Raw genomic sequence first — 60,152 nt, forward strand, 5'->3', positions numbered from 1 at the left:
AGCACATTCACAGATATACAAACCACAGGTTCTGACTACAGCACATTCATAGATATACACACCACAGGTTCTGGCTACAGCATATTCACAAATATACAAACCACAGGTTCTGGCTGCAGCACATTCACAGATATACAAACCACAGGTTCTGACTACAGCACATTCACAGATATACAAACCACAGGTTCTGACTACAGCACATTCACACATATACAAATCACAGGTTCTGGCTACAGCATATTTACAGACATACAAACCACAGGTTCTGGCTACAGCACATTCACAGACATACAAACCACAGGTTCTGCTACAGCACATTCATAGACATGCAAACCACAGGTTCTGGCTACAGCACATTCACAGATATACAAACCACAGGTTCTGGCTACAGCACATTCACAGATATACAAACCACAGGTTCTGACTACAATACATTCACAGACATACAAACCACAGGTTCTGACTACAGTACATTCACAGATATACAACCCACAGGTTCTGGCTACAGTACATTCACAGACATACAAACCACAGGTTCTGGCTACAGCACATTCATAGACATACAAACCACAGGTTCTGGGTACAGCACATTTCACAGATATACAAACCACAGGTTCTGACTACAGCACATTCACAGACATACAACCCACAGGTTCTGGCTACAGCACATTCACAGACATACAAACCACAGGTTCTGGCTACAGCACATTCACAGACATACAAACCACAGGTTCTGGCTACAGCACATTCACAGACATACAAACCACAGGTTCTGGCTACAGCACATTCACAGATATACAAACCGCAGTATCTCACTACAGCACTATACAGACATACAAACCACAGGTTCTGGTTACAGCACGCTGTCACAGATGCAAATAACACGGCCTGACTACAACCAAAGAACACATTCACACAATACAGATTATAGGTTCTGGCTATCCATTCACTGAAGTCGGGATAATCTGGGATCAAACCCATGATGGGACATAAAGAAGACTTCAACAATGGTACTTATTGCTGCCTCACTTGGCGCTCAGCATTGACAGGTTAGAGCAATGACAGGTTGGCCCGGTATCAGTATAGCGTCACTGTCACAAAGTCAATTAGCCTACTTTCGTAGCATTAAGCGGTAACGTACCAGTTCACCTCCTGATAAATACAATTAGTAAGCAACAGGGGGGATCAACGAATTCATAATTCCAGTATTCCAGTATAAGGCCACTATTATAGTGGGAGGAAACTGGCACGACCACCTGCAGGTTGCTGTCGCACCTTCCCTCATACAGCTGGAGAGGAAGCCAGCATGAGGTAGGCTTGAATTCACAGCGACCATATTGGTGGGCGGCTCCTGGGTCATTGCGCCACACTGGTGTGCTAAAACCCTCTGTCATGGAGGCCTCTACACTACAATATATTAAAAACATGTCCTTTTCACATATCAATACATGTAAAACTGTCAAATTAAATGGGTGAACAGGGATTTTATTACTTATGCAGGTTATTTTTCCATCTAGATGCAGGACAATTATACCTCACAAATGTTTGAGTACATTTACAATATGTACAAGTTTCTTCTTTAAACATATGATTATATAATAAGAATAAACACATAAACAAACATGCTTAATTGATCATGCCTAAAAATCCCAAAGCTTATAAAGTCATTTGATGACATGACTTAATAAAGTCTTCATCACTTCTAGAGTTTGTCAAATAAATCTTGTTACTGACAATAACCCTGAAAATAACATAAAGTTTAAGCCTGTAAATCCAGCATAGACTTAAACCTACACGACTTGGAATCACAAACCATGATTGCTTGTTCCTGTTTTAACCATCAGGCACCAGTTAGTTGTTTCTCACTAACTCCAGGAAGTAACTATGCATGAATCACAATATTTACAAGTTCATCATATGAGACTGCCCATACTTGTTTTCAGCACAACTCACAGGAAGGTTCATACCATGCTTAATACACTGGTGTCTAACGAAGAGCAACCAAATCAGAGCAGTGAACAGCTTCTGGTTGCTGTTACTTAAAGCACGTTATGATAAATGGACCAAAATGGGTTTTCTCCAGTTACACATATGAAATAAAGCTCAGATCATGAAAATTGTTAAAAATGTACACTGAATGCTGAGAATTAACTTAGGGAAACTACACAAAGCTTTATCAAACGCTTCATATCAGGATAAAAAAATCACACAAGAGGCTAACTGAAACGTGAGGGTGTTATACTTACCTCATAAAACCGGTAGTACAAACTGTCCTTAATATTTGTCTTACACAATTACATGACGTGTTAGCAGACTTTTGCATCTGATAACTCAAGGTAAAGGCTTACGCTTGTACATATCTATGTATGTGCTTGCATTACATGTACAAGAGCCTGTGCCACTAAAACTGTACAAGATTTGTTCATGAACTAGCTTATTATGATAGTAAGTAATAAGTCATAACACACTACGGGAAGCATCACTGCTGTTCTATACTAAAATCAAAAAATCTTGAGTAACATCTTAAACATCCATCAATCAATAAATAAATATATTCAACTGTTTAGCCAATTACTTTATGTTGTATTATGGGTGTCATGTATCCCAACCCACTGAAGCATATAACATTAACAATGGTAACATGTAGGTAGGTTATAATCAGCAAATATAGACTGGGATGTGATGAGATTGCTTTTTTCACTGTAAAATGTTTTGAGGTTATGTACAGATGGAGTCCTGTGAGAAGAGCAAAGTGTATTGGGCACTCTGCTCCTTTCAATGAGACAGCCCTTGGGTGAAATTGGGTCTTAACAAATGGAACACCGATAAAAACTTTATTAGCTGAATGGCATTCTTGCTCTATCTATTCATAATAAGGATAGTGGGACACCAAACTTCCTCAAAAGGGCAAGTAAAATGTATGTATGAGGTGCTCAGGTTGCACTGGTGTTTTGTTGGTCCCTCTGTTGACCTCAAAGCTCTTGTGAGCACTGTTGTCACTTTACATACAAGGTTCCACGTAGTTGCCTGGGAACAAGCCAGTCACTCCATCCATCATGCCTTCCCACCAGTCATCCTCATTCTTTTTGATCACATAAATAACAGAGTTTTCTTGAAATGTAAGCTCATCCTCTTTATCTGCCTGATAGTCATAAATAGCGACCACTGAAAACAAACAGCAAGGATATTTATGCATATGCAATCAACACATACACCATGTGCGTCTTGGTTGGTCAAAACACCACTCTTGTACACCCACTGCCATTGACCTAAATTTTAACAGCTGTGTACACTGTTTGTACATTACACTTCACTTCTGTGAACATCCATCAGGTATGGATATTCTCCTATTACACACAGACATACAGTATATATAGTACACAAGGCCATCCTGCAATAATCAGATGAATTTTTTTCTAGTTTATGCAAAGACATTATGGAGCATTGCTTCAGCAAGACATCTGAGATGTGCAATGTGAAAAATATCATTACATTCAAGGATTAGAAAAATTCCCATTTGATCAGTTAAAACCTTCCACCATTCTAAAAACAAAATAGGAAAACAAAACAAAAAAAAAGCTCAGGATTGCTAGAACGGGAGTTTGGACAAACAAGCACTATGACACAGAAGTCAGTCACCGATGCCATCAATGTGAGTTCAAATTCAGCTCATGCTGGCTTTCTCTCCGCATGTGGGAAGGGCTGCCACCAATCTGCAGATGGTCCCTGGCTCTCCCTGGTTTTCTCTTAACATAATGATCGCTGCCGTCTTGTAAGTGAAATATTCTTGTAAGCAGTGGGTGTAAAAGACCAATTAAATAGATAAATAAAATAATATAACAAGGAGAGATCTCACAGTGAGCGATAAAATCAATAAATGAGGTTCTGTCTTTGAATTCAACTCCTGCCTTAAGTTAGCTTCAAAAGAGTTAGTTTATGAGCATTCCAATTAACTTCACCCATACACCTGATACACACAGAAGGAGTAAAAAATTCCTGAGAGCAGCACTAAACACCAATAAAATAAATAATTATTAAAGATCAAGTTGCTGCTTTAATACATGTACTTTATGTACTACATGTACCAATTGTCAATTCTCCACATTGAAGAGCATTCCTCTCTATCATACATGTACCTGTAGGAGCTACACTATCATTCACAATGAGCCTTAACTGATTGAAGAATTTTCCCTCCCAAGAAACCCAATCCTGTAATAATCAACAACATACTCAGCAAGTCCAACACTAATGTAGTGTATTGTGTATAAGAGCCTGTGTATACATGTAAGTGTAGAAAGTTTTTACCTTTTTCCAGGTATGTACTTGGTACCCACTTGGGCTCAGCGCATGTAAGGTCTGGGCCTGTAGCCGCATAGGGGTCGTCATCTTTGGGAATCACAGGACCTTCATCCCTAGGCATGCCAGGGGGAGGGGCCTGAGGGTAGTTATTGTAGTTGTAGATCCTTGCCTGCTGCTGAACTGGGGGTGGGGGCAATGGTGGGGAGGCTGCCAAGGATAAGAGAACAGATACATTAAAACTGTGAGCGCTGTTAGCATCATCTAATGTGAAGTCGCCATTTTCACTGACAGTTTACTGTCAGTGGTATTAGTAACCTGCGTAGCATGGATTATCCCAAATAGGCTGATATAAATATACGGTCAAATAAACAGACAAAACATTTAAGCCATGAAAACTTGAGACATTCTCACATGTAAAACCACTGGGTTACACTACAATGTGGGGCTATGAAGCCAGTCCACATAGTCAATCTGAATACAAAGCCTTTCCACAAATATAAATGATTTTAAGGCAATGACAACACTATTAAAACAAGATATTCTCACAGTTAACCACAGTAATAATATATATACCCGAATTTATGACAGAACGAAACTACAGCCATTCATACAATGCTACTACAGGTACAAGTACATGAGTATCATGCTATGAAGTGTAATGATCCACTCCTGCATGCATGATGTTCTCTATCCCTGTAAAATGGCACCAGACAATCAAGCCATCCAACACCACCTTCTAATAACACACCAACCACCACATGAACACAACCAGAAATAAAAGCCTGACATACTCAGAACCCGCTAACTGAAACTTTACAATGTGACTGAGCAAAATGTAGGCCTACTGCTGTTGCAGAACTTTGGTACACAAGGACGCACCTGTTATACCGTCAGGTTGAAAAATACAGATATGGAGTGAGAAATTACGTTACGAAATGTGCACTTGAATATATTTTTGAGTTGTCAATAGTACAGTCACAGGACTTGTCTTACAGGAGTGTGATTTCAATGTAAAATAGAGACTCAGTCTGGCCTAATGTTTACATAATACTTAGATAGTCTTCTAATACTGCACTCATTGTTACACATTAGCTGTATGCAACAATAATATAGCACATAAAACAAACCAAAAAACAAAAATACTGATGATGATAGAGGAATTGCGAAAAGAAAAAAAAAACAATTCTGTTAGATAAGCTGTGAGTGCTATGTGATATAATTTATAAGTCACCCTAAAGTAGATAGCGGGATCAACAGACATGTTAGATGTACTCACATCAACTAACTGTACATGTAGATTGCTAGTGAATGGTGACCATGTGTACATAGTTTCTGCCACAGTGCTGCACCCATATACCAAACAATAAGAGCTAAGGGAGGTGCTTGAGAAGGGAGAGAACTGTGTGTGGATCCAAACACAGATATACATATGTACCACCATCACACCTTCCAGATAATCTAACTGATCATGATCACTATCTGTAATGTCACTACAGAAGTCAAGATCGAGACCTGGATCAGTGTCTGTATCGCGTGAGCGATCAGCGGCAGGCTGATCATCGTCGATGTCGGGGTGGGGATACGGCTCCTTACCCAGCTCTGGAGGGGGTGGAGGCAGAGTGTCCACGTCTGAAATAAAATCAACATTTAGCACAACATGCAAGCTGTATGCCTAAACACCGACATGCAGTACTATGAGAAGGCATGAATACATAAAACAGTACAGGTATGCATAGAACAGTTGAGAAGGCCAATAAGTGCCTCTAAATGTGCATTTCAAAGCATGTCGCATGTATGATCTACAGTACATAATGAGTTGTTACTCACAATAAGTTACCCTGGAATCTACTACATTAGAAAGGTATCAAAAAATGCATGGATCTGTCTGTGTTCACATGAAAGCTGCAGAAACAAATTACGCATTTTTCCATCTAGTGATAACTCAGTATTTGGTTTAATCAAAATCTGCAAACTGGTCGCGAAACAAGAAACAGTCATTTAATGGTACACCTCAGAGGTCACATTGTTTACTTAGAAGAGAAGGTCAATACATACATGTTGTTTTTTTCTGGTTTGATACTGGTTTACTGATGCTTTAACACAATGCACCTTATAATACTGAATAAGATAGCAAATCGTGTGCAACATGGTCGCTCAAATGACTGAAACCATGCAATATCACCAATGAAAACTACTTCGTACATGTGAGCACAGTGTACAATTAACACTGATCAATAGCTGATGGCATACGCTTTCTGGTGTTAATGGTGTTTGGGAATGCAAAGTGAATCTGGCAAACAGAAATTTGGACTGAACAATGGGTTGCACACAATAAAGAAGCAAACTGTACATGTACATGTATGTGTACTGTTATACATGTATCCAGCATGTCCAGATAGGGGTGGGAAACTTATTAATATTGTCTATGCCCTTAAGTTTTTTATTCTGTTCTTTACTTACTGTACATTTAACAAGCTCATGCAGAAATTACTATGTCCAACGCCATGCAGTGTTTCAAGCCATCTACAGACATAACAAGCTATACTAACACCTGGTATGCATGTACAAGAACCTCAACTGACATGCTAAGACATGTATTCTACAGCTAAGACATGCAAGCATATACATTCACTGACTTGATTCACTGACATGCAAAGGCTTACAACACAGACATAAATGTACACATATGTATATATGCACGTACGTTGCAGTACAATATGCACATGACTTAAGCTTCAAACAAGCCCATGTACACACATTAATGTTATGTGTAACGTCCATGCTGTCAGGAGCATGCTTCCAGTGAACCTACCCACGTGTCCTTGTGAAAGTGCCTGCATACCGTTAGTATTGTAGCCCAGCATCTGATTGAGCACACTTGGTGAGGGCATACCTGGGGCCTGTCCTGGGTTCTGTGACATGGGCCGTGCCATACCCACTGGGGGCATGTGAACCTGTCCCATTACCGTGTTGGTGGACGCATAGCCTCCCTCACGCCTTGTAGGAGCCCCAGAGGCCATAGTGTAGCTACCAGGCCCGTAGTGACCAGGCACTGCAGGTGGAGTGACATGCGGGGCAGGGGTGCGGTAGTGCCCTGACTGACGCATGGTGCCCACTCCCCGACCACCCTGTTGTGGTGGGGTTGGGGGACGTGTGGTGGGTGCCTGTCCTGAACCTGTACTACTCACGGATGATGCCCGGCTGGTCCGTGGGGCAGCTCCATGGCTCTACAAGATAACATCAGCCAGAATCAAAGACAAACAGAAATGGCAGAGAAACAAAACAAAAGAAGTGCAGCAATGTTACAGAACAAGAATATAAGTGTGAAATAAAACTTTGTGCATTTGATTATGACTATTCTTCTTCACCAGCATTACAGTAAGCACAGGGAAGATAACTTCAGAAAGAAATGGTTGGCGAGATTGGCTACTCACATGAACATAAAACCTAAACAGTTAACATACTAAAGCTGACATGTAATTTAACTTTGTAAAGCATGTATTTTGAAAAAAATAAAATTTATTTATTTGACTGGTGTTTTATGCTGTATTTGAGAATATTTCATTAAACACTGGCAATCAGCACTGTGGTGGGAGGAAATCGGGCAAAGCCCAGGGGAAACACATAACCATATGCAGGTTCATGACAAACATTCGCATGTATGATCGCATAGGAAGCCAGCATAAGCTGGATTTGAACTCACAGTGAGCAAATTGGTGAAACTGCATTGAAATTCATGACTTACCCTAACTCCATGACCAATCTCATCCAGCGTTCCATAGTCAATGGGTTTCCTTAGGTATTTGACAGGTCTTTCCTGCTGCTCAGGAAAGATGATGCCGTTCCTGACACCTGGAGGACGGCTTGTTGTCTTGTTTGTTGTTAGCACTCCTATCTCTCTACGCGCAACCTTTTCCTTATGTATCATGACAATCTAGAATACACAAAAGGCCTTCATGAACATGTCACACATTACGTGCATGTACCAAAAATTAAATATATGTCAGTACATGTACATTCAACAATACATTGCAGTTTATTAATACTGAGTGCAAATTACATAATAATTGTTCACCAAGGCCATGATGGTGAGTAACCTGTCAGATGATATGCACTGACTACATATTCATATACAATATAAACATTTATATGTGTATCTCTATTTAGTCTTCAAATGAATGACACTGATCGTTGATTACTGTCAGGTCTTCAAATTAGTGCACTGACATAGGTAGCTTCACTTTTGAAATCAGCAATAGATTCCTTAATCACACCACCAAGGCTTAGATCAGTTAATACAGCTGTTGCACTTAACTGTACTTATTGTGACGGGTGCTATATGTTTTGATGTAGCACCCGTCACACTAATTAGCCATTTTAATTATCAAAAAAAGAGAAAAATAACTCCACCATGTTCATGTTTTCTTCAAGTTAAGTTAACATGAGGAAACAAAGCAAAAAATTTGTATGTGCGTATTGTTTATATGACATTTAAAAACTTCATTCAAATTGTGACAGGTGCTACATAATAATTTCAAAACTTTAATCATTAAAATACTAAAACTTAACTGAAATTGGTTCAAGTTTTCTCTTTACAAAGAGACTAATTACAAAGAGACAAATGTTTGAAAATATATACACAAGTGTCTTGTATCTGGTGTTAGACTTAAAAAAAAGAGTGAATTTCTTAAAAATAGCACTCCCAATATAAGTCCTCATAAGGGGTGCCACTGTGTATTCAAAATTATCTTTTCGAACATTCTTAGATCAGTTACATGAACTTCAAACTTTTTTATTTCAGACAGTACACAATTTATATAGCAGGATACAAATTTAAATATTAGCACAAGTGAACAAGTGGAATTGACCATATCTTTCTGTTATTTCACATGTGACTGACTTTAAGTACTTCAAACAGTCCTGAAATTATTCTCACTGTCCCACATAGGAACAAATGTTCTGGACTTTCGTTTCTTCACATCAGTCATGCCTATTTTGGCACTGTCTTTGGGGAATAACTTGTCAAGCAGTAATCCACTGAGAAAACGTTCCTTTAAAGTTGTGCAATGGACAAACTTAGTGCACACTGAGATCCTGTAAGTACTCCAAAGATCAACTGGTCTAAGCCATCATACTACTGTCATAAAATGACTAACCTGGTTGAGATGATTGACACTTGACTCCATGTCAGCCAGCTGATTCTGTTGTAAGTCCAAGAGCTTCAGGAAGTTTGTAGCCAGGTTATTGATCTGATATGCCACACTGGCCAAGGAATGGTTTGCATAGTTTTTTGTTTCCTCAAAAGCCTTTCTCTTGTCGGCAGCCTTAACAAAAAAGGGAGATATACAGCAATTATTCAACATATCCTTAATCACTAGAAACAGATGTTTTTCAGACCATAATTCTTCAATACATAAATTCGTTTCTGCCTATGGGCTATATCTAGGAAACGGTCAAGGGGACACCTTTCAAATAGTCAAAAACATGTTTAAGGCAACTTCTGGTGACTGAGAGAATGCTAGGGCTACACTGCTTTAGTTGTTATACTTAGGCTATTCTGTGGACCAAATTTATGGGCGAGTGTTACCCGATCGAGTATCATCATCAGATGGGAGACAAGGTTTGATCACTGATCTCATGTTGAGATAGAACTTAGCCGAGCGTTTAATAGATACTCGGAACTATGGTGTGGTCCGTTCTATAGAAACCCAACAATAAGGACGTCGGTTATAGATGACAGATTGACTTCATTGTTCTGAAGAGAATCAAAATGCATTTTACAGTTAGCCGATTGGGATGTGTCACAGCATCAGGTTCGTGTCGGATATACTGCATTTTAATCACTGTGTGGTAAGCGTATTATCTACGTACCTGCAGATAATTGCTTTCGCAATACTGTGCCACTTTTTCCAGATTGGCATGACTGTCCTGAAGACTCTGGCGGCCTTCTGGAATTTCGGCATCAATCAACTGAAGCAGCTCTGTCGCCATTTTTCTGCTACATACATACAACTTACAAATACAGAAAGACCAACTATTTCTATAACCGAAAATGGACTGACATCATTCAACGATTTCAGTAATGTTATGATCCCACATAATTCGGTATTTTGGTTAGCAAAATCACTGATTTGAAGAAGAAATTTGAGAAGATGGCATACGCGTTATAGATTTTACAACGAAACTATAGTTAATAAAATAAATTTAAAAAATGACGAACACAGACATCCAGTTCCGCGTCTTAGTCTGTGAATATGAAGGAAAACGAGTAAGCTATACCAAGGGCCATACTAGAAAAAAGGTAAAATGCATATGGTAATTGTTTTCATTTTTGGCTTGTTAATGTGATCCGAGAGGCAGAATAGAACATGGAAAAACAAAATGACTACATAGTCCGTTTTCGTATCAATGTTTGTTGGTTTTTGGTATTTGAAGGGATTCGTGACGTCATATGTGGAAAGTTGGATGGCGAAAACATCAGTGAAGTGAGGCATCTAAGGTAATTTTTGAAGATAAGCTGTTTCTTGTCATTCTCCGCTCTCAACGCACAACACTTTTTAGCTCACAGAGTTATGCTGTCTTTAAAAAAAAATGTCATTTTATCCCTATTCTGGTGTGAGATCGGTAGGTTGGAAGTTTGTTATCGGTGTCGATGGGTTTGTATGTCACTGTTGGTATAAAGTAATAGTGCTCGTGTCCCTACGTAAAAACATTGTGGTGTCACTGTTGTTATCAGTAGGCCTACACATTCACTCTAGTGTCATTGTCACATACGAACCATATTGTCAACTGGCCTGATGATACCCAGGGTTTGTGAGCATATACATGTACATACAGTAAGTACAACTGAAAATACAGCACATTTATTTGTTTATTTGATTGGTGTTTTACGCCGTACTCAAGAATATTTCACTTATACGACGACGGCCAGCATTATGGTAGAAGGAAACCGAGCAGAGCCCGAACGAAACCCACGACTATCCAGAGGTTGCTGACAGACCTTCCCACATACGACAGTAGAGGAAGCCAGCAAGAGCTGGACTTGAACTCTCACATTGGTGAGCTAACCAACTGAGCTACAGAGGCCCCCAACACAATTAGGCCTTCTACATACAGCTGTAATAGTAAATTATACCACCCTAATTCTAGCCCAAAGCTAAGCTGACATTTCTATCATAATACCCAGCTTCGGGCATATTTACTTCCACGTGGACAAGGTTACCCAAAACACTGGTTCGAGCTAACTCACATCAATGTTGGGGCAGATAAAGAGTGTCTGTCCGTGCTCACAGTTGACTGAAATGCTCATGTTGACCAGATGTCCTCTCTTCAGATTGCTAGTATATCCAGCACAGCTGAAAACTACATGGCCATTGTTGCCAGGCAAATAACACAACCGTCTTGTTGATCTTGCAAGTTCTTGATTACGAGTGTTACCACGCAAGAAAATGATTCAGTTGTACTTGGGTCCTTCAGATGTAAAGAGGTGACATTTGATAGGTTTGTTGTTGACTTCGCAAGGACCTGAGATCAACATGGCTGTTGTGTTATGTGCCTAGCAGCGATGACCATATTGTTTTTGGTTCTGCTGGATTTACTAGCGATCTGGCGGAGATGAGCATTTCAGTCAGCTTTGAGTACAGACAGGCACTTTTTTTCCACCCCAACATCGATGTGTGATGGACAGCACATAATGCAGGTACGGTTATATGACAGGTAGCATTGTTGGCATCGGGGCTCTTATCCTTTAGGATGAAAAGATGGCTCGTTAGGGCTAGCTCAAACCCTATCTTATATTTGCTATCCACCGACAAGCCGGAAACTTGTCAAAGCCGGCATCAGTAAACCATCTTTCAACAGTAATCCAGCCGCTTAAAGTTTTGAATTGGGTAAACCAAACTAACTTCCGGCAGGGTGATGGGCCACCTAAATTTTATCCAACCCAACTAACACATGGGGTTCGAGCCAGTTTTTTTTTAGTGAAATTGTCTGCATGGAAGCCCATATGAGCACAGCTGAGCGTGTAGGTAGGAACATCCAGCTTAACTGTGGGCTACTCTACTTCTTCTAAGTTTGGGACAATTATTAGTACTGTTGAAAGTAAAATACTACATTTTTTACCAGCTTTTTGGAAAAGTGAAGGTATGAGTGTGGTGTTCATTAGGTGGTTTAACCATGTGAGAAAAAAGAAACTCAATATTTCTGCTACAATTACATACATATTGGCAAAAATGAGCAGACCAGGTGTCCAAAAACTTAGAAGAAATAAGGCATATAACACATATATGAGGAAGGAGTCCCTAATCTAAATGGCGAATGACACCAAATTACATGTACAAGACCAGTGGAACATAATTAATAGCAACTTATGTGAACAAAGCAAATGACAGCCAGTATTATCACACTTATATGGCAAGATCATATTCCCCACTACTCTGTGGCATATATTAACAGCTGGCACTATAAGAATAGAATAAAACTGATATCATTTGTCATTCCCCTTTCTATGCAATTGTAAACCTGATCACTGCTGAATGGTGTGGATATCCTAAAGCCTGCCATTCACCTTTCTACATCGTTCCTATAATTATGTATCAGTACCTCATGGTTGTGTCAGTGTCATTCGTCATTGGTTTCAATTGTCAGTCATCATTCGGATTTAGGACTGTTATATGAGGATTGTTTGGTGGAGTTGAAAGAGCCAACTTTGAATAATCAGCCATAGTGAGATGGTCTTGATTTACAGAGCACAGTTTACAGAAGCTCTGGATTTTATGTGGCTTTGATGGCATTGATTTTACTTATCTTCTGAGTTTTCTGTGTAAAGCATTTTGTTTAAATCCTCAGTTTAAGGAACTTAATTTTGTTAAACCTATATTGTAGAAACAATAAAAACTTCAGATTGTGACTGTATATTAGATATATCCCAGAAGTGTATTGACAAATGGAAAAATCTCCTGGAAAATGTTGTTGGTAACCTACATGTATGTTTTCAAATCAGCCATCAGTAATCAATGGTGCTCTAGGCATTTCCATTAAATCAGCATTTATTGCTGTGCAGACTATGACAGAAGTCTGTCTACCTCCAGTATCTTCTAGTCTATAAAACAGGCATTTGTGAAATATGAGACTAGTCAAAAACTGGACATTAACATCACATGGGAAAACTAGATATAGCATATTTCTTGGAATGCACATGTACTTACAGAGTACTGTTGGCACAGTTAACGTTTAACTGAAGGGGCTGTCATATGTTGCCTTTTCAATAAATATTCACATCCATGACATGTAATTTGGGATTTTAATTTTGTAATTTTGCATATTTGATTTGATTAGTCGCATGTTAAACTCAAGTCTCATGGAATTTAGATATGAACTATGATGCATTCATAATGGTACTGTAATTCTTCAACGTTGCAAGGTGTTTGTTTAAGCCTATTCTGAGGACGTCATTCTGTGTAGACTGATAAAGTTATACTTTTTGTGAAGCCCTGAAATTGGACAACCCAACTATTGTGGTTTGTCTCCAAAATCAAATGAATGCTTGAAAGCAGCAGTCAGACCAGCAAGCACTAGATTTTAGCCTAGGACCACATTCATAAATTGACTAGCTCACACGTTCAGAACAGAGTGAGTGAAGGCACAGTTTCTGTCAAGGACCTGTTGTGACCTGATGTCCTGTGGATATTCCCAGTAGGTGATTTTGTTTTTCAGTATTAGTTTGATTGTGCTGACAAAATAATCCTGGCAATGGAAATTATAATGGCAGATATCCAAGAAGGAGCAGGTTCAAATCTAGATGTTGCTGATTCGGCTGTGGGTGTAAATCATGAGGTCTGGGACGTACCTGGCATGCCCAGCAAGGTTCATGTACAGGTCCATAAATGTCATGGGTCATATCTTAAAAAGCAGTGTATGTATTTAGCTCAGGTTTAATAACACAGTAATGCAAATTGGATGTTCTGTTGTACTTTTTGATGCACTATGTACTTATCAATTACTGTAAATTACAAAACTTATGACTTTGATAACCTCTAGTTTGATGAATATGTTGGAATCAAATGTTAACAATCGTATCTTTGAAAGACTTGAGGTGCAATTGTGCATTCTAGCAAAGCACCATTCCATTGTTGATGCTCTTCGTTCATATTAATTACCGTAAATTACAAAATTTATGACTTATCTTCTTGTATACTGGAATCATTCTGAAAGTGAATGTTTAGGATGGTTTCAGGTTTTGACATTGGTCATTCAACAACATGAAGGGAATGTTCATTTGTCGTTGTCTGTTGATTGCCATGAATTAGAAAATTAGTATCTTATGTTTTAGAATGAATGTCAAGGAGAATATCTTATATGTGATATCTCAAAAAGTACTGACTGTACTGATTTTCAACATTTTACATACATGTGTACACATGTAAAACACAATAAAACAAGTGATATTCCATTATTGATGTCCTTCATGTGTGTTAATTAACAAATATTGCAAAATTTGTATATATATTTTTGCAAACCATCTGTCAGCCCATCTGTCACAAGATTTTCTGGACTTTTTTTGTTTAAATTGTTCGTTGTATTGAATGGGAAATTAGCACAACTTCACCATAACAAGTTACAGCTCAGGTTCATGATTTGGACTTCTAAATCCAATTTGGACAGAATGAAATCAATATTTTTTTTTCACTGATTTGAAAACCTGATAAACATGATCATTGACTTTACCATGAAATTATAGTTTCATTGTTGATTTGTTTTGACAGTTATGACAGTTTTTGTTCTGTTGTGGGTAGTATTCTGAGGGGACATGGACATGTATTGTTTTTGCAGCACTGTCAGAGTGTTTGTTTTCTAATATAATGGTTTGAAATTTTGCGCACCAGCAGCTAAGTATTTAACACTAAAAACTGTCGCGCAAATGTTTGATGTCTTACAAACACAGTCTGAAAAAACGTTTTATGATGGACAGATCGGTCTGTGGACTGAGGGATAGACAGATTGTTCATTTCACACAGTCTGCAGAATTAGAGAATATATCTTTACCCCACGTGATCATTGTTGTCATATGAAAGGCGGAGTATTTTGTCTGATGCAGGATAAATGTGAATGTCATATTGGGAGTATCTGGACTATCATGGTGATGTACATATGTACACGTACTTCATACAGTGTAAGGAGTGTATACATGTACTGTATGTACACACACTTCATGCAGTTTTAGGAGTGTATACATGCACATGTATGTACACGTACTTCATACAGTGTAAGGAGTGTATATATGTACATGTATATGTACACATACTTCATACAGTGTAAGGAATGTATACATGTACATTATATACCACACTTCATGCAGTCTTAGGAGTGTATGCATACACATGTATGTACACGTACTTCATACATTGTAAGGAGTGTATATATGTACACGTACTTCATACAGTGTAAGGAGTGTATACATGTATATGCACACGTACTTCATACAGTGTAAAGAGTGTATATATGTACATGTATATGTACAAGTATTTCATACAGTGTAAGGAGTTATACACGCACATGTATGTACACATACTTCATACAGTGTAAAGGGTGTATACATGTACATGTATGTACATCTACTTCATACTGTGTAAAGAGTGTATGTATGTACACGTATCTCAACATGTAAGTTATTTTCTTGCCAAGAGTGAAGTCTACACGGACTGCATACCTGACTGTACAGTATGTGTATCATGCTTTAATTTGTTCAGTGTGTTTTGGAGAGGGATGGTGACTTATCTCCCTTGACAAAATTAGATCTGGTATGAGCTGGACTATTTCTGCTGGCTTTGCGCACTTTTTTAATCATATTGAATAGCTGTGTTACATGTAACTGCATTTACATTCCTTTCATTTACATCATGACTGGCTTGTATAATTGTTTTGTATGTGTGCCTTATGCTACATCTGGTTTGTTATGAGCCAAATAAAGGTAACATAGTAATAAAGTATGGGTGTATATTTGCTTGTCTGTAACATACTGAGTATTGTAACTAATGAGCCAAACCACCAGTATTACTTTACCTCAGATAGAGTTATGGATAATAATGTCAGTGTGGTGTTGATTCATCCTGTCCTGGGCTTGTGTGACCTGTTTAAATTGAACTACATGTGGGCTATCTCTACAGCAGGCCTAACCTTGGCCTTATCACAATCAACATAGATAAAAACATATGCCATAAATTTTCAAGTTGTTGTTGTATAAAATGTGTCCAGATTTACCCCATACAGATCTGTGCATGTAGGGGCTCTGCTTCAGAAGTGAATTATCGAGAAACACCTTGCCTTTCTCTTTGCCTTTTCCAAATGCATTTTTGTGCACATTAATATCCTATTTTAATCATTCTTTAAATTCCATTTCAAAACTGAAACATCATTTTCAACAATTTTAGGTTCACAGTTTTACATTTAATAGTACCTAATGTCTACTTGTTTCACCAGTAAATTCATAAACTTTGTTGTTTTCCATTAAGGCTGATTCATTATCTATGCACTGTACATGTATTTTATTGAAGTGTTAAAATTTTTGTTTAAATTTGTATACATGTCTGGCACATATATTTTATGGATGACTTCTTGAATCTAACTCGTCAGGTAAGATCTGGACTTTCATGATTATCGTTTTGCAGTTTCAGTTTAAGTTTATTAAGGCAAAATTATTAAATTGTTGTTGCTTTGTGAGTAATTATTTAAAATTTTGTATTCATGCATGTATATTGATATGTATAGATTGCATAATACACTAATAGTGCATTAATAGACTAATACACAAGTACCGGTAGTACTTGTGTTTAAAGAAGATAGTTTTATCCAGCTGGGTGTTTTTGATTTGAGTTGAAGACTGTTTTGTGAACCCAGTACTTGGTTTTTATTCAGCGACATGCACATGTACATTTGTGTGCACTCAATCATGTGTCATGTACAGGTACATGTATGAATGCAAAATTACATGTACTTTTCAGTTGTATATGCTGGAGACATGTCACGATTGCATTCACCAGGTGTTCCATCATCAGCCGTCAATTATGACGTCACGTTAACAGATAATGAAAGATAAAAATCTGCCACATAAAAGGAAGAGATTTGGCCAGTATTTCATTTGAGATATGTCCAATTGCGAGGTCATGCTGTCTGATATGGTGTACATGTAAGGTCATCAAAGTCGCCAGGGTGCTTTACATTGCTTCTTTATAACCATTAATTGTGGTCATATTTGACCAAGGTCTGGCAAATTCCAGTAGCTCCACTCTAGTGTAGTAATACAGGGTGACAATCTGAACATTAATTCCACATCATGGCAAATATGCAGGTAGGAACGTTTATACTCAGCCATAACCCCAGGTATCTGTACATAGTTAATGACCATGGAAATTAAAGTTTGCAAGATTTAATGTAGAAAGTTGCTTTTTGAATTTTGGTCCATTAATCATAAGATTAAATGTGATGCGTACATGTCACACTTATAACAGAAGATTAAATGTACTCATTGTAATCTTCTTTGTATATCACTTGTAAGTCTAATTGTTACAAAAGGGAAAATCATTTATTTAACATGTAATTGTTCCATCGTTGTGAAATGTTTTCAGTATTACAGTATATTTTATCCATGTGCATGAATGTTTATTGAGGACTGAGATTAGACATATGTAAGCCCTACATTTACTGAATTCCTTGAGGAAGTCTTCACTCAGGACCGACATTTGACATGTTTATTATTGGTTTATTGTGTGTTACCCAAATACATCTGACAAGTCTTCTAATTTATTGCTTATTTGTATGTAGAGTCTATAATGATGACCAAATTTCACAGTCTCCACACTGAGCTTGGCTGATCTAGATGTACATGTAGTAGTAATAGATGTTTTTTAAAGTGTCCATCCTTGTTTGGATTGACAGTGGGATGTGAGAAGTACACTAGTTTCTAGTTGATTATGTCAGTCATGTACATTCTCGCGAGTTACGCAGTTTAGGAGTGTGGTTCCTCATGCACATGAGTTCATATGTTGTACGATTGGATAGTTTAAGTGAGTATGTTGGTGTTAAAGAATATGTCATGTGGGATACCTTTCAACAAACCTACAGATATTGTGTGTTTTAAAAAACAGTAACACTCTGTCCACCAGTGCTGTCTTCGGTCAATACATGTACTTACAACTCGAGCGTGCTGCAGATCAGCTGAAAGTTTGTATAGCCGATCTTCACCAATAACTGAATGGCCAGTTTCATCAATGAGATCAATATTGGCTAAGTTCTAAGAGACAGGTGCTTGATCTAGCAGTGGAAAGTTTGAAATTGGTGGAGGTAGTGTTATTTTAGTGCTGTCTGGCACAGCATGCTGCAGTAACACGACGCCGTGTGTGTGTGATCTTCAGTGGAAAACGTCAAGCGGTTGCTGGCTGACCGGTAATCAGAAGCAGCCTTCCCCGGACATGATGGCCACTCAGCTGTCACCAGCGGACTCCTCCTCAATACCATCCTGGATAGAAGATGTCTTTGGTGGTAATTCATCTTCACAGAAATGGGTACATGAATCTAACTTGGAAACTTTATAGCTGTACTATTTTTTCATATTAATTGTGACACATGTACATGCTTTGTTAAGCAAAAATTAAGAAGCCGAAATTTATTGTAGAGGTATATGTGTATGTTAAACAGGACATGTACAAGCTAAATGTTTATTTAAGAAAGCTTTAACACAACCATTTGAGTTGAACTGACTACATGAACATATATGTATTTTATATTTGTGTACATTTATGTTTGGTAAGTTCAACATGCCTGAGTTCTCACAAAATATTTGCACATATGCAAGATTCAGTATAATAGATGTCAGCATCCATATATTCATGCTTGCAGTACTGATGTGAGAGAGATAGGTTCTGTAGCCACTGTACATCCACATGTGTCAGAGCTATTCACTCAAACGCTGAGAGAATGATTTATTATGAACAGCATGTGCATGTAGTAAAGGTAGTTTTCATAGTAACACTAACAACACATTGAGTAAACTGGTATATAACTTACAACAGTAGTGCCACATATATATGCCACATGTATATGCTCTCATGCTATCAGTCTGTCAATCAAACTTTTTGTATGTGTGTAAGCATGAACATGTAACTCTTTTTGGCTGAACAAATCAATTCATGAAAGTTAATTTGGTTTCGTAATGTCTTAGAAACCATTTCCCTTGCTAATCTAGTGACTATACATGGCATCCACACAAGCCCTATATTAGCACATCTTTCCACCTAGAATGGATATTTTTTAGTGTTTTTTTTTTTCAAGAGGTCAACTGCCCATGAGTTCAATTTTATCCCCACAATCAAATTATTAAAATGCATTAATTTCATTTATAGTTTGGCATTTATGTGACAGTTTTGGAGGAATTTGTGTCAGAAATTGACATGTCCATGTATGCACGGTTACATGTGCAGTATCATTCTATCCTGCTAACCCAGGTCAGGGCATTACGGGACATAAATATGACTCTCGTAGGCACCCAGAAGTTTGCAACTGTATTTATGTACATGTGCGTGGTGTAGTTTAGGAAGTACTTCTGCTTAAATCAGACTGATAATTTTTTGCAAATTTTTCCTTTTGCAGGGATATTACCCATCATTCTCTGGCACAATGGCTGCAGAAGGGTTTGGTGAATCCAGTTTTGACCAAACAAGTGGTGGTAAGTCATCATTATGGTGTACATGTATGTTACAGTTCTGTTTGCCTGTGATTAGGACATATTGACAAATGTACCCAGTCTGTGTGTATAGTAACAACTCAGCCTTCAAGGGTTTCATCAGTTCACCTTAGACAGGGGATGATAGATAATTAGGACCAACTCACTAATTTTCAAGAAAATTTTAAACAGTTTTAAACAGTAGCAACCTGGACAGCAAGCACATAGATGTTAAACACTTACGATTTTATAGGCTTTGCTCTAGGGATTTTCACCGTTGTCAGGTCGACAGCATTTATTAATTGGCTACCAAGATCATCACATGCAAAATCTACAGCCAGCATCACTTTGTCATAATTGGGCATATGTGTGGTTCAAAGAGGCATTGCATGACCCAAAAGAAGCATTGGCCAAAACTTAATTGAGAAAACATGAATGGAAATCCAATGAGATTTTTTGCTATTATGTTAGGATAGCCCAACCAAGTAAATTTGTAAAAATACAAACCTCATCTTTGCAAGTGTTTCCATTTAAAATCAATATTTAACTTCTTTATATTGATAAATCAGATATAAGACTTTCTCAAAAGAATGATTTTAATGCAATAAACAGTACAGGTATTTGTAAGTCTATTATTTACTCTAATATGTAAGGCAATAATTTGTGCTGTTCTTTATAAATACAGAAAATTTGATTAGAGAAATGGACAAAGGACATTGGTGAAGGCTGACAGGTATATTTGTACATGTTGTCTAAAAGGGACACTCTTTCGTTTGTAGTTAGGGAGGTGGTGTGGTGTCTGGGTATAATTTATTGGGTGAAGTTGAACTAGATCATGCCCAAGCTCTGTATAAATCAGCGCAGAGTTTGTGTGTCTCTCACTATTATCTGACTGTGTTAAAGTCAGCTTGACAAATCTTGCACTACATATACTCTCATGTACAATTAAAATCACATGTATAAACCTGCACATGTTTGGCCACTGGAGTGTTGTTTTGGTTTTATAGGTTGTGCTCACCATTTACTGCTCTGCATTAAAATTCACATTAATCTGATTATGAGAGTTGGACCTATACAGTGTAGACATTTTTAGCATATATGTGCAGAACACCGTTATTTTTATTCCAAAAGCTGAACATGTAATTTGTTTTCATGAGTATCAATTACTGCTTTCTATTTGTTGTGAATTGTGTCACTTATTTATGGGTTTTGTGTTTTATCCCAAGGTGGTTTTGATAGAACGCGCTTATGCTTGCATCATATGCGTATTAGTGATGAATAAGCTACTCCTTATGGTACATGTACTGTACATGCTTGAATAATTTTATTTCCTGAATTCATGATTGTAATGCACAATCCAATTTGTCAAAAGTATGTGTTTATTCTTCAATAAACCAAAGAAAAAAAAAATCAAGCCACACCCGCTTTTTCTCAGAACAGAACTGAAAGAGATAGTGAAGGCACATCATGTAAAGGAGTAGAAAATTTAAGTATCAATCAAATACCATTGAAAAGAGTATGCATTTCCTTGAGGTGCATGTCATAAAAAAATTCTAATATGTACCTTAAGTTGATAAATTATAAATAAAGTCAGCGCCAAAATCCACTGTGGGCGACTCCATTTTGCCTAAAAACTAGTCCTGAAGTCTTTTATGTTAGGAGGAGAATTGCCGTCGGAAAGCGTCAAAGTGCAGTTCGTACATTTCCGGTAGATCTTCTTCCCAGAAGGTAGCGAACAGTGCAGTTGGTTTTCCGCTTGACGATCGGGAAACCGGAATGTTGGACGTAGGTTCCGAGTTTACATGAACAAGCCGGCAGTTTTCACAACTCTCAATGGCTGGGAGGCAACATGCCCCCGCCTTAAATTACAGGGTGTTAAAGATGGACAGCTTTGATGTTTTCAGGCTTTACGTATATGGCGAGAAAAAATCGCAAAATTAGCAGGCCCCACCAGATAGAAAAAAATGTGCTCTTTTCAGCCTATAGTGTCATGTTTTTAAGTTTTCTTCTCCTTTAAAATGACAAACAGAACACTTTTTATCTTCTTTCAGCTGTATTATATTCACATTCATAAACTGGAGGATCAGTACAAATTCTGTGGTAGAAATTCAGACTGATAAAACAGTTCATAGTGCATACCGCAGTATGAGCTTGATCTCACGGTGACACAGACACTGACAGTCCTGCTTCGGATTCAGTGGGTGCATGTGATATGTCCATAGACAAGTGCGAATGGTCACCGAAACTAGCCAGTTTAATCGAACTTTCTTTACAATCTTTAAATTACACACTCTTGTTCTTGGGATAACCAGTATGTTTGAGACACTGACATACATGTAACATTCATATGTGACAACTGCATGCGTCTCGCAACCCATATGATAAAATCATCTGTGTATGCACGCCTGCATGTCCTCTGTGTGCAACAACAACAGCAATAGTCTGTTATTCACAGAACAAACATCTAGAAAATGCATCTCACGGCATAAATTCACTCATTCAGAATCTTCTGTGCTCAGAGGTTTCTCAGATTTCACACTCTATGTGTAAAGTTGTTCACGATTCTTTTTGAAATGACCCACAGATGTAACAACTGTAGGACTTTGATCAACAATTTCATTGCCCCAAAGAATCTCATTCATAAAATGGTGTGTCCTGGAGACTTGCGGCGTTCCCGTCTTCAAAACAATCAACTAACATTTCTCACAGTTCAGAATGAAATTGAACCTTAGATAGCATTCTTTTATTCCTTAAGTTAAATTATAAGGATTGACTGTAATATTTTTTAGATTTATTGAGGTATAAACGAAAAGATCCACTGTGCAAACTTTTGCGTGAACTGCTACACGGATTCATACAGTTTGCAGTCTGTTCAATGTACATGTGCAGTGTAAATGACCGTCAACTTTATTAAAAAGACACCAAATAATTAACAAAACATTCTGTAGCTATTCTGGACAAAGGTGGGAAACAGACCCTAACGGCCACACTGACTTTATCTAACATATAGTTCGTAAATAAACTCAATAAATTTGTTTTTAAGTTTTTATGGAATTCTTACGAGACAACGGGATATGCGCTATGGTTTTTCAGTCAGAATGGCATAAAAAAAAAGAAAGGAAGGAAGGACTGTATGACATCACAGTGGAAAGAGGTGCATAATCAGGTCAGATGTTGTCATAAGTGGATATATAAATGTACATGTGCATAAACTATCATGAAGAAAATGAGTGCTTTCATGACTTTCGTTATCACTTTGTAACAATGGATGTGAGAGTTATAAAATATGCATTTATGAAGCATACTCATCTAGACAAACTTTCTGAAGCATGTGAAGTACTTGAGAAAAGCTAGCTGTTTGGAGTAATGATGCTGGAAATGAACTGAAATGACACTTGTAATTTTAGCTACATGTACATAACTACCAGTCATGCAAGTTAAATGACTAGAAATTAACTCACCGATGTACATGTACATGCACAATGAGGTTATGGATTACATCTGAAAAAGAACATGCAAGACAATATAATATGCGTAATATAAGGTGTAAGTATCATACAAGGCATGTTACAGTTCAGCTGGATCCTAACCATTAACCCTACACCCATTATGGCTGAAAGATACGCTGACGGTCATGCATGTACCCTGATGCGATCCTCTGACCATTTTACACGGCCCATGATCATTAAAGGTTTTAGCTCTAAATATGGACCAATTTCCTGTAAACCGACATGTCTGTTGTGAACACTGTGATGGCCCGCAGCATATTTACTTGCACACAAATTTCACTCAAAATTCAAGTTATAATAGCTTACTGTCTGGGACCCCAACTATTTTGGTCTGCCACCCATACACACTGTTCTCTTGAGGACAGGGATTCAAGTTTGTACCGAGCATTTTGTGTATACAATATTTTGTTTTAATATAAATTACTTCTGTAATAATTAAATAACTGACTTACTTAGAGGTAGTTATGGCAGAGCTATGTGCCGATAATATAAGTATATGCAACACATCGTTTTCTCTGAAATCCGACGTACGCTAGGTCTACAATTTATGTAACTCAAACTGCTGACATGTATAAAGGTCAGCATGGTCATATTTTTCCTTTTAATCTTGAGTCCCTAAACTGTATCCCCAATTGCACAATGTCGGTCCTATTGTTTATTAATTTTTGTAAGCGCAAAAATGTGTTTATGATAAGACAAGTTTATCTACATGTGAAGGCATGCGATGCCAGCACCAGACCTATATATACATATATATCCTAAATCTTGCATGAAATCAAGGTACAAAATCTATTACAATGTACGAATATTCCTCTATTCATCCATGTATAGATTATGAAAATACACAAAAGAAAGTAAAAATCAAAACGGAGATTTTTGGTACCGGTAAAATGAAAACTATCAGTGCAGTATACTTTAGAATAGCCAAAATAATTACCTTTCAAGAAAAATCAGCCTGGTCTGTGCACATGTGATGTGCCCAAATTTGATGGTTTACCAGTAAAAGCTCTTAGAAAGCCTAACTTTGTAATGAATTTCTCTATGTCACAATCTCACCATTAAAGTTTCGGATAAGAACCTTTGATGTTTTTTCTAGATATGGCCCTGAATGGTATAACAACAATAAATGTACCCACAAAATACGCTCTAATTACATATACAGTCATGGAAAAAATTATTAGACCACCCTTGCTTTCTCCCATTTCTTGTTCATTTTAAAACCTTGCACAACTGAAGGAACATTTGTTTGGGCAAAGAAAGTGATGAAAACAGAAATAGTTCATAAGGGTTTTATTTAAGAGGTGATAGCTATCAGTTCTCTATGACTTTCTTGACAATGACCAAAATCACTTAAGTTCATACATCTGTAGATGTGGCAACTGTATTCTCAAAAACATTTTGGCATTTCATTTTTTCTCCTGTCTCCTAGTCACGTAGTCACATGACTCTCAGTCTCACACGGGAGTTAGTACTTGATTGCATGCCCATTGTTTTTGATGACTGCAGCCATGCGCCTTGGCATGCTCTCCACCAGTTTGTTACATTGCCCTGCGGTCACAGCAGCCCATTCCTGTTGCAAAAATTCGAACAAATTTGCTTTGTTTTTGGGCTTGTGGTTCTCCATTTTGAACTTGATAATATTCCACAGGTTTTCAATTGGATTCAGATCAGGTGACTGAGCAGGCCAATTCATGGTTCGAATGTTCTGGTTCTCTATCCAGGTTTTAACTGACCTTGCCGTGTGGCAAGGGGCATTGTCTTGTTGGAAAATCCAGTCATTCGAGCCAGGAAAGAGTTTAGCAGCTGATGGACGAAGACTGTTTTCAAGAGTAGCTCTGTATGTGACTTGGTTCATTCTCCCTTCACACAACTGCATCTGTCCTGTTCCACCCATACTGAAACAACCCCAGATCATCACTGATCCACCCCCATGCTTTACAGTAGGAGCAAGGCAGTCTGGTTTGTAGGCTTCCCCATGCTTCCTCCTAACCAGTGAGTTGGCTGGAGTAGGCATCAACTCAAAATTGGATTCATCACTGAAGAGAACTTTAGCCCAATCATCAACAGTCCAATTCTTGTGATCCCTCGCAAAACGCAAGCGGGCCTTCCGCTGCCTCTCGTTGATGAAGGGCTTCTTCCGTGCCCTGAGCGACTTTAGACCAGCTTCAAGAAGTCGGTTTCGAACTGTTCTTGCTGAACAAGTCACATTTGTTGACAATTCCCACTCATTTCTAAGGTCTCTGGAGGTCTGACGACGATTCTTGATACAGGACCGGATGAGTGCTCGGTCATCTCATGGGGTAGAAAGACGTTTCCTGCCTCGACCAGCTAGCAGTTTTGTAGTACCATGTTCGGCTTGCTTTTTCTTGGTGTAATGAACTGTTGTCTTAGAGATCTTCAGTTTTTTGGCCACTTGTCGCTCGCTCAATCCAGTATCCAGCTGTGTCAAGATGGCTGCCTTTCTGGCTCCACATAATTCTTTCGTTTTAGGCATTATGAGAGCTGACAACTACCGAGTTGTGCTGCGTCTTAATATATAAACAAGAGACCCCTATTTATGTAAGCCTACATGTAAACAGGAAACCACTCTTTATGTAAGTCTGCATGTAAATGAAAAGCATGAAATTGCCTCGCATACACCCTAGGAATACAACTGACCTTAAAGCATATCAAATGCGACAAAGTATTATGGAATCAGCTGGATTTTTGTCGTATTCATTGTAATCTTCGGTTAATACACCTTTAGGGTTGCCAGGCATTAAAATGAACAAGAAACCAAAGAAAATATGAGTGGTCTAATAATTTTTTCCATGACTGTACATGTATATATATGGGGACATGTCCAATTTAGGGGGAGTTGTTCTTAGCAGAAAATGCAGTAAGGAGAATTGTCCAGCTGGTGAAAAGACCTGGATTCAACAATTAGGACAGACAGAAGTTTCATGAAAATGGCTTGTGTATGTGTTAAGGTATGTAGATGTATGATATGAGCTGTCCTCTGTTATACATTGTTACTTGAAATTATACGGAAACCCAGGAATTCAGAATGGCATCTTAGTGTGCACAACAGGTTATTTTTTTAAATAATAACAAAGCTACATCTCATGTCCGTGTATTGTGTCTGTCCGTACATACTGTATTCTGTATTTGAAGAAATGCCTGCCATCTGAATGTACATTTGGTGTGTACTCTACATGTACATGTGAACTATTAACCTACATGTAGATTTAGACAGATAGGATGTGAGCATTCATGACTGAGCTACATATGTTTCGTGTACATGTTAACCGAATTCCCTTGTCTGATAACCCTCCTTTTAACAGCATTTACTGACTGATATGCCATATGACATAATCAGTCATTTGCATGTGGGTTGTAGATTAATTGGGAACTGTGTCACAAAGATTACCGTACTTAAATGTATTACACTGTCCTTGAAACTGGTGTCGGTGTGAAAGAACTTTCCTATAGTACCTGCTGATAATTTTCCAGTCTGTATAAAAGTCTTATTTAAAGGACAAGGCAACAACCTGGCAGAAACATATTTCCACAGAAACCCAGATAGCCATGCTTTCTAAAAAGTATCATACTTTATTATTTTATGAGATTTCATCGAATAACATATAGAACAAAATGACAATGCTGTGCAAGTGGCTGGTGTGAAATGAGGCAGTCATTTTGAGAATTTTACCCATTTGAGAAGATTGCTATCAGATTGCACAGCCTATGCTGTGACGTAACATTTACCCATTCATTCGATGAAATGACATATGATAACACAGAACTACTGCATAAGACATCGTTTTGCGATCACTTACAACGATTTATTCATGTGTAGCCAAAGGGTCATTTCGCACAGTGTTGTGGGACAGGTCTGTATCATTTTGCTGACCACCACAGATGTACATGTAAGATCAGTTCATTTACAAGCCATGTAATGTTCAACGACGGCATCGCAAACTATGTCAGACAGCAGCATAGGTCTATCACCTTGGCCCAAAGCGCATTCATCTCCCCAGTAGATCAGCATGCAGTTGCTAAATTCCAAATATGAGAATCAGTGAAAAATTCATTAGGGATTCCAAGGGTTTATGGGAATGAGAAAATGGCACCTCATTGGACAATGTTTAAAATTAATTAAATGTTATGGTATAATCTTTTTTCACTGAATTTATGAGAACTAAAGAATTTAAATTTTTCCCCGTTGTCTTTCTCTCATTATAAAATTATTGAAACGCCTTGTTTAAGTGGAAGTGCTTTCTCTCATGTCCGGGCTTACTAGTTCAGCACTGCTCTCATACCCCGGCTGCGTTTTGCTCTCATCTAAGAAGCCACCACTACAAAATTTAAGCATAAAATCCAGCAACAGGTGAATGCCTAGATCAGCCTCAGTGATGCTTAGATTTATTGCCAATTGTGTCAGAATTAAGCATGAATCCACTTGTACAACAATTATGTTGTAATTTTGTAAACATTTAATAAGGATCAGAATTACTGGTACCAGCACAACTTCTCCAGAAACTACTCACCTAGAGTAGTACCGGCTACACATAAACTGTATGTGTGAGTTGGAACTACTGACCTGAACCATGAATACCCCGGCTGTGGTTTTGCATGCTACACGTAAACTGTATGTGTGAAGTAAAACTACTGACCTGAACCATGAATACCCTGGCTGTGGTTTTGCAGGCTACACGTAAACTGTATGTGTGAAGTGGAACTACTGACCTGGACCGTGAATACCCTGGCTGTGGTTTTGCAGGCTACATGTAAACTGTACGTGTGAAGTAAAACTACTGACCTGAACCATGAATACCCCGGCTGTGGTTTTGCAGCCTACACGTAAACTATATGTGTGAAGTAGAACTACTGACCTGAACCATGAATACCCTGGCTGTGGTTTTGGAGCCTACATGTAAACTGTATGCGTGAAGTAAAACTACTGACCTGAACCATGAATACCCTGGCTGTGGTTTTGCAGGCTACATGTAAACTGTATGTGTGAAGTAGAACTACTGACCTCCACCATGAATACCCTGGCTGTGGTTTTGCAGGCTACACGTAAACTATATGTGTGAAGTAGAACTACTGACCTGAACCATGAATACCCTTGGCTGTGGTTTTGCATGCTACATGTAAACTATATGTGTGAAGTAAAACTACTGACCTGAACCATGAATACCCTGGTTGTGGTTTTGTGGGCTACACGTAAACTGTATGTGTGAAGTAAAACTACTGACCTGAACCATGAATACCCTGGCTGTGGTTTTGCTGGCTACACGTAAACTGTATGTGTGAAATAGAACTACTGACCTGAACCATGAATACCCTGTCTGTGGTTTTGCAGGCTACACGTAAACTATATGTGTGAAGTAGAACTACTGGATGAGCAGTTCAAGCAGTGGACAAAATAGCCTTGCAATATGTCCCATTTCCTAGAAAGCTATTTAAAACTTGGTCTTTCATCACCAAAGTCCACAACTTTAGTCTGCCATAGGCTACTGCTTAGACTATTATGCAAGAAATATCTTTGATGTTTGAGACTTAGAGTAAACGTGAGGTCACCTTGCTGTTGATAATGGAGACACGCTGAAGCTGTGACAAGACAAAGTTTCACTGAACTTTTACTGGGTTGAAAAAAATCTAAAATATGTTTAATACCATTGTAAGATACTTTGAACGGTAGTCTTTCAGTGGACATAAACATTAGTCATGTGCTGTCTTTCACTTTAAGTAATAACAGGAAAGACTAATGGTTTAACATGTTCAAAAATGTTCTCATGGTGACACAGTTATGTTTATTAGTTTGATTGGTTTTTTTACGCCATACTCAAGAATATTCCACTTATACGATAGTGGCCAGCATTGTTTTATGGGTGAAAACCCACAATCATCTGAAGGTTGCTGACAGACCTTCTCACTTACGGCTGGAGAGGAAGCCAGCCTGAGCTGGACATGAACTCAGAATGACCGCATTGTTGAGAAGCCCCTGGGTTATTGTGCCACGCTGGCACACTAACTCCCTCTCAGCCAAGGATGTGGTCTGAGATGGCTCAGAGATATATGTATCTCTATGTCTATCTCTATATGTATATATGATGTATCGGTGTATTATTATTATCAGTACCTGTATCCGTAATGGAAGAAGGATCATGGACCTGTAAAGATTCATATACCTGTACACTCTTTGCATTTCAAGATAGTTTTCGTGACAAAAACTGACAAATTACAGTAACCACAAAACTTTATATTTCAGATAGAATTTGTAGTTCAAGCTCATGTACATGTATATCCCCAACAATCTTAATAGAGTATAATCTAGCCAGCCAAGTTGTACCACAGATAATTGGCATCCAGAAAGTAAGGTGAAGTACATACAGATGTATATGTATTTTGCTAAGGTGGGAAAAGCAGCAGTTTTGGTGCCATTGTTTTTGCCAGTTAGATGTTGATGTGTATGGCTGTGTTTATAGTTGTATTTAATGATCATGAGCTGATCACACCAATTTTGTCATGTATGACATTGTAGTACATGTAGTACCAACAGTGTTCATAGGCATTTCAAGACTTGACCCCATCAGTGTGTCTTGACATGGAGTTATACCTGCAAATACATGCACATGTACATCAAATTGTACACTGGCATGCACCTCCTAATTTATTTTTTATTTTATTTTTTTGATTTATGTTTTACACCGTACTCAAGAATATTTCACTTATAGAACGGCGGCCTCCAGATTTATTACCATCTACATACATGTGTGTTCACATGTTGTCTAATTGTATGATTAGTATTGCATTATTTCTTCCTCAAACAGTGATTTGTTGACATTTATTTACTTTGAAATTTAATGGAATTCCTGGTTGAATTTATACTGTAGTGGATGTATTTTTGATATCTTTTTGTACATGCATGTTGACGTGCAGTGCCACGAGTCTGTCATGAGGATGTAATCTCTTGATCATGTGCCAGACTTGTCAGCGTCATGTGGCAACTGGCTGCAGTTGCATACTCTATGGCAAGCAATCAATAGGTGAATGAGAAAGGTGCTAATGTAATCAATAAAACTCTTCCGAGGACCAGCGACCTGGTAAGATGTACTGGAGAGTAAGTGATTATGGACAAGAAGATGGGCATGTAACATCTAGTCTAAATGCTTATTGGATGCATTGTATCTGTATGTACGTGTAGTGTGACTGTTTTGATATCTGTTTCAGTCTATTCTAAGTGCTTGGCTGTAACATGGCCATGCAGTCTGCACGCTTTGTGGCATGGGATACAGAAGAAGTATGTCATCATGATGCAAAGCACACACATCCGTGATCAAATATTAACTAATTTATGGTCTTCATTGTAGAGACAACAACAAATTAAGTGCTTGGTCAACAATTTTAGATATTACCAGAATAATTGTGTTTCAGGTCTGACAGGACTTTCCAGAGAGTCGAGCTAAGATCATATGTAAATACTATTTGTGGTTTAAATAAAGCAGTTTTGTCCATTTTGCAGTATTTGCATTCGCTGATGTTGTATTTAGCCAAACTAAATCATATATTCAGCAAAATGCAAAGTACTAAGTTAAAATGTATCTGTAATGTTGCAGGTGCATTGGTCATAACAACCATCTATCTTGAACATGGGCATGCGTGTATTTATTTATTTATTTGAGTATACATGTACATCTGTCTTTCATATTAAACACCTATACTGTATCTGAACTCGGAATTCCATCAAAGTAAGTTCATTTTAAGAGGCAAAATAAAGGTCATAATATATTCCTTTTGGTGCTGAAAGATATTTTCCCAAGAAGATGTCATTCTACATGTACCTTCCAAGCAAAGCTCAAAACACCTTTCTAAGATGAGAAGGACTCTTAGACTTGGGCAAAATGAATACAAATTATGTAAAAATTAACTACGAATAGTTGTCAAAATCTTACTCCTTTACACTAGTGATGGGCTTATTTACTGTTACAGTCCATTATCTAGGTATGCGGCATGCCTTGCATGTGCATGTTCATATACATACAGTTATATGTACCATGGTTACCAAAGTAACCATTATGCTTATCCATAATCTAGAGCAAATTGGCTAGAAACCATGCATATCTTGCACATTGCACCATGGACCAGGGAAACACTGTACAGCATTGTATATGGCGTTATGGCTTCGCTGAGTACATAGCTATAGATACATACTTGTATATAGTCTCGCAAAGAATATGAAGAATGTGTTGTAGAGCTTTTCAATAATATACAAATTTAAGAAACTAAATATTCCTGCTACAATTACATATATTGTCTAAAAACAGCAGACCTGGTGTCCCAAAAATGAAAAGAATTAAGGTAATTTGGTTATGGACAAAATTTTAGATCAAATACAGTAATGGTTTGTTGTGCATTGAGACTTGAGTTAAGTAGGACAATAGGCATTGTATGATATAACTATCTGTTTATGCTAGTACAGTAACACTAACAGTGTTAAGTGTAGAGATGAACAAAAGAGCCCAGGACTACTCATTAGATCAGTTTCTAGTTGTTGCACATGCCGTGTGCAGAATGCGTTCATGCACCTCACCTTGTGGATTTTACTTGTTAAGAATTTACAAGTGAAAAGCTGCTGAGGAGGCTAATAGTTTTGACTGAGACAAATACACATAGTGTGTATTTGTGTGTAAATTGTTTACTCTCTTCTGCGTATTTGTACATGTAGTCTGTCTGTCTGACTGAAGTAGCATGAATTGTTTCCCAAGCTCCTATGTAGCTTCAGTCACTTATAGTTCACCCCAGGCTCTTTACAATTGCGGTGCCTTGTCCTATTGATCATGAAGACGGTGGTGCAATGGGTTCAAAGATTTCTGGAGAGTGTTTGTAATGTTTCTCAGAAATGACATGTTTGTTCTGTAGCAGAAAGGACTGGCCTGTATGGTAGTGTGTCATCTCAGTGCACTGCCCTAACGGTGACACCTTTGTCTACTCACCTGGTACAAAGCACTGCCTTGACCTAGACACAGGACGCTGATCCAGCTTGTGTCATCAATATGCAACTGGATCAAGGCCAATGCAGAAAACTTGTCTCAGGTGTATTGTTCTTGGCATACATGTGCCAGGTTAACATATGGAAGTTGATGACCAGTACATGTAACAGGGAATATGTTAATGAATGCAAATGATAGCACATCATTTTGGAGGGCAGCAAACACAACATTTTCACAAAGCTGTCATAATATTTAATGCCTTGTATATTTAGAACATTTAACAAAAATTCAGACGAAAAGGTAATTACTTTTGCATTAAAAGATAAACATTTAACCTTTGACAATGACTTTCAGGTACATGACCAGTAAGTTTATGAGTCGAATCCAGCTCTGTCTGTTTGTGCTTTGGCTTTTAACTCAGGAGATTTGTGGGGTACCTGGCAAAGGGCTGGGGTTTACTCCAGCACACCTGTTGCTTTCACACATGAATTTGGCTGAAAAATTCTTGAATAGACGGTGTTGAAGCACCAATCAAATAATGTATGTACATGTAATCAAAGTAGATGTACATGTATCATGATCTGAGAAGCAATTCTCATAGTGACACTGATCTTGGAACACAGCGGGGCCTCTGTGGTCAAGTGGTTAGTGTGGTAGTATGGCAGAATGAACGTCTCACCAATGCAGTCACCCAGAATTCAAGTCCAGCTCATGCTGACTCCCTCTCCGTTCCTATGTGGGAAGGCCTACTACAATCCTGCAGATGATCGTGGGTTCTTGGTTTCCTCCTAGCATAATGCTAGCTGTCGTATGAGTGAAATATTTTGGAGTATGGCGTAAAGCACCAATCTAATTGTATGTTAGAAGAAACTGGGCAGAGCCCAGCTGAGAAACCACATCACATTACCAGGTACCTTTCTTCACCTGACTTAAAATCAGTCAAATTAATGATGATTAAAACCAAGTAAACTCTTCCATCAAGGTTTAACTGTCTCTGAAGTCTGAAACTTCACCAGTGAGTAGAATTTTATTTAATACTATTAATGTGTGTGTATGCATACTTGATTGATTGCAGATGATGAGGACAGTGATAACAGCAGGACTCCGATCAGCTATAAGGACAGGAGGAGGGAGGCACATACACAGGCAGAGCAGAAACGACGTGACGCCATCAAGGTGAGTCCCAACCAGCTAGGTGCACCATCTGCTTTTCACGTGTATATATCGGAGGATGGCTGTAAACGGGAATTTGCAAGTCACGTGGTGTTTCTGGCCGAAAAAAGCCAATAGTGCACCCTAACAGTCCCAACAGGATGCATGCATGTCCCTGTCTAAACTTACTGGTACATATTATACTTCAAATAAAATATATATATATATATATATATATATATATATATATATATACATAAACCATCAGCGTCCATGAACAGGTGATGAAATATTCTTGATATCATGTTAAAATCCAAACATTGTGATCAGAAAGAGAAATTTTTACCTAGGCTGAGCATATATTTGAAGTTATAGGTGCATATATATTCTAGTATGCATAAATGTATGCATTTAACATATAAGACAATTGATGGGGCACTCACTTGTTCAGATTGCTCCAATCTATCTCTGACTGCTTCATCTGCAGCCTTAAAGGATACATGAAACAGTATTGGTTTATATTTTCTAATATTGAGTTTATGATGTGTCTCCGATATAAAATTACAAATTAAAAGATTTTTAATTTTCTTCTTGGAGTATAAGAATGGTGTTAAACTACAGTTTTTGTAAGGTCCAAGAAATTATCTTGGAAATTAAGTATCCTGCTATCATGATGTGTGAACGGTTTGGGTGATAGCTGTCAAAACAACCAACAGCTTTGTGCGTGTTTCATTTCTCAACAATTTTCAGCCAGAAAATATGCATGAAACAGAGGCCACAGGTTATTAAAAGGTAAAAAAATATGCCTCAAGAATGAATGAAGTCATGACCTTATTGCTACTGCTTGCAAGAAAACACTGTATGTACACACACTTAAAGGCTCCTCATTGTCATGTGGCTGAAAAAAACGTTTTCTGTAAATCCCCAAGCATACATGTACATGTGGATACATATCCTATTGGACTAGGGCCTGTCATAATTTATGCTGTTGACATTGAGCAGGCCAGGCATGGAGATTACAAGTATGCAGTGATGTATGAATGCAATAAATTTCTTCTCTCCCTGAACAGAAAGGCTATGATGAACTACAGAACATTGTGCCAACGTGTCAGCAGGCAGAGACACTGGGCTCTCAGAAGATGAGCAAAGCAACAGTGCTGCAGAGATGTAAGCTGATATGTATAGTACAACCAGGGTCACCAGCCTCAAACATCAATTATCAAACAACAATTCACTCTACAGTGTCTTCATACTTGAATAACAATACTGTTGTTTTTTAAAAAAAAAAAGGTTCAACAGATCACAAATAAGTCAATAGTAGCTGGTATTGTTATTCTAGTTTAAAGTGAAGGGCACAGTTGTTTCATTACATGTGAACCAGCTTACAATGTTTTCTTCCCTTTGTAGTGGGCTAGTATACCATATTGAGAGTAGTTAACATGCAACTTTGGGTGACATATTAACTCTTTCACATCTACAATGTACATGTATTTCAAATTCAGAAATTGATGAAAAAGACTTGAGGTGAATCCCGTTCCTAATGAAATGTGTTCTCTCTGAGCACGATAGTAAACAGACATGCATGATAGGGAGAAATATTTTACGCCTAGCATCGTGCACGTGTCAGTTTAATATGAATATCACATACATATGTGCAAACACGTGTAATTCAGCATTGGTGACTATTGTGTCTGGCTTTCTGGTCTCAGTCTTTGGTGGTCTGGTGGCCATCTTGGTGAGATTTTCCACACCTTTTTTGGTGATAGAAACCTTAAGCCAGCACAGGCAGATTACATGTATGCTTGATTGTAGGCCTCAAATTCATGCTTTTTATAATAATCATAACTTATTTATCTGTCAGAACAGCTCTGCTATTGAGTTTTGACATTCATAGTACAGCATTATTAGGAAGTAACCAGTATAATAATTTGGTGTGCATGTAATTATATACAAGCCTGCTTGTAGTGATTTTCATGGAGAACCCGTTGTGCTTTCAGCCATTGACTACATCCAGTTTTTGGTTCAGCAGAAGAAAAAGCAGGAGGAGGAGTTGGACTCCCTGAGGAAAGAAGTAATGGCACTGAAAATCATGAAAGCGTAAGTAGTCAGTCTTGAGATAGTCAGTGACAGGATTTTCATCAAATCCTACACGCTTGATGCATTTACCTGGAAATGAGTTAAAGGGCCTCCATGGCCTAGTGGTTAGCATGCTACAGTAGCACAGTGACTCAGGAACCTTTCACCTAGATGATTGCTGTGGGTTCAAGTCTAGCCCTTGCCGCTCCCTGTCTTGTCATATGTGGGAAGGTTTGCCCCTGACCAAGGAGGTTTGTAGGGTACCTTGTAAAGGTAGTTGGTTTACTCCAGGTGCCTATAAACCTGACCACGGTCATTTAAGTGAAAAAATTGTGATTGTTGGTGTCAAACACTAATCAATTAAATAAATAAAGTGTCATAAAAGTTTCCTGTTTCTGTTGATGTGTGCATGTAAAAATGACACAAAGAATCTCTGCTGCTGTTAAAATTATTCAACACATCTGTTCTGTCATCTCCTCCATTCTATCCCAACATGTATTAAAGTGTTCTGAAATATTGCACTCCTTCCGTTGACTGCAATGTATTTCATTTGTCTGTTTCAGAAACTATGAGCACATAGTAAAAGCTCACCAGAACACTCCAGTGCATGGACAGAACCTGGTATCTGATGAGACAAAGTTCCAAGTGGTAGGTACATGTACACCTGCAAACAATCGTTCAGTAGTCAAGGTTCATGCAGCCCTGACTTTAAAGTCGTGGAATTAGAAATGAAAATTCCCAGGCCTTGAAAGTCAGAGAATTTGTGTGTTCATTAAATTTCTTTGGCGGTCCTGGAAATTGAAAAAAATGACAAAAACATTCACCAACTGTTTATAGACTGCTTATTTCAGGTTTCAGATTCTTGACATTTAAGCGGAGCAAGAGTTTAATTCGTTGTTCATATGTTGTTTGCGCATGATAGCACTGCAAAATAATAGAGGGTCTGTGAAATGATAAACATGGTAAAGGGTATGAAGGACTGTCTTTGTTTTCTCAAATCGAGTCTACTCCCCTTTTGTAAAAACAAAACGAAAAGAAAAACAATCAAATTTAGTTAATGTACTTGCAGCTATGGTAATTTGCACAGAATCATTAACATCTGTTGTAACTGAAACGTCCACTGTACATGTGTACATGTACATATGTAAGATCAGCCCTCAGATCTCGCTTGAGCTTTAAATCCCTTCCAAGCTTGAACCCATGCCTTATTTATTACCATAGTACATGTAAATCTTGGCTGTGTTTCAGTTTCAACAGATAATGGACACCTTATTCCAGTCGTTCAATGCGTCCATCTCAGTGGCTAACTTTGCTGAGCTGTCAGCCTGTGTGTTCAGCTGGCTGGAGGAATACTGCAAGCCCCAGGTGAGTAGCGTTGATCGACAGGTAGGGTTTTGATGCTGGCTCCCAGGATGCTGTAAATCCTTTCTGAGTTAATATTTATGTACCTGTGTACCTGTAACACTATACTACATGTACAGGGTTACAACATGTACAAATACTCTACAAATAGCTTTTCAGTTTCCATTTCACCTCATACTCACTCACTCACTCACTCACTCACTTTTAAGACATGCACATTAAAAGTAAATCTTGTTCATCGGTATTCTTTATCCTGGTGAAAGATGTTAAGTTGTCAGAGGATGCAATTAAAACTTCCACATATCCTGCTTCAGAATAATGTCAGTGATATTTATCATTAGTATTTTCATGGTGAAGTGTTGTGTGATGTTTCTCAACATTGTTACTATTTTCCAGTCTCTGCGTGAAGTAGTGCTTGGTATTCTGAGACAACTTAACACTCAGCTAAATCCGTGAAGGGGTGGATGAAGTAACAACTGCCATGATCACTTAGATCAAGGGCACAAGTGTTTACCACTCGGATCAGTGGGTGCAACTCTTCACCACACTAGCCCTAGCTGCTGTTCAACAGATTTCACTGGTCTCACAGCCATGTGCCTTCACCATTGTTTACAGCTGACAATTTAATAAGACATTTTTAACATGCTGGATTTATTATCTTTGATATGATGTTTTTCTGATGGGCTGGTTCAGGATTGTTATTATTTGCAGCACGTGTAATATGAGGTAAAGAAAGATTGAAATGTTTCTTTGTATAAATTCAGCGAGTGTTTAAAAATGTGTTTTTATGTTAATCATGTCTAATATCATCATACGCACATATTGAATCAATTTGTAAATAAAGAATCTCTCTCCATGCTCAGTGATGTGATGCAGGAATGTTTAACTGCGACATTGATATCATATAACATGTACATGTAGCTATATTCTGATCAGGGTTGCACCCAGGAATTTGAGACAATCTGTTTCTTTAAAACAATAAGCTGCTAGGTCCAAGGAATATTTAGTGCTCACATTTCTCATGTGATTTTTAAAAAAAAAAAAAATACATTTGATTTTGTATCTCTGTCCTTTCCATGAAAGCTATGTCCACAGATCTAACAGTGTTCAGTGAAGTGAACTTCCCAGGTTTTGATGGTCTTCAATATTGAAAGATAATGACAAAGGCAAAGGTAATACATGTGCACATAAACCGCAGGACAGTGGTTAAGACTTTATTGCAAATTACCTGTATACATCATGCACATGTGTGTTCACATTTTAATGTTACATATCACTCTACTGACTTAAACAATATACGTCTGTATGTATTTAGCTTAATAAAGATTTGAATCAAGATTGAAGTTCAGTCTTTGTTCTCTGGATTTTAAGTTAGTGCTATCAATCACACACATGCATTAGTTTACCTACTAATAATTTACCCGTATGAGGAAAAGAATTTGACCCAAATATACAAATATATATTTCATTTGAATATTTTATACCATACATACAGGTGCATAACTTTTACCCAGACAACTTAAAGGATGTTGCTTACATCCATACTTCACAATATAAGAAATACACCTGCACACAAGAAACCAAAACTATCCTAAATCAGTAACAGATGGTATATTAATAATGGTATTTATTACTTGTATAATTGTGAAATGTCAAGATTTCTTTCGCTGATAAAAGTAATATTTCACTCGGTCGATATTTCACACCCAGTATGCCATGACAATCAAAAGCTATACATTTTGTTTCATGACAATCCATCCCACTGAGCTCGGGCTAATGCTATGGTACAAGTGTAGTCCACATTATCATTTGTATGTCACAAATCGACACACAGCGTCTAATATGATGTCAGTGAATACATGTCAGTGAAGGTCTATATAAAACATTCAATACAAAAAATGTTTCAGACACAGTCATTTTATCAAAATATAAATATAAAATATTTCCACTCTCACACAAGAGAAATTTACTTCTGTGCGATATTCCCTATGTCCATTCCGACAATTATTGTAGACTGGCTGACAAACATCTGTCTACTCATAATATTGCGGATGACTCGTGCACATACATTAACCAATGGTTTCACCCCAAAAATGGGTCAGTGTAAATGGAAGCATGGTACAGTGCAGTTTCTTTGTTTGATCTACAGGCTAGAGAACTGTTAACCAGCACTCCACTCCTTCTCTGTTAAGGTTTTTTGGTACAACAGCTTAATCCTTGTACGACTAGTTATATACCATGAGACATCTGATCCACCATACACAAAGAGGTCTGAACTGCAGGGAAAACACATCATTTTCAGCTGCAGTGCTGGTGTACTACATAAATGTTTTAAGAACACGGTCACTCATACACTAAAACTCTGACCTGAGAGACAAGAGAGTGCTGTAACATAGGTTTGGACCACTCTGATAAATGTGGTACAATTAAGGTACACTGTTGTTTGTCTGCGTAATTGCACAGTTATAATGTAAACAGATTTCTTCACTGAAAGCTGCACTGATCATATATACAAACATGTAGGTGTCTTCCACAGTCTACACGGCACATGTACCGCTCACTGCACATACATTGCATCTACATCACTGCCACCATTTGCACCTTCTTTGTTAATACCTGTATATGCATTTATCCAATTTATGCATAGCACAATTCCAAGGACTGCCTAAAACAATGATGAATACTGCATTACATCTTCATGAGAGGACATTTAGCATGTTTTAGTGGTACGGCTGAGCCAACAAGTCGTAGTACATCGTACTGCACTGGCTCAGTGGTGAAACTTGTTTACAGAGGTGGTAGTGATGTAAGGTGTTTATAAAGAGAGGCACATGCACATGCACTGAAGCCAAGTCTGTACAAAGATTGTCAGACTGAACAGAAGTAGAAGTAGAGCCTAATATATGTACAGGATAAGCCTTGTTGGATTCTGTTCTGTTATCCAGAGGCCTTTCCACTTTGCGGTACAATATTCATGTATTTGCAGATGATTGACAGCATGACTTCATCAGCTCCTCCTCCTATAGAAAGAAGTCGGTATCTCTGTAACAGAGCAGAATAATACATCTGATTGACTGATCTATATCTGTTGTGCTCAAATCTCTGCACCTGTATGATAGCAGTCAGGTTTGTGGGTAAGGAATGCCTGTTTTCTACACCTACCTCCACTTATAAAACTGATATCACACGCACACAGTATCAATTTATTTATTTATTTGATTGATGATTTATAGTATCAAAGTAACAAAGGTGAAAAATTCCAGAACAGAGTATGAAAAAACAATCAAATAAATAAATCTACAACCATGTACTACATGTACACTATTGTATGTAGCTGCTTACATCTGAAATCTGTTTCAATCTTCCCAGTTTAGCTTTCAGAAATACAGATCTGTACTCCTCCATTTACTAATCTGGAACTTGGTTATTCCCTGTGCACTGTCCTCAAAGCTGTACGAGCTGTCAAAGCTGTATGATACAAAAACATGTTTTCTGTACCCCTTCAGTAATTCTTCATATCACCTAGTTATTCATGAATAATAAAGACCATAACGTCACAATTACCACAAATGTATCTGTTACATCGACAACAAGCCAAACTTCGCTAACATCCATTTTCAATTAGAGTAGGCCGCACTTGACATCATCCAGAAGAAGATAAACTCATGGAACGATTTGATTCAAACCAATAAAATGTATGCCATCTAAAGGGCAACCGACAAATTGTTTGGGAGTCTTAACATTAACATATGTGTTAATAATGAACAGAAATGATCTATAATCAATTATCTTGTGAAAAATGGTGCTCTTAATTTTGGGAAGAGTAACCAAGTCCACCCTAGCAACCGAGTCACATGATTTGAAAAGGTCAGCTTGTGAAGTTCTGATGTCCAAGTGGATGCGTAAGTTACACATGTTATTTGCGATGTTATGGTCTTTAGTACTTCCATACATTCAGGTGATATGAATTCAGAATTCATTGGCACCGAGTTCCAGGTAAGTGAAGGTAACAGTTCACAGCAGTTAATGCAAAAGCTAAGATGGGAACATGGCTAACCAATCTCACAGCTAGTAACTCCAACAATAATTTCGTCCATAACATACATACACATTTGGGCAAGAAAAAAAATGACCAATATAGTACTTACCTGTACATGCGACTGACATAGGCATCGTGTGTAAAGCCCATGCCCCCCCAGAATTGAAGGCACTTGTCTGTCACCTGACGGCTTAGTCTACCAGCCTTTAGTTTGCACATAGATGCCAGTTTGGTCACATCCTGCCCTTGTATGTAGAGAGCTGAAGTGATGAGCACACGATGATGTTTAGATTTGCCTTACAAAGAACATTCAGGATTACTCAATAATAAAGTGATAAAAAATGGTAATGTTTAGTTTGGGGGCTGTTGAAGGATTCAAGCTCACTTTTGTAAAGCCTTCCTGATAACCACCTATTTATCCTGGGCTCATAACATAAGCGGCCTATCTCACCATACTTTACTCAATTAGCTGCTGATAAATACAGCTTGCTTCTCCATTATAGGGCTACTTGTGGAATTCATATGAATCTTGGAAAGTTGTGTAAACCACTGAAACACGGCTACACATCAGCTGTTGTACATATTGTATGAAGAGTGTTTTATACCCAGACAGTGCATAACCCTAAATTTCTCATTAGACTTAGGGCTGGAAACCCACTGGCAGTAAGTCAATCCACTTGCTGACAAGTAACGAATACTATAACAACAATATAACAGCCTTCTAACATTTCAGACAGACTGACTGTTGATGACTTGATTTTGAGTCACACAAAACCACAATGACAGTTGGCACACATACAAGCCCATTATTTTTCAGATCTGCTGTAGTTGCCTGACCACCTTCCCCAAAACCTTGATTTCAATTCACTATTTAAATGCAGAAATTTCTTTCTTAATATCCTTCACAGTTCTCTTGTCCAGATCTGCAGTGAAGCCAGTTTTCGAAGAGCTTTTAACAGAACCACAAACTGTCCATTAATATTTTATGCACAACTTCCATATTTCACCTGTGATGACAGGAGCAACACACCTGTATCATCTGTATAACTGCCTGAGCTAGTGCTAACTCTACCTGCATTATAAATTTTGCCAGCACATTCAGAAACTTACCAACAGCTCTGTACAGCATAGACCTCAAGCTCTCCAGTTCTGTCTCTAACTCAGCCAGTGTGAACTGAATCACCTGGTTACTCAACAATGGCTGCTCAAAAGCTTTCCTTGTTTGTGTGTATTCAGCTGTCTGCTGTATGATTTTCTCCATTGGAATTAAGGCTGTGGAAAAATAGAAGTTCTTGTCAAAATAAAACTCTTGTTTGTCAGGTTTGTATTTTTGTAAAGTGTCCTTCTTTCATTTCACTTCATAAGTAGAGTGTTCTCCCCATTGGTTTTTGACATGAACCATACTCTCACCTTTGTCATCTTTTCACAAGAACTGTACCCCCACCTTTGTCATCTTTGCACCTGAACTGTACTCTGATCCTTGTAATCTTGCCACTGAACTATACTCGCACCCTTGTCATCTTTTCACCTAAACAGTACTCTCACCCTTGTCATAATGGCACCTGAACCATAATTTCACCCTTGTCATCTTTGCACCAGAGAGGCACTCTTGTCATCTTTGCACTAGAAATGTACTCTCACTCGTCATCTTTACACCTGAACCATACTCTCACCTTTGTCATCTTTGAACCAGGACCATACTCTCACTCGTCATTTTTGCACTAGAATTGTACTCTCACTCTTGTCATCTTTGCACCTGAACTGTACTCTCACCTTTGTCATCTTTGTACCTGAACTGTACTCTCACCTTTGTTATCTTTGCACCAGAACCGTGCTCTCACTCCTGTCATCTTTGCACTAGAACTGTACTCTCACCTTTGTCATCTTGCACCTGAACCGTACTCTCACTCTTGTCATCTTCGCACTAGAACTGTACTCTCACCTTTGTCATTTTTGCACCTGAACCATACTCTCACTCTTGTCATCTTTGCAACTGAACTGTACTCTCACTCTAGCTTATCATCTTTACACCTGAACCGTACTCTCACCTTTGTCATCTTTGCACCTGAACCAAACTCTCACCCTTGTAATCTTTGGCTGACATTCTGTGTTGCACCTTTTCAACTGTCTTAAACTCAAGTGCTCACTATTTTCTCTTTCATATATTCTCCTATCTCAGCCAAACTTTAGAGCTGATCATATACTGTCTCCTGTTTTTACTTCTCCGAGGCTCTAGTGCTCATCATATACTCTGCGACAGTTTGTTACTACCAGTCGTAAGCTTCATAAAGGTCTTTTACCTGCAGCCACACACCAGAGCCGCTCCTCCTGAAACTGTAACATCTGATAGGTAAACCCTTTGTTCTCCTCCCCGATCAGGTGGGTCTGTGGCACACGCACATCATCAAAGTAAATCTCAGCGGTGTCGGAACAATGCAATCCTAATTTGTCAATTTTACGCGCTACTTTTACACCTGTTCAGGACAAAAGTCATATACAAGTAACTTTTCTATTACATATCACCATCTAAACTTTTACCTTTTTTGAAATAAATATGACATGCACATTGATAAAAAAATAAATATTCAACAGTCTACAATACAGTATGACACACTTCATAGCTGTAAACCTAACACATTTTGAACATGATGCAGTTTTCCAGATGTTTGGGCAAAACATCACAATCCTGACACTGTCCAAAAGGAAATGTAGCATTATTTCTATATCTAATGTAGGGAAGGCACTAGGATGTCACAGAATTCAACAGAATCACTATATAATACACTGTCCGTAATTGGAATGCATTAATATTGTCACCTTTTCCCTGGCTCTTCGCACTTAATAAGATGCACTAACTTATGCAAAATATGAGTAGTTAGTGCTGATGAGCTCACCTGGTGTGGACATGGGCAGACAAATGAGGGACTTGTTCTGATGACTGGCCCCTTGGCCTGTGTTAGCCAGCAAGCACATCCAGTCAGCCTGTGCACCATTGGTTATCCACATCTTGCTGCCATTGATTATGTAATCACCTCCCTTCTTCTCTGCTGTTGTCTTAATACCTGCATAAATAAAGTTATACAGTGTAAAAATACTCACTAAACATTTCACAAGGTCACATTTTATCAAAACAAACCCTTGTGAAGATTTGGATTAAAAATAAATTAAAGCAGTCAATTTCAACTCAACGGCAAAACAAGGGGGATAACTGTATCACCAGGATACATACAGTCACAGTATGGCCTTATCTTCTTGTAACCTTCAACAAGCTTAATAATACATATTAATTCAGCACACAGATAACATCTAATTTCCTCTTGATTCATATGGGCAAGCCATGTTTGAGGTACTCGAACTTGGCATGAACATATGGATATGAATGACAGTGTGGTGGCCTCCGTGGCCAACGGGGTTAGCATGACAGCACGGCGCAATGACCAAGGAGCTTCTCACCAAAGGGGTGGCTGTGAGTGCAAGTCCAGCTCATGCTGGCTTCTTCTCCATCCATATGTGGGAAGGTCTACCAGCAACCTGCTGATGGTTGTGGATTCCTTCTGGGCTCTGCCCGGTTTCTTCCCACCATAATGTTGGCTGCCATCGAAATATTCTTGGGTACGGTGTAAAACACCAATCAAATAAATAAAATAAATGAACACTAACAGTGATAACCAACAGGCTGTCAGTGTCTGAGAGCATATACTTACTGGCCACATCTGATCCAGACCCAGCTTCACTGACACCAATACAGGAGACAAAATCCCCACTGATGGAAGGTGCTAGAAACTCTGCCTTCAGTTTATCACTGCCAAACCTGCCATCAAGAAAACAATACACGTAATCAGGTATGCTAAAATACAGCACTGGTGCACAGGTGTGTATGCTTGGGGTTCTACACCATACTTAACAATTTTTCATTCACATGACATGTATCTGTACATATAACTGTGTCCTCTTGTGGCAGGGTGATTCCATGTTGGCAAAGTGCTACCACCACTGAAGTATCACGCCAAAGGTCCCGGACAGGACACCCCCCGCACATTATACTGACAACGGGCCAACCGGTCTTGTTTATATATATATATATATATATATATATATATATATATATATATATATATATATATATATGTATATATGCTAACATCAACGTGATGATGCAGTCTGCCACAGTTATGTGTTGCTGCACAGGACTTCCCTGTGACGTCATGGAAGAGTTCAGTTACATGACACAACCACATGGATTAAACTGTGATTTTGACTTTTTGCATCACTTTTGAGTAATGGCTTAAGCATTTCGCTGCAAATGGAGACTCAAGGGCAATCTACACAAAACGGTTCTAACTACAATAGAACAGATTTTCTTCTGTGACGATGCAATGTTTGAGTACTACCTACATGTAAGTGTTCTAAGACCAAATGTAAAGAAATAATTGTGACCAAATAAACGAAAGAACAAAAGCTTTGGACAGCGGGAAGGAGTTTTACGAGTTGCCCATAGCTGCTCTGTGAGTCATGGCTGTGGTTGGCCAGATGAATAAAAGAGCGCATAAAATTGTAGTACGGCCGTGGTTGTCTATTAATTTATGCAAATGCTTTTAGTGGTTGTTAGAGCACCAGGGGTGGTCAGGGGATTATATGAACGGTTAAAGAAGGTAATAAGCTCACGCTTCAATGAGCAGTCAGTCTATGCTCCTACCACCAACAGTTCATGGTTTTCTCAGTTTTAATTATAAATATTTTGGTACACGCCCTTTGCGACATTTTGATTGTTTTATTATCATTATTTTGTTATAAATGGGAATTTGGGACATAACTCTGTGGAGATTAAGCGCGACTACCAAGTATCTTTACGCATTTGGAGTGTCAAGTCAAATATCTGTTTTTAACCTGCAGGGCTCTCAGTATACAAAGCTGTAGCAGAATTTAGCATACCGCAAATCAATACTTTCAAACTAGGCCTACCAGCAGACAAGATGAAGATGTCAGATTGGGATCAAAACAACACCTACACAAGTGCGTTTACACCGCTGCAGCAAAGCGTTTCTTCTTCATTCTGGAGTAATTTGAAAGACTGTCAACTCAAGATCCGTCTATATTTTGTAAACATGAATACTTCATTTAATTAATCCTGAATCAAGTATCCTCAGATAAGCCAGTGACGGGGGGATGTTAACTCCTAATGTGATAACAACTCAAACAAACCCTGTCTCCTAATATGCTGGACTGACACAAATAGCTACTAAAAAGGTTGAAAAAGTAAATAGTGGTAGTTTTTGGAAACCTTGTGTTGATTATGTCTTCATGTTTAATGAAAGGTTACCAATATAAGAATGTAGGAAAAGGAATTGCAATAGGAGGATAGTTCCGACTGTAAAGAAAGAAAATGTGCTTGTAAACTGACCTGCCAAATTGGAATTACATGGACAGGGGAAGCTGATGACAGTCTCAATGAAACTTGTCTTTACATGAAATACATTTGCACACATATTCATTGCATAATGAGGGTCCTCAGCAGAGAGCCATTCACCAGATAATGGTGTGAGGTGACTTCCATGTCGGCCTAGTCCCAATAATCCGTTCATCTGCAGCGTACATTCCTTGTTTTGCGTAGTCATGCTTTCAGACAGTGTTTGGAATTTAAAGGTTTGTAATAGATATTGTCTGTCTTAATACTTTTTTTGATTTTATTCATGCATATATTTATAGATCTACATGTAGGCCTACTAATTTTGAGACCTGCACACCTGGCTGTAAGTGACTCAACCCCATGTGGCGGGGATTAGCAATCAGAACTGCAAAGTACCTAGTACATGTAGGTTAATGAAATGGGTGGGGGGGCTAACCGCTCTCTTCTGTCATCTTGCCGCCAACCAAGATCATGCAAAAATTAACTACAGTTACTCGCGTTCGAAACTTTAGGTCATTTACTGAAGTCATTTGACAACTCAAGTATTCCGTTGTTCATGTTATCTTCACCTTAGATATTGGAGTGCATGTACTTGTATCACACCTCAGCGTATGTTTTGTAGACACCACTGCTTACAAAATATCCATGTAGTTACAGAGGATTTTCTTGCAATTAGGTAGAGTAGTTGGCAACTGAGGCAAGCAGTCGTATACCTGTAAGGTTTCATATCAATTCTGCTTCCAACTAAAGGGAGTAAGCTACCACATACTGAGACATATCTTTTCAACTTTTCTGCAGCTGATGTTATCCTATTTGGGGGTCAATGTCACTGTAGTGTTATCAGTGATACATAGATTGTGTATGGTGGGTTTTTGGAGCACATGGGCATCTTGGTATTATCAAGGAAAATAAAGTCACTTGATATAAATCACTATGTGGGATATAACAAAACTTGTAGACAGAATATCTGTACTCCGACATAACATAAGGAAATTGTCATATCTTTCTATTTATAGGTACGTTTCTTGTTTCTTGTTTCTTAACCATGTTAACAACTAATACACGTTTATGATGTGAAACGTATTTACTGGGTTTTGAGTTTCCTGACTAAATGTGGATGGCTACTCCACATCATGATACATTTGTACACTATCTGAATGTGAGCACTCATTTCCTACACCAATCACTTTGATCACTGTTAAATGTATATGTACAAAGAGACAAATTCTTCAGCGTGGCATTAAACTCTAATCAAATATACGAAACACTATCTCAGACAAGAGTAAAAGTACACAACACAAGCAACAGAAAATGATAACAGTTCACAACAAGGTATAAGGTTACCAAGCGTACTAACTCTTTCTAAGAAAATACCAGTGTTCACATAACGATGGGTTTTGATGTAGTAGCCATGGCCTCAAACATGTAAACAGTACAACCCAGGTGCACAAATATCATTTCCTATTCACAGTGTTCTTGTACATAGATATCTGATCCTGGTTTTAATCTGCAGCTGACAGTATGAAGTAGTGATTTACCTGGCTAGGGCTGGTGTGGCCATGTCCGTCTGTACCCCAATGGCAGTAGGAACACCCACACAGTCGATGAAGCCCAACTCTTCCGCCACAGCCATACTATATGTGTAGTCCAGATCCATACCACCGTACTCTGAAACACCAGTTTACATATGTACAATCAAGTGTAGTTTGTATTAGTAATGATAAACTAGTTCCTGTGCACGTAACATAAAAATCTCAAAAAAGCTTTAGAGTAGGGTACTCTTTTAGAAGCTCAGTCAGATTACGCCTTTGTTAATAATGGCTTTAAAGACTTCCCTATTCTGAAAATTTTTTCCTCTGCAATTATAATTCCACTGTTCTGACTGACAAAACAAAACTAGATGGTCAAATGACTGGAAAGACAGGATGTGTGATACTTGTGGGGAAAAATCTGGTCTTCAACGAATGTTAGACTGTTCCAATCACCACAGGATGGGCAATGACTATGAATTTAGTGTCACAAAGGTTCAACAAAAGGCTGTTCCAATAGCCACAGGATAGGCAATGACCATGCACTTAGTGTCACAAACGTTCAACAAAAGGCTGTTCCAATAGCCACAGGATGGGTAATGACCATGCACTTAGTGTCACAAACGTTCAACAAAAGGCTGTTCCAACAGCTACAGGATGGGCAATGACCATGCACTTAGTGTCACAAAGGTTCAACAAAGGCTGTTCCAATAGCCACAGGATGGGCAATGACCATGCACTTAGTGTCACAAAGGTTCAACAAAAGGCTGTTCCAATAGCCACAGGATGGGTAATGACCATGCACTTAGTGTCACAAACGTTCAACAAAAGGCTGTTCCAATAGCCACAGGATGGGCAATGACCATGCACTTAGTGTCACAAACATTCAACAAAAGGCTGTTCCAATAGCCACAGATTGGGCAATGAATATACAGTTAGTGTCACAAAGGTTCAACAAAAGACTGTTCCAATAGCCACAGGATGGGCAATGACCATGCACTTGGTGTCACAAAGGTTCAACAAAAGGCTGTTCCAACAGCCACAGGATAGGCAATGACTATGCAGTTAGTGTCACAAAGGTTCAACAAAAGACTGTTCCAATAGCCACAGGATGGGCAATGACCATGCAGTTAGTGTCACAAAGGTTCAACAAAAGACTGTTCCAATAGCCACAGGATGGGCAGTGACTTTGCACTTAGTGTCACTAAGGTTCAACAAACATTGAACCACATGGACATAAAACAGTCTCTGTCCAAGGCCGGTTTTGAACCTTGTGTCAAACCACATTGGTCAAGACAGGCGAGTCATCTCCTTGGAACCTATTATAGGGGTCAAAATGTTTGGTCATTCACTTGTTTCTAACTTCGAAGAGCTCAAAATAAAAACGATGACCTCAGTCATAGATCCAAGGTCATCATAATGACTTTAAATCAAGCAAACTTCCCTATTTCAGATATATATATATATATATATATATATATATATATATATATATATATATATATATGAAAAAAATAACAAAACGCCCTCTCAACTTTCTACATTCTGTTATATTCCTGGAATATAACAGAATCTCAACTGTATATAACAGAATGTAGAAAGTTGAGAGGAACATAACAGAATGTAGAAAGTTGAGAGGAATATAACAGAATGTAGAAAGTTGAGAGGGCGTTTTATTATTTTTTTCCTATGTAAATTCTCCTCACCAGGGGATCTTTCTCTGTTTCTTCAAATATATATATATATATATATATATATATATATATATATATATATATATATATAATTTTTGTTGGACTTTATCCACTTTCATATTGTTTTACAATGTCTTCAAATGGAGACTAATGCATTTCACACCTTAAAAACACACACGATTTCAGGTTTGCTAGATCCTGAACCTATTGACTAGATGAATAAGTCTAGGTACTGGTAGTGTACATCGTAAGTATTACCATACTGATTGTACCTGCTGGTTTGGTTACTCCGAGAAAACCTGCATCTCCAAGTTTCTTGAAGACAGTATGAGCTGGGAATTGTTTCTCTGCCTCCCACTTGTCTACATTGGGATTTATTTCTTTTTCAATGATCTGAAAAAGTAATTCAATTGTCAACAGAAGGAATAAAACTTTCATGTTTACCACTACATGGCCATATGTACATTTTAACATTAAATTTTGACAATACGAACAATTAATACTGTGTTAGTTTTTACTTTTTAAGAGTCTTCTAATCTCTGATTGGGACATACACGAGACGTATCCATTTAAACCAAATTTGTGAAACCAGAGACCTGACTCAAACCAGAGACCTGACTCAAACCAGAGACCTGACTTAAAACTCTTTTACCGTGTATAAAGACGCACACAGATATTGGTACAGAAGACATAGTATAACTTATTATTATGCATGTGCAGCATGTGCAGCATGTGCAGCGGCGTCAATTGAATCTGAAACTATAGTAACTCCGTGTTTGTTTAATAACCCTCGTCAAGTCCATTATTTCTATTAACCCGGCATGAAATCCCCAAACACAGCATTTGGCGATTCTGCTACAGTGAACTGAGTTGCGGCTTGAAGCTGCGACTACTTCAGCACTTTGGCCCTTTGGCTTATAAGGAATATAATATGAAAATTCCCATGTTACAACTTTTAAGTTTGCTATGAGCACTTAGCGAACCTGTCTTAGGGAACGTCTCATTTCTCCATGTTCCTCTCTGTAAATGACACCCCCGGACGGCCTAATGACCAGAAAGAAAACCCGGAATACATGAAAACCCTAAATAGCAGTGCCGAGGTTTCTGTAAATGGCCATTACTGCTGGTATCATACCAAAGTCAACAGAGTTAGAAAGACCGATTTCTAAGCTGGCTTCAGCAGTGGAGATAACTGGTGTGACAATCACCAGTGTATGTCTCATATATACAGCACACCCAGCCATGTGGGCTGCGCAAAATTTTAAAAACGTAATGTGTTTAAAATAAGTGTACAGCATGCTGTTGTTCAGGCTAAAAAAAGTCTCAAGATCCAAAATATCTGCTGAGCCAAAATACAATTAAATTTAGAGATTATGCTTTAGCTATCAATAGTGAATTTTCTTTGCAATATGTATTTAAAAAATCTATAATACATATTAAATAATTCTCATCAACTATTCAAAAGTTTAAGTGAATTTAGAGATTTTAAGAAATTAAGTAAAATATTGCGATGAATGTCTTTCCAATACTTTATTTCACTGTTACTGAATACAAGATATTATATTTCATGACATCCATATGTATGACCATTCACTGGTAAATCACCTTGTACTCAATATCTTTATCATTGTTATTTCAAATTTGTACACCAAGTATGAATACAATTACATATCAATTATATATAATATTACTAGTACTAAACTGTAGTGACTGTCTGACATTCCCAATCGTTGTTCCCCTGGCTGTAACTTCTTATTTCCTGGTTTACTGTTTACTCAACCCATTGTAAAGTGTTTTTGCATGATAAATCTTAAATGTCATGTGCAAATATAAACTTAATTTACAGATTAAATTATTGCTATCAACAGTGTAAAAGAGGGTCCAAATGTAATTAGATGAAGCACTTACTTATTTTACAAAAGTTCTGTGAACACCTATCTTTTAATAGTTTTAAAGGTACTTTTTTAGTAGGCCTATTTGTACAGACTTAAATTATTATAAGATATCCTATCATCAAATCGTATCACAACTCCATGCCATATATATATATATATATATATATATATATATATATATATATATCATAATTAATTCTGTGTAAATTGTATTATATTTTCATCATACGTTTTTTCACCACAGTAAGAAAGAAAGGGCTGCTGCACCAAAGCCACTGTCAAAGTCCCTATACTTACCACCAAGTACAGGTAGGGAGGACTCTGCATGGTAAACGCAACTGTACAGTTCTAATATTGTACATGTATGTGGAAAGAGGAAGCTTACACTTCCAAAAAAGACTTACCCTCCATCTTGTACAGTTAGTATGTTCAATTCCAGGATGTTATTCATTTTATATGCTGTCATGCATGATTTATTTTATTTATTTGTTTGTTTGTTCATTTATTCGACTATTTACATTTCAACTAAACATCATAAATCCACTTATGGCCTCAATGGCCAAGAGGTTAGTATGCCAATGTGGCGCAATATCTAAGAGCCTGTATACAATGCAGTTCAAGTCCAGCTTGTGCTGGCTTCCTCCCTGGTCATTAATGGGAAGGTCTGCCAGCAACCTGCAGATCATTGTGGGTTACCCCTGCCAGGCTGTGCTCCGTTTCCTTCACTCATAAAGCTGGCCGCCGTTGTATAACTGAAATATTCTTGAATAAATCATAAAACACCAATCAATTAAACAAATATATTAATTCATGTATGTGGGCTTGATGTCTACGTACATGCATGAATATACAAATTAAATTTGTCAACATTTATGATAAACATTAAATTCATAATTTACTTATGTTTTCATTAAGTGGCTTTTTTTCTTCCAGAATTAACCACTGCCATTTTAAAAGTTACAACTAAGTATGGTAACTAAGTCTTAACTGCTTTCATCTTAAAATGGATCCATACTAAAGTCTCTTTAAATATCCATTGCTGTAACCAATTCATCATTATGTTTGATGACCTTATTAACACCTACACCGAAACATCACTACTATATAAACAGACGTCGTAATCCATATATTTGTTGTTTGTGAAATATATAAATGAGAGTAAAATAACAGGTAGAAAGTGTTGTAACTGCCCTTCATAGGGAAAAATATATCTTTTCAATAATATCAACAAATTTCTGAAAAAGTACATGTAAGCTATGACTAATTTTAAGCAGAAAGAGAAAAAATAATATTTTTCCCCTACGTGTTTAAAAAAAAATGAATGCCTATCCTAGAATACATTTCTTGCATTGTATTCTATTCCCACTCAACGATATGGGCCGCAACTGAAAACATCCCAAAGGATGCCATGTGCAGTTACAGCACATGTTGTCAATGATGCCACTGGAACTTGTGTGACAAAAAAGAGTGCAACGTGCCACCAGAGACCTGCACCAAAGGTTGAAAGTCTGTGTTTGGATCTTGCTCTGGGATTGAAGACAACACAAGGATGTCTCCGTGGAACTGGCCATGACATCCTGCAAGGCTTGAACATATGTGCCTTTGTGATCATGTATGTAACGTTTTTTCTCAAGAAGGTAATACTTTCTTTGAATTTGTTTTTATTTCTCTTTAAACTTTACACTATATTTACATTATCAGAGGCTTATTGATATTATATAAAAAAAAAATAATACAAGATGTTAGTTTTCTTAAATAAATTAATTTATGATTCTGGCAAATTCTGTCATAAAAGAAAGACATCCAAAATTCAGCTGAACTGGAGTAGCTATTACTTTATTTATTTATTTATTTCCTGAAATACAACTAAAGTTAGTTATTTATTTATTGATTGGTGTTTTACGCCGAACTCAAGAATATTTCACTTATACGACGTCGGCCAGCATTATGGTGGGAGGAAACCAGGCAGAGCCCGGGGGAAACCCACAACCATCCGCTGGTTGCCACAACACCTTCCCACTTACGGCCGGAGAGGAAGCCAGCATGAGCTGGACTTGATCTCACAGCGACCGCATTGGTGTAAGGCTCCTGGGTCATTACGCTGCGCTAGCGCGCTAACCGACTAAGCCAGGGAGGCCCCCTTGGAGTAGCTATTGCACAAAGGTCGTTTTTTGTCACAGGCTTAATAAAAAGATACTCAGAAATAAAAATAAAAATATTGTCAATATTGATACTAAATTTACCTAACCTGACTCTTTCAGTAATTACTTATTTACCACGTATAGATCTTTTGGGTGGACTTGATTTATGATTGTAAATGTTTTGCCCATTTTCAATAATCCCAGTCCGAGCAAAACTTTTAACCTGAGGGCACACTAGGTGAATTTCTTCGCTTGTAGGATGAACTTAATAAGACAATGGAATGATGAGTTCTGCATTATACCCAAGATTATAAAATAAATCCAATGTTTCATGAGTTATGTATAATGTGTTGCAAAAATCCAATAATGTTAAGAACTGATAAAATTAAATCTACTAAATGGTACAATTACTAAAAAACATATTTATAAAGTACACTTGATATTTTATTCACTTCTAAAGTGAAGGGTTCTGGAACATTATAGGAATATATGAAAATAGATAACAAATTTTGTAATACAATTTGTAAGTGGATTTAGTCAAAGCTGTAACTAATATTACAAATGATCAATTTTATATACTTTATAAATACATACACTAATGTATGCCTACATTAGGAAATTAATATGTAGAGGTATAAAATATATCAATGTTAAAAATGAACTTAAATTTGTGCATATTTTTTTAGACTTAAAGTGGAAATTACTTTAAAGTTATTTAAATTTAATAAAACATGTTATATCTTTAAATTTAAAGTAATGTTCATTTTGTCTTAAAAAATGCTTGTAAAATATTTGAAGCATTACAAGTACTACTAAAGAAGACTGACTCTTCATGCATACCTTTCAGAAAAACATTCATTACAATATTTTACTTACTTTTTTAAGTCCTATAAAATATTAGTTTATGAAAACAGTTAACGGTGTGGAAATTTTTTCATGTGTTTTACCGATTTTTTAAAAACATATTTACCTTCATTTTCCTTCACTACTGATAACAGTAACACATAATCTCTCACTTTAGTTGTAGGGGGCCTCCGTGCTTCAGTTGGTTAGTGCGCTAGCGCAACATAATGACCCAGAAGCCCCTCACCAATTCTGTCGCTGCGAGTTCAAGTCCAGCTCATGCTGGCTTCCTCTCCGGCCGTAAGTGGGAAGGTGTTGCGGCAACCAGCGGATGGTTGTGGGTTTCCCCCGGTCTCTGCCTGGTTTCCTCCCACCATAATGCTGGCCACCGTCGTATAGGTGAAATATTCTTGAGTAAGGCGTAAAACACCAATCAAATAAATAAATAACTTACTTTAGTTGTATTTCAGGACACTATATTATTCTTTGTAGATACGAAACATATACTGACGATCGTCACACTAGTTATCTCCCCTACCGAAGCCTGGCTCGGTGCCCGCAATAGCATTTCACCACAGTCGACTCCGTTCAAGGCAACATTAAAGTCCTATAATCGATTGCTAATGATACAAATATAGTATGAGTATGAAATATAGTATGAAACCGTTGAGTTTGGTACAATACAAACAGTAGTTCTCCCGTAATTGCCACTTGCAGATACCTGGGTACCGCTTGTCCGCGTTTTCCTGTATTGCGGGTTTCAATTCCGGTCATTAGGCCGCCCCGCAAATCCCTCGTTCCGGAGCCTGCCTCCGAGACGTATGTCAGAAGGTCGCTGCGCGTCTTCGTGGAAAATCGCCTTGACCTGACAGGGCTGACCGTCTTTAAGACGGATTTCAGGAGAAAGCGGTGAGTAACTGACATATTTGGAGCTTTACGTAAGCCGACCAGTTTGCCTATCATGTTCTACCGTGTTGCTTCTGTCAGTCAATTAAAAACAACCGCAGGACGATCACATGGTCACGGTATCTAAGGGAGGCCACCCTGAAGCGAAATGTTCAAACTTTCCCCTGTCGACGTCCATTATTAATAAACACACATTGTGGCTCAGTAAGGTTTCCGTTAACTTACTGTGAATACTTCTGTACAACCCGTTCATTAAAAAAAGGGGTTTTTGTTTATTTTAGGTGTATCCAATGACAATAAATGATCTTCTTTTGGCCCTGAAGGATGTATGCCCCGATACTGTGTTTCTCTCCACAATTCCTGGACTTGATTCTGAAGAAACAGACATATCCTCTGAAAGTGATGAAGGATATTGTGATACATTACAGCCTCTCAGATGATTACATGGAATGTACAGAGCAATGGAGATTACTGAAGTCATTAGAAACAATTTGGTCAGCCTACAACTGTAGCGAGCAAAAAGTTAGGGATCTTCATGAAAAAACTAAAGGTCAGACAGAGGGCACTTAAAGGAAAGAATAACAGGCACAAAAGTTCATAGTGTGTCGACATTAAGGGACACTTACAACTAGCCCTAAACATTTAGTCATGAGAATTACTGGTAGTAAATGTTATTACTTGTCAAAAAAATGTGCGTTCATATGCGGTCGAGAGAATGAAGATAAAGCCAGAAAAGACCCTGTGGTCTACTTGTAGATCAGACATACTCATTACTCGGTGTGTCTGTAGATGGGCTGTCATGCTGCTGTTGTTGTGCTGACCGTATTTTAGAAATTAAGTGTCCATACATGTATAAAGATTCTCAAATTTAAGATGCTTTGAGCGACAAAAGTTTTTTCTTGCACAAAGTGGACATGTGACTTTTTTGTATATACAGATGTTGATCACTTGCTTATTACTGTAGATAAAGACATGATGTTCTGTGAGAAGCTGGTAGAAATATGTGAGCGATTTTTTATGAAAGAGATTTTGCCAGAATTACCCACAAGGAAGTCAGAGGATGGTGACGGTGACCATGAGTCAGAAAATACAGAAATGAATACCCCTGGTTAATCTGATGTATAATGTTTATATTGAGAGCCAGAGTATGGTTGAATAATGCAATGTGAGAACTCTAATTGTCCAATGGGCTGCTTTCGTTTTGAGTGTGTAAATATAAGATGTCCTAGAGGAAAATGGTCTTGCCCACAGTGTAAGACTTAGTATCTGTGTCATATTTAGTTTATTTCATATTTAGAAATGTTTTTCTGATCTGACAGCAGTGCTAGCGTAAGTACTGCTTTTTAACTGAAATATTCTCTCGAACAGCATTAGCCTTGAATTAATTATTTATGTATGATGTTTTGTAGTGAATTCAAAATACGGTATGAATAATAAAAAAACAAAGAAAGTAGTAGTAAATGAGTAACTTATGTCTTCGATTATTTAATTATCATATTACGGTTTTATTTTGTTAACAGTACAATGGAGTCTCCTTAATGCAGGAATAATTAATGCAGTGATTTCCACCACTCTTTTAAAAGGTGCTGCCTCACCGATGCAACTTGCAGAAGACACCCTTTTAGCCTCCACACCAAGTCACGTTATATCAACGCTGGCGTCACCCTACCAGTCGTTGCTCTAACCTTAATAGAGTGCTTAACGCCAAGCAAAGCAGAAGCAACTACCACTGTTTTTTGTGGTGTGACTTGGCCCAAATATGAACCTGGATTTCCCAACCTTGAGAACCCAGTTATATACCCTGACACACAGGGACACTTGGGATGCAATGGCACATGAAAGAATGTTTGAAATGACATTTAGAGACTTTATTACAATTCCTTTTACAGCTTCAGGGTCACTGGGTCGGAGTATAATTCAAGCATTAATTCACACAATCCGATTTATGTATGTACGTGTTGCTTACCAGATATGAAGTTACGACCGCACATACGATCTAAACCAGACGGTTGCTGGTCCTTCTGTTTAATCGCCGCGATCCACAGCCGCCTTCTTTCCTTGTCTTTTCACAGTTGGTAGAGCGTCCGCTTCGGGACCGGTAGATCCAGGATCAATCCTTGGTCGAGTCACACCTAAGACTTTAAAAGAGGAAGTTGTGACTTCCTCGCTTGGCGTTCAGCATGAAGGGGATAGTGCAACGACTGGTTGACCCGTATCAGTATAATGGCTCGGGCGGGGCGGCTTACTTGCCTTCGGTAAGTCGTCTCAGTGATGCAGCACTAAATAAAAGAGCGGTGGAAATCCGTCCTGCAGCAAGGAGGCACATTACACGTGCATGCACCCTAATGATTCCTTCGTCGTCATATGACTGAAAAATTGTTGAGTACGACGTTAAACCCCAAGCACTCACTCACTCACTCCTTGTCTTTTTCTGGGAAAAAGCCACGGCCACCCGCAGGTTGCGGCAAAACCTTCCCACGTACGGCCGGAGAGGAAACCAGCATAAGCTGTACTTGAACAGACAGGGACCGCAGTGGTGAGAGGCTCCTGGGTCATTGCTATGCGCTAACGAGCCACGGAGGCCCTTTATCAGTAGAACGACTTGATTCTTATGTAAGGCCTAAAACAGCAGCAAAGTACACCCCTTCTTGTACTATATGGCTTAGAGAGACACTCCCGGCGCTGAAAAATCTGTGCTGTTATTTTAGTCTTCCATTCTATATAATCTTCCATGTAAGACAGTTGATTTTAGATCGACGTCATTGAAGGAACGAGAATTGAATTAGACCTCTGTACAATTAAACAGATCGAGGATAATGCGTGTTTCTTTAAAAATGCATGTACTGCACCCACTTTAAATCATGCGACTTGGACATTGCAATCGGTACCACCATGCACCAGATGACGCCATATTTCGGAAGTGAGCTTCTCTTTTTTCGCTCATTGTTCTTACCAAAGTTGATTTTAGCTTTGTTCGGGAGATGCGTATTTGAATTTGGAGATGCATGATTGTTAGACATTTGCTAGTATTACATTTGGAAGATGCATATTTGGCGCACCGTTCTTTGCTTTTGGTTCAGGAGTGGTTTGGTTGGAGATACTTTTTCTATTTGGGGAATGCTTATTCGGTTTCTGAGATATTTGTTTGGCTGCGAAGGATCTTGTTTGGTTTAGGTGAAGTTTAGATTGGGAGATGCTTATTTGGTTTGACTTTCTACATGTACGCTTATTCTAATTTTTGGCGGTGTTTTATTTCCATGTAAATGCAGTGTACAACTACCATGGGGTGACATTTTAGATCTGGTATCTATTTCACTCTTCCCGGCTTAGGTTTCAGAAATACAGATCTGTACTCATTCATTTACTAACCTCGAACCCTTTCGTGCATGCTGTCGTCAACATGTCGTAGCTGTACGGTCCAAAACATGTTTCCTGTAATCTTTCAGTTATTCTTACTTCATAAAACCTAGTTAATCGTGAATAATCGGAACGTCACAATTAACACAAATGTACCTCTTGTTTACCTGTTGGGCAGCAAGCCAAGCTTCGCTAACCGCCATATTTGAATATGATTCGGCCGCACTCGGCATCGTCCAGAATGAGATAAAGTCGTGGCATGATTTGATTGAAACTAATGAGATTGCACACCATTTAAAGGACGATTGATAAATCGTTTGGGAATCTTAACTTTTTGGTGTGTGTTAATAAAGTACAGAAAGGAACTATAGTCAATTACTGTGAAATAGGATATGATCTTAATTTTAGGCCGTACGTGGGAAGTTCCCCCAGCAACCTGCAGATGGTCATGGGTTTCCCCTAGGCTCTACCCGGTTTCCTCCCACCGTAATGCTGGCCACCGTCGTATAAGTGAAATATTCTTGAGTACGGCGTAAAACACCAATCAAATAAGTAAATAGACATATAAATAAGTTTGGAAAGAGCACGGGGAGTCCACCATAGCATAACATTTGTGTTTGTTTTTGCCATGTTACGGTCTTATTACTCCCACATAATGAGGTGATATAAATTCCGATCATGGGACACCTCTTTTTTTGTGGCATACAACGTTGAGGCTTTGAGATTTTCGCATAGTAACGTGGGATTTCGCATAGTAACTATCGTAGCTCAGGGGCGTAGGAAGCAATTTCAAAGAGGGGGGGGGAGGGGCGGCAAGAGTCCCAGCAAAAAAGGTGAAGGTCCAGGGGCCGCCAAGGCCCCGGAAGCTGAAGTAGCTATATCGCCTTAGAGACCATTTGCCGTGTCTTAGATATGCCAGTTGAGGTGTTATTGATTATTTAAGCCTACCTGAAAAAATTTAAATAGACGTTTAGCTCAATTGTTGGCGCTTCTTGCCTGCAGAACCACGGGTCAACAAAGAACATTGTAACAATTTATTCAGAATTCAACATTAAATTTATGCACGTCGGAGAAAGGTTGGTGTAGATTGACTAATACGAGCATTTAACTCGTATGAAGAGTATCGGTGGAAAGAAACATCCATGTTTTTACTGGGTCTTGGTGGTAAACTTGGCTGGCCTATTCGCGCTGACTTGTCTTCGATTGAAATCAATGTCATTCACATGTACACATGTATGTACACTTTTTGA

General features: G+C 38.2%; 3 protein-coding genes across 6 annotated transcripts; 1 reads left to right on the forward strand and 2 right to left on the reverse strand.

The window, feature by feature from the left end:
- Nucleotides 1–1,472: 1,472 nt before the first annotated feature.
- Nucleotides 1,473–10,290, reverse strand: LOC135461816 (abl interactor 2-like). Of its 4 annotated transcripts, none has more exons than XM_064739061.1 (7): nt 10,171–10,290; nt 9,456–9,623; nt 8,045–8,233; nt 7,193–7,526; nt 5,746–5,928; nt 4,306–4,506; nt 1,473–3,165 (listed from the first exon to the last, which is right to left on the reverse strand). In XM_064739061.1, the coding sequence occupies exons 1-7, from the start codon at nt 10,288–10,290 to the stop codon at nt 3,002–3,004; spliced, it is 1,359 nt and encodes a 452-aa protein (XP_064595131.1). In that variant the 3' UTR covers nt 1,473–3,001. The 4 variants fall into 4 exon arrangements, with proteins under 4 accessions (XP_064595131.1, XP_064595130.1, XP_064595128.1 ...); XM_064739060.1 differs by having other exon boundaries at nt 5,812–5,928; nt 7,112–7,526; XM_064739058.1 differs by having other exon boundaries at nt 7,112–7,526.
- Nucleotides 10,291–10,752: 462 nt separating this feature from the next.
- LOC135480959 (max-like protein X) lies at nt 10,753–39,267 on the forward strand. The gene is made up of 8 exons (XM_064760893.1): nt 10,753–10,798; nt 19,942–20,017; nt 33,577–33,677; nt 34,724–34,820; nt 35,651–35,750; nt 36,293–36,377; nt 36,978–37,094; nt 37,488–39,267. Exons 2-8 carry the CDS (start codon nt 19,969–19,971, stop codon nt 37,545–37,547), a joined length of 609 nt encoding a protein of 202 aa, XP_064616963.1. The 5' UTR covers nt 10,753–10,798; nt 19,942–19,968; the 3' UTR covers nt 37,548–39,267.
- A 131-nt stretch (nt 39,268–39,398) lies between these two features.
- On the reverse strand, nt 39,399–55,599 carry LOC135461253 (probable acyl-CoA dehydrogenase 6). Its single transcript, XM_064738257.1, has 10 exons — nt 55,361–55,599; nt 50,744–50,804; nt 50,033–50,153; nt 48,076–48,205; nt 44,835–44,941; nt 44,025–44,192; nt 43,431–43,604; nt 42,241–42,402; nt 41,240–41,390; nt 39,399–40,131 (listed from the first exon to the last, which is right to left on the reverse strand). Exons 1-10 carry the CDS (start codon nt 55,561–55,563, stop codon nt 40,029–40,031), a joined length of 1,380 nt encoding a protein of 459 aa, XP_064594327.1. The 5' UTR covers nt 55,564–55,599; the 3' UTR covers nt 39,399–40,028.
- Nucleotides 55,600–60,152: the final 4,553 nt, after the last annotated feature.

The sequence above is a fragment of the Liolophura sinensis genome, chromosome 1, assembly GCF_032854445.1.
Source record: "Liolophura sinensis isolate JHLJ2023 chromosome 1, CUHK_Ljap_v2, whole genome shotgun sequence".
NCBI lineage: Eukaryota > Metazoa > Mollusca > Polyplacophora > Chitonida > Chitonidae > Liolophura > Liolophura sinensis.

What these genes read in the sequence shown, in the direction of transcription:
- LOC135461816 (XM_064739058.1), bottom strand. Translation starts at nt 10,290, where the DNA reads ATGGCGACAGAGCTGCTTCAGTTGATTGATGCCGAAATTCCAGAAGGC. An exon ending in ACTTTCACAAGGACACGTGG is followed by an intron (nt 5,929 to 7,111) that starts GTAGGTTCACTG and finishes ATTTTATTTCAG; the next exon opens with ACGTGGACACTCTGCCTCCA. An exon ending in AAGTACATACCTGGAAAAAG is followed by an intron (nt 3,166 to 4,305) that starts GTAAAAACTTTC and finishes GTTTGTTTTCAG; the next exon opens with TGGTCGCTATTTATGACTAT.
- LOC135480959 (XM_064760893.1), top strand. Translation starts at nt 19,969, where the DNA reads ATGGCTGCAGAAGGGTTTGGTGAATCCAGTTTTGACCAAACAAGTGGT. An exon ending in AACGACGTGACGCCATCAAG is followed by an intron (nt 33,678 to 34,723) that starts GTGAGTCCCAAC and finishes CTCCCTGAACAG; the next exon opens with AAAGGCTATGATGAACTACA. An exon ending in ATGAGACAAAGTTCCAAGTG is followed by an intron (nt 36,378 to 36,977) that starts GTAGGTACATGT and finishes GCTGTGTTTCAG; the next exon opens with TTTCAACAGATAATGGACAC.
- LOC135461253 (XM_064738257.1), bottom strand. Translation starts at nt 55,563, where the DNA reads ATGTCAGTTACTCACCGCTTTCTCCTGAAATCCGTCTTAAAGACGGTC. An exon ending in GCCACACCAGCCCTAGCCAG is followed by an intron (nt 44,942 to 48,075) that starts GTAAATCACTAC and finishes TCTTGATGGCAG; the next exon opens with GTTTGGCAGTGATAAACTGA. An exon ending in GCTCTGGTGTGTGGCTGCAG is followed by an intron (nt 42,403 to 43,430) that starts GTAAAAGACCTT and finishes ATTTTTCCACAG; the next exon opens with CCTTAATTCCAATGGAGAAA.